Source organism: Calliphora vicina, chromosome 5 (genome assembly GCF_958450345.1).
Source record: "Calliphora vicina chromosome 5, idCalVici1.1, whole genome shotgun sequence".
In the NCBI taxonomy this organism is placed as follows: Eukaryota; Metazoa; Arthropoda; class Insecta; order Diptera; family Calliphoridae; genus Calliphora; species Calliphora vicina.
Genome location: NC_088784.1, coordinates 45134514 through 45206602, shown reverse-complemented (window position 1 = coordinate 45206602; position 72089 = coordinate 45134514). Strand labels below are relative to the sequence as shown.

Below are 72089 nucleotides of genomic sequence, written 5' to 3'. Positions count from 1 at the left end.
GAGAAGTAATGGCTACATCCGACTAAGAAGAAGGAATCCAACAGAGCTGCGCTGATGATAGGATCTATAAATTAAACATTATTTTTCGTCCAACTGTGGTGGGAAGTAAATAAAAAAAAAAATATTTAGATTTAAGATTTGAACAAATTATTGATAGTTCACATTATTTTGTGAAGATACAATAAATAAAATATGAAATAAACAAAAAGTTTTGATGGCAGCACACCATTTAATACAGTTTGATACAGTTACCATTAGAAACATGTGGAACAATGAAGAAAATGCTATAGAATTGATATTGGCCTTAAAAGGGAATGCAGCAGTAGTTCTTGAAAGCGTGCCAGCAAGCAACAGAAATTGTTATGATGACATAATGGAGGCGCTACAACGTAAGTACGGTGGTGAACATAAAAAAGAATTATACCGAATGGAATTGCGTGGTAGAGTGCAGAATGCCAATGAGATGCTACAAGATTTTGCGATGGAAATCGAGCGTTTGCTCGATAATAAATATAAAATATGCGGTATGTGCCACACCAAAGTCATCATTCTTTGAAACTGTCTAATTCGCGCAGGTACAAGAAACAGCAAAGATAATTTCAAAGCCCCAGGTGTGTAATGTGCGGAAGATCGAGGTTGTCGCTGAAAATAATAGAAGTATGGTCAACGAATTAAAGGAATTAATAGAGGCAGTTTTAAAGGCATTAAGTAAGAGACAAACACATTCAGCGAAACTGCAGAGCACCAATAAAGCGAATCAGATATGTTTCAGCATCAAGAAATAACCAGCTGGCGAATCATCAAGCATTACAGGAGCCACCTTTAAAGCGAGCTTGCACTGAGGGACAGGATCTGACACCCACACCTGATGGCCCTACCATCTCCATATCAGTACTGCAGCAGGAAAATAACAATCTTACTGCTAGTGGATACATCAACGGTCGGAATCACTATGGACACGGGAGCGTCGCTGTCTATCATCAGAACAGATTTAGTAAAGAAATCGATGGAAGCAATTTGCAATGTAAGTCTACGCACCGCTACTGGAGAGCCTGCCGCTGTCCATGGTAAAGTTAATGTGAAACTAACTATTGATGGTATTAGCGTATATCATGTCTTTGTTGTTGCCGATATTGTGGACGAAGTAATCAATGGTGCAGACTTCATGATTAATCACAGCATTACTTTGGATATGGAACAAAAAGTCATGAATTGGCGAAATGTTAAAATACCCCTTGACGTCGGATATGAGAGCAAGTCTCAAGTACGAAAGTTAGTTTTTGTTGAGCTCAAAAGGTTGCCATCGCAGTCAGAGGATTTGGTATAGGCCCGTGAGGAAGTGGAGGATTGTATAGACAATGGTTTGTTGGTGTTGGAACCAGCGGATGTGAGAAGTGGCCATATAACAATGGAGGCCCTCGTTGAACAGTGCAACGACAGAATGGTTCCTGTTGGAGTGCTTGGTCTGTCCCGCAGAGAAAAGATCATCAGGCCGGGTTCCAAGATGTGTGAAGGTGCTTCAGCAGAAAAAGAAATGCATGAACTCGTTCGGAGACGAATTAAAATAACAAATGACCAAATGAAAACCAGATATAGCTCAAAACGTAATAAGGGTTTGTCATCCAAATTATCGAATCACTGCAAAGGACAAAATAGGGTAGTTAAAAAATTGGACGACATGGTTTATAGAATACGGAAATGTGGGAGACCGATATCGGGAATTAAAGTTGAACATCTGAAACGACTAGCTGCCTATGGGAGAAGTGAATCTATGCCTATTCGGGACGAACAGGCTTAAGCGGGGGGCAGTGTTACGAAATTGTACTTGAATTCAAATATAACGATTTTAAGGGCTGATTTAAAAGTAGCATAATGCTTTCAAATAACAGTGCTGTAATAGCAAACTGTAACATATCTGTGGGCATTATTAAATAAAAGCTTTCAGTTGATCGTAAGTTGGCAACGCTGTATATTCGAATTCGAATATTCAGTTAAAGAACATTGTAGAAAGTACACCACAGATGGCGTATGTATTAGTAAGATCTAGAATATTCGAACTTTGACAGTTAAAGAGCAATCTAGAGTGCAGAGGCAGTGTTATAAATAGTGGCAGATGTTGCAGTCGTGAGTTTAGTTTATCAGAGACGCTTTTCGAATAAACATCAACTGATTGCCTGTGTGCTGTATTTCTCCGAATTTATAAACGTGTATAAAAAAAAAACATTGAGTGACTATTTAATTCTGTTGTTGTACATTTTAAATAAATAAAGAGTTGTTACAATTTTCAAACTACTAAACGGCTTTAATTTGCAATCAAAAGTATCCGGTTTATTTAAAGGATATAAACCAAACGTTTTGAAAAGGTTAAGACGTAACAATATGTTCTGGCCAGGTATGTATCAACTGAGGAGACAGTCCGATGCTGCGGAACGTGTGCGGAATTCTCGGAGTCGCAGCAAAATCACCCAATGCAGTAACATGAAATACCCACGTACACCTAGCATATAATCTCTATGGATGTTTTTTTTGTGAAATGAATGTTGCAAGCTGCCTGATTTAACACCACATTCAGTTATAAATAATATGATGGAACAATTTGCTAGATATGGGGTGCTTGAAAGAGTGATTTCCGATAACGGTACACATTTTGTGAACAAGGATATGAGAAATTTTGCTTCGAAATATGAATTTCAACATGTAACATCATCGACAAGCATCGAGAATACAGAATCTGCAATAATTATTATTAATTAGAGGATAATTATGAAGTCCGAAAAGGAAAAAGCGAATATGTGGTGGTTCTTATTACATTGGCGTAACACACTAAATAAGGACGGGCAGCCCCGTTCAGAGACTTATGTTGAAAGTTTCAAACCAGCAATCGTTTCCAACATCCCAGATAAGATGGACCATAACAGCAGAAAGTCGAAATACTACTATGATCAATCAGCGAGCGAACTATCAGATCTCGAAATTGGGCAAGGTGTTACAGTGCAGTTCGGATACGGGTAAAACATCGTTCATATACTGTTGATGTTAACGGTACCCATTATAGATGAAATCGAACAAATATAAGACCTTCATCTTCGATCCAAATACCGGAGAAAAACTTTGATGCTGAAATTAATATGTCACTGATGTCATCGGGTCCTAAGGAGAATATTTCAACTGAACCATCGGGACTTTTGCCATCGGGAAACTTTTCAACATCAAATCTTGGACGCAAGGATTCGCAAACTTTAAGTAAAGAAAGTGTCAGGCAACAGAATAGTGAACTACAGACGTCAAGTCAGACCGCGAGAACGCTTAGCCGACTATTATTGCTCTCAATATTAATCTTCTTCAGTTCACTAATTTGCAGGAGATGTTATACGACGTGTTAGCTTGACGAGTACGAAATGAGAACAGGGTGGCAGCTCTATATACACATACAAGGCGCTGGGTGTGGTCAACACGTTGTGAAAAGGATTTTGATTAAATAATTAATTGAACTATCTTATGTATAAATAATACTTGATTTGTGTTAATATAAAATTTCTAACAAATAAGTTCCTCTACGATGGGTTAAATGCGATGACATGTGTTGGCTGTCTCTGGTAGGGTCTCCAATTCCAGAAGGGCATACGGTGAGGATGATACTAAAAACTACCCACCAACTCTGTCTGATGTCGTCATTTCTCCTTTTGATAGGGGTGGTTTTGTTGGATATGGTCCGGCTGGTCCGCAAGAGCTCATTTAATGTCCGTCCGAATCCACCAGCGTCTCTGGCATACCTAAACACGGGCGGCAAGCGTTTTTTAGTTGTCAAAAATTCTCATGCCCATACAAAATAACGCGGCGGCTACGCTATGGCAACGCTTTGCAATTGGAAAATCCAATTTTGACAGCGCGTTTAATAGTGAAGTTAGTTGCAAAACACAATAAATGTAAACACATACATACAAAAGGAAAAACAAATAAGCAAAAAAATATATGTATATTTGTTATTAGAAAATGGAGGTATGTGTAAATATTTAAAATAGTATACATATATTATTTTCTTTTATATTTATATATTTTATATTATCAGAAATATGGTTATTGTCTAATCAGGGTTGTTATATTTATTTTTTTGATAACCCTGTTTTTATTGTTTGACGTAGCGTTGCCGCTGTTGTTTAGGTATGGCATTTCAGCGTTAAAGCTAAGCGCAAAAAAACGTTCCGTCTTACGCTTTTGTTTAGGTAGGCCAGTCTGTCTGGTAGTCAGCGTCTTTTATTCCCCAGTTATTCAACACCTGGCAGCAGATATAAAATGCAACCCAAACTTGAAACACATTGAACACAATGGACGGTCGTAAGCCATGCCCCATGTACCCTGTCGGGGTCTTCATAATCTCCGGGGACCCTACTCTCACAGCGATGGTAACGGACTGTGGAGAGCAGAATGTTACTGGAAGCCAGGATAGTCAGGTGATTACACCAGGCCAGACTAGTCCGCATGCTACTGGTGTCGCAGGAGGTAAATCTGGTACACCCTGGTTGGCTGACTGTTTAAAACATAAAGCTATAGGTGGTAGTGACCTAAGCTGCAGGGTACCTCTGGATTCCTCCCAAAGTACCTCCAAAGCTGCTAAAGCCCAAACCGGTTAAACCCCCTGTCTCGGGTGCTTCTGAACTTCTCAGTAGCTTTCCATATGCCAACTGTGCGATCAGGTTCTGTGAAGGCCAATTCCGACTCCGAAACTAGTCTCAGGCATAAAAACCCTGCCAGAAGGGCTGCTTCCACGAGGCGTTCCGCCTACATCTTCATTGAGTATCTCGGCTCTTAACAAAGTCGAGGAACTCACAAAGGAGCAATAAGCTTCCCTCTCCTGGGCGAAAGCCCATATTTCTGGTCTCAAGAGCGCTCCTACTTCCGCTGAGTGATCGAAAATGGCTTATTTGTAACTTTCCCCACATCGTTAAAACTTCACCTTGACCACCAGATATCAATGTTTTTGAGAATTTGTGGAGTGTTCTGGAGAGAAATATTAGAAAGCATCAGATAAATAATAAGCAGGACTTACATGAATGGCAGAAGATAACAACGGAACATAAACAAAAACTGGTTAACTCTAAGCAATCTTGACTTAAATCAGTTTTAAAACAAAAGGGATATCCCAAAAAATATTAGTTTTCTTCAAAATATGAATAAAATAGTATTAATTTATTGTTTGTAATAAATTAATTTAGTAATTTAGTATGTACCCGAAATAAGCTGTCAGATTAGTTTTATTAAAATTTCGTTTTTATGTTAAATATTTTTAATAAATTAATTTTTTTTTCGTATTTTTATTTATTGTATCTTCACAAAATAATGTGAACTATCAATAATTTCTTCAAATCTTAATATTTATTTTTATTTACGTCCCACCACAGTTGGACGAAAAATGATGTTTAATTTATAGATCCTATCATCTGCGCAGGTCTGTTGGATTCCTTCTTCTTAGTCGGATGTAGCCATTACTTCTTATTAATGTTCGTGCAAGTGGGTTAGGGTGAACTTATAACTTTTTCAAATATGACTCCACTTGTTATACCCTTCACCATGAGTGGCAAGGGTATATATAAGTTTGTCATTCCGTTTGTAATTTCTACATTTTTCATTTGCGACCCCATAAAGTATATATATTCTGGATCGTTATAGATAGCGGAGTCGATATAGCCATGTCCGTCTTACAAACATGATAGATACATTAAAATCTCCAGAATTCTTCCGGCTCGGTTGCTATTTAAAATCGAGAAAATCGGTCCACAAATGGCCGAGATGTAAGGAAAAAACAAAATAGACCATGTATTTTGTTAGTGTTTCATGAAATCATGTAGATATGTATGTATGTATATAATAACATAAAAAGAAAACACAAGTTTAGTTGTGTGTTTATATGAAATATACTTTTACTTTTATTCTCAATTGTTTTAACCACCTTACTATGTCGGGTATATGGACTTGTAAAAGTACAGATGCTTCTTGGGGGTTTTCATGAATGACTAGAATAGCTGTGTCATCAGCAAATGTTGATATGTGGGTTCGACTGTTAGTTGGCATATCACAAGTATATATCAAATATAGGAAGGGACCCTGTATACTTCCTTGGGGTACACCTGCTTCAATAGGCTGTGGTGAACTTATGAAGTCTCCCTCTTTAAGAACGAACTTTCGATGACTTAAATAACTTTCTAGAAGCTTGTGTGTGTTCACTGGTAAATATTGTTTTATTTTTATCGATAATCCTTTATGCCATACTTTGTCGAAGGCTTGCGAAACGTCGATGAAGAGCGCAGAACAATATTTTTTTTCTTTAAATGTCTTAGATACGATATCTACCAGCCTGTGAGTTTGTCCTATGGTGTTATGTTTTTCTCGAAATCCGAATTGATGAGTTGGAATATAATCAAAATGATTCACTATCGGCTTTAACTTGTTCATTAAGAGTTTTTCGAATAGCTTTGATATATTTGAGAATAGGCTAATGGGTATATATGATTCCACTTTAGTGTGATCTTTTCCCGACTTAGGTATTATTGTAACTAAAGAAACCTTCCATTCTGGTGGATAATATTCAAGGCGTAATATAGCATTAAAAATAAATAGGATTATTCTTAATGCAATTTGGGGTAGCTCGAGGAGCATCTTCTTATGCATTAAACACATTCAAGACAGCAGGCTACCAACTTCAATCTGTCAAAAATAAAATGCACACGTTTATATGGAGACGATTATTTTAACGACAGCACAGCTACACGGCCACACGACTACTCATGCCGATGTAGCCGAATTAGGCTAATTTCTATTTTTGTCAACTACAAAACAGAAATAGTGTTGCTAATATAATATAAAAATGTAAATCAAATTAGAGCTTAAAAAATATATTTTTTTACTTAATTAAGAGAAGTTTCTGATAACCATATTGAAATAAATTAATAACAGGTACATAATTAATTATAACCATATATATATTTTTACTCAAAATAATTGTTTCAATCTTAATTACTTTGCAATTTTGTACGGTTATTTTTTATTAAAGTGGCACCACTGAATTATAAATCAGCTGTTTACTTTGTAGCTGTCGTCTTTAAAATAATTCAGTAGCTGCCACACGACTACAACTGTAACCAGCAGAATTTGTGTTCGTGTAGCCTGTTGTCTTGAATGTGTTTAATGCATTACTGATTTTATCAATAACAGATGCTTTTTTGGAGTTTAAATCAACAATAGCCTTGTTGATCTCTGAGATCTCAAAACGAAGTGGTTTAGCTGCAGTAATATATCGTTTGACTCGTTTGGGGAAAGTACATTCTTTAAATGACTAACAAACAGGTTTCCTTTTTCAGCATCGTTTCTCGCCCAGCCTCCACTTGAATTACGTAGAGGTCTGCTCATAACTGGTCTTTTTAATTTTTTTTTGCTCGCCATATACTACGTTTATACGTAGCGTATAAACGTAGTAATAGAGTGTAATTTGAGTACTGGGTGGCATCTAAGTTCTCCAGATATTTATTAATTGAGTCAGTTTTGCGTTTGTGAAGAAGCATACTGAGGCGTTTACGACATTTTCTAAGCTCCGTTTTAAGTTGAGGGGATCTGTAGAGTTGCCACTCTCGACGAACTCTTATTTTTTCAGCTAATAACTGTTCAATGTCTGCAGAATAGATTATATTGTATCTTATTTGTTGAGTTGTTTGAGTGGCGTGTTCAACAGCAAGTTTTAAGTTTTGTTCAAGATTTTTGAGAGAGATATCGATATCTTCTGGTGTTCTTAGCGATATATTTTCTGTACTGTGTGTGCTAATATATTTTCTATATTTCAACCAGTTTATTTTCGTGCTTGGTATTGCAGAGTGACCAGTCGGGAATACTATTTCTCTGGGATTCAATAGAGTAACGAAGGTGGGTGAGTGATCCGAGGATAATTCTAATGAAAATTTAACCTGGATTAGTTACATTGGTAAATTTTTTGTAACTGCAAAATCAATGACATCGGTTATTTTGCTTGGGTCAGTAGACCAGTATGTTGGTTCTCCGCTCGACAGCACATTCAAATTCAATTTAGAAATTGTATTAAACAAAGCGCGACCTTTTGGGGTTACATGCCTTGATCTACTCACTGGGGATCAAGGCATGTAACCCGATTATAATGCTTAGCATTATAATCGCCAGCTACCAGGAATCGGGGTCCTAGTGATTCATAAAAATGTTCATATTTGTTTTCAGCAATTGAAAACCTTGGAGGTGAATATATCCACGAAATTAATAGGTTTCTGTAGCAATCATCCATACAGATTGTCGTAGGGTCACCCTAATGTATATACATTAGAGTGTCCCTTAGAATTAAATTTTTTTAAATGTTGACACGGTACCCCCTGAAAACTTTCGTAATGACCTAAAATACCACCATTAATGTGTCTCAGGCCACTATAACAAGAAATATAGGAACAAAATTAACATATTTTGAGAAATATTAAAACAAAAGTTTATTCTTACGTAAAATATATCCATATTTACTTGTATGTGAGTTTTTACCTTCATAGGATACAGTTAACCTATTCGCAGGTACAACAAAAAAAATATATTTTAACGGCAGTTTCAAAACTCCAATTTCAAATTTTTAAAAATTTTGTTAAACAAATTTCATAATTTTTTGATCATCACATGGGGATTTATTTACAACATAATAGGGAATAAAAATGTGAAAAAATATGTCAATACTTCCTATAGTTTTTCTGTACCTGCGATATAAATTTTGCGATTTTTGAGAAAAACAAATTTTTTGGCCATATTTTGGCGAATGAGCCCAATTTCCTTTCTAAAATCGGAAAACGTTAACCCTTAAATTGTGAAGGTCAAAGGTAAAATTTTTCAATATTTGGATTTTCTAATGGAAAGATAGCGAAATGTTATATATTTTTTGTTCGATTTTGATGAAACTTAAGAAAAATCTAACATGAAGTCTAGTATTTACAATAACAGTGCAAAAATGGAAATTAACCCTTAAGAGCACTTGGGGTCCAAATGACCCTGAACTTTTAAACTTTAAAAACACAGTCAAATGTTAATGAAATTTAATAATCATGCCAGATTGTTCTTAACGAGGGCCAAGAGAATATCGGGTATGTTTTCCGGTCTAATGAACAGGAAATATCTTCCACAGGCGACAAAACTTCTTTACAGGGAAACGCTCCCGGGCTCCCATAGGGGCTGAAAAGGAAAAAAAAGAAACTGTGATATTTTATTTATACATTTATTTATTTTATTATAAAATTTGTATCTTGGAATACTAATAATTGTTCATATCATATTATTATCATCAACTTTAATTATTCCAATTTATTAAACTTTTACACTTTGTAATATTTACAATTCGTTAACATTCTGTAATATAAGTGTTCTCTGTTTGTTATTGTTATTAACAGCTGTTTAGTTTAAGTGTTATTTAGTTTTATGTTTATTTATTTTGTTTACAGACTATCGCTCTGTCTGTCACACCCAATGCCGCACGTTGGGTTGAATCATGGTCAAAGTGGCGCTTAATTGATTTTTTAGAATTAATATTTATTTATTAAATTTGGTACCGGGTAAAAGTAAACAAAATTCTACATCACTAATAGCTAAAATCGTTATTCTAGGTTGCATACTTTTTCTGCAGTATTCTGTCAAAGTGGAAAAATTTTTCGTATTTTTAGATAAAGTAATAAAAATGGAAATTAAACACAAGTAAAATAATTTTTTTTTATTTAAAACATTTAAATGCAAACATTTTATGATGGAACCATCAACTTCAGATATTTGGGTATATGAATAAGAATCTTTTATTTAGATTGTTTTTGGAAAAGTATTTTTAATTTTTTTTTTCTAAATGTTCCAAATTTAGAGTATTTTTAATTTTTGATGGATAATAACTAAATATGTTTGTATTTGTTTGTTTTTAAACTATATAATAAAAAAAACTACAACATTTAGGCTTTTATTTTAACAAAAAAACTTTGCGCATTTTTGCGCGCCTTTCTTTAAATTAAGATTTTATTAAAAGACTCGAGCTGCACTGTGGCGCAAATGAAAAATTGGAAATAAATGAAAAAAATGGAAATAAATCTGTAAATTCTAAACGTATTGTCCAATTTTAATAAAATTACCCATGGCTATAGAGGAGGTGTAGCTAAGTTTAAGTTTTAAATTTGGAGTTATATCACTAATACGAGCCGAAGCCTCAATGCCTCAAAGTGAGGTAATTCGGGATGAGAAAAAACACCTGTTTGGTCAAAGTGTCAAATTTGGAATCCCTCTAACTCAGAGAGTTCATGACCGATCTTGTTGAAAAATTGTGTCTAAATTACTATCCGATAGGACTATCTTTGATGCAAATTTCGTCCCGATCGGAAGACATCAGTTTTAAATTTATTTTCAATGGACTTGAAAATTTGTTCTTTTGTGAAAATTTTTTTTATAAAATTTTTTATTTAAAAGTTTTTCTATTTTTTTTACTTAATAAGGCATAATCTTTAATAAAAAATATATAGAAAAAATCTAACATTATTGCCTGAGTTAAGCGTCACTTTGGATGCGATTCAACCCAATGTGTGCCGGGAGCAAGCATTTTTTCATATATTGAGCTATGCTGTTTTACTTTTTCATTTTTTAAGAAAGTTGCTTTTGTCTCACACATAGTGTATTAGAATAAGGCAATAATAGTTCTAGGATTTATATTTTGTTATACGGTGGTTTGTATATATCATGTTAAAAAAAAGTCTCAATAAAGTGTTTACTTACTTACTTGCTGTGTGTAAAGAACCGTGCATAGACTAACATTTTGTTTTTTTGAATTCTCAAAATTGATGGCAAGGGTACGTAACCAAAACGCCAGGGTATCCCACACGATTTTAGTAAGTCCCTAGTCGACCTATATCTTCATATAGGAAGCTGGAACGCTTAAAAGACTTCACGATATGAGTTTTAATTGGTACTCCACCAGTAACGAAGAGTTTTAATGGTCTCCACCAGGGTTTATCAAATTAAAAGACACGCGGTTGGTGCAAACGACGTAAAACAGGAACCGTTATACGAAGCCTTACATCACTAAAACGGGCCTGATTGCACTTAAAAACTAATTGCAATGACGCACGAGTTGTTAATCAACCCAGACCTACTTTACGACTGCATAGACTAACATAGACCCGAATCAGCTGTTTTTAGCAATATGGCGAAGGCAAACAAAAAATTAACAAAAGAAAATGTATAATAAACCACAGAAGATTTAAAACAATCATATATCTCGTCTCACACACTCATCGATTTTTTACTACATTTTATTTTTTCTCTCGCTCTAAGATCTCCCTTAACAGCGGAATTGAAAAAATGGTAAAAAAATGTAAACAAAGCCATACGGTTCGAAATTATCTGTGCAACCGTGCAATTTTAAAAGAGAATTCTTCAAGAAAATTGCTGTGTGTAAAAGCAGTCTTACTTGTATGAGTAAACACTAGGTCAAGGTATATTAATTATAAGATAGTGTCATCGGCGAATTCAGAATACCGAGCGAATTGGTTATATTTTTTTTATATGTAGTTTGACATTGTGCCTGCATTTGAAGGCGAATTGGCTGGCAGGGAAAAATGTCAAAAACAGCTCACAAATAAATCAAAGCGAATTTTTGTTAAACAAAAAATGTTTATAAATTTGAATCTGTTTGTAATTTAGTTTGATGTTTTTAAAAATAAAACTAATTTCGTGTAGTATTATTATTGGTTTTAAAACATAAACGAATTTAATAGCAAAACAAAGTTTGACATTTACAAAATGTAAACAAAGTTTGACATTTATAATGCATTACGGCGAAAAATTAACATAGTAGCAAAAAACGATCAGCTGTTCTGATAACACTACCTTATAATTAATATACCTTGCACTAGGTAATGTAATATTAAATTACGCCAGTGAACAAAACAAACTGGAGAAAACAAACCGGTAACAGCTGATTGTTTTTTGTTGCTGTAGATGTTTTTATTTGTTTTGGTGTGGTGAATATAAAAAATAAAATTTGTTATTGTCATACTTTGTTAAAATGTCAAAATGAAGTTTGTTACATATGAACAAACCGCAACATAAACTTAAAATAAAATAATCATAAAAAAAAATTTTAATAACTTTGATATATACAGAAAAAAAATTGCCAAATTTATGCAAGACGATGGGCATCATATCGGGAAACAGAAATGATAAGTGGACACTCATAGCAATCGAATGGCATACTAACTTCTTTTAGAAAAACTTAAACGTAGGGGGCAGGCCCATTCAAACTTTGATGCCATGAAAAAATGTTTTAAATTGGAAAAATATTGCTACAATTATATAAGGCCTTGGGCATCATATCTGGGAACGGGAACGATAAGTGGACACCCATAGGAATCGAATAGCATACTAAGAATGTTTGGAAAAACTTAAACGTAGGGAGTACGCCCATTCTAACTTTTATGTCATAACCACTTTTCATGAAAAATTTTAAATTAGAAAAAAAATTGCCACAATTATACAAGACGTTGGGCATCAAATCTGGGAACGGGCACGATAAGTGGACATCCGTAGGAATCTAATGGCATACAGAGAATGTTTGGAAAAACTTGAACTTGGGGGTTAGGTCCATTCAAACATTGATGTCATAAACATTTTTCATAAAAAATTTTAAATTAGAAAATAAATTGCCACAATTATACAAGGCGTTGGGCATCATATCTGGGAACGGGCATGATAAGTGGACTCCCGTAGGAATCTAATGGCATACAGAGAATGTTTGGAAAAACTTGAACTTTGGGGTAGCTCCATTCAAACATTGATGTCATGAAAAAATTTTTCATGCAAAATTTAAAATTAGAAAATATATTGCCACAATTATACAAGGCGTTGCGCATCATATCTGGGAACGGGCACGATAAGTGGACACCCGTAGGAATCTAATGGCATACAGAGAATGTTTAGAAAAACTTGAACTTGGGGGGTAAGTCCATTCAAACATTGATGTCATAAACATTTTTCATAAAAAATTTAAAATTAGAAAATATATTGCCACAATTATACAAGGCGTTGGGCATCATATCTGGGAACGGGCACGATAAGTGGACACTCATAGGAATCGAATGCCATAGAAAGAATGTTCAGAAAAACTTGATCGTGGGGGGTAGGCCCATTCAAACTTTGATGTCAGAAACATTTTTCATAAGAAATTTAAAATTAGAAAAAAAATGTCCACAATTATACAAGGCGTTGGGCATCATATCTGGGAACGGGCACGATAAGTGGACACCCATAGGAATCTAATGGCATACAGAGAATGTTTGGAAAAACTTGAACTTGGGGGGTAGGTCCATTCAAACATTGATGTCATAAACATTTTTCATAAAAAATTTTAAATTAGAAAATAAATTGCCACAATTATACAAGGCGTTGGGCATCATATCTGGGAACAGGCATGATAAGTGGACTCCCGTAGGAATCTAATGGCATGCAGAGAATATTTGGAAAGACTTGAACTTGGGGGTAGGTCCATTCAAACATTGATGTCATGAAAAAATTTTTCATGAAAAATTTTAAATTAGAAAATATATTGCCACAATTATACAAGGCATTGGGCATCATATCTGGGAACGGGCACGATAAGTGGACACTCATAGGAATCGAATGGCATAGAAAGAATGTTTAGAAAAACTTGAACTTGGGGGGTAGGTCCATTCAAACATTGATGTCATAAACATTTTTCATAAAAAATTTAAAATTAGAAAATATATTGCCACAATTATACAAGGCGTTGGGCATCATATCTGGGAACGGGCACGATAAGTGGACACTCATAGGAATCGAATGGCATAGAAAGAATGTTTAGAAAAACTTGATCGTAGGGAGTAGGCCCATGCAAACTTTGATGTCATAAACATATTTCATAAAAAATTTTACATTAGAAAAAAAATTGCCACAATTATACAAGGCGTTGGGCATCACATCTGGGAACGGGCGCAATAAGCGGACACTCATAGGAATCTAATGGCATAGAAGGAATGTTTAGAAAAACTTGATCGTAGGGAGTAGGCCCATTCAAACTTTGATGTCATAAACATTTTTCATAAAAAATTTAAAATTAGAAAAAAAATTGCCACAATTATACAAGGCGTTGGGGATCATATCTGGGAACGGTCATGATAAGTGGACACTCATAGGAATCGAATGGCATAGAAAGAATGTTTAGAAAAACTTGATCGTAGGGAGTAGGCTAGGGATGCCAGATTCAGATTCGTAAAAAGCTGGACATTGGGGTTTAAAAAGCTGGACAAATCAATAAAAAACTGGACATTAAAAAATTACTGTGAAAATGTTAAAATAATTTTTATTAAAATATATTTTTATGCATTGTAATCAAAATATTAATAAAAAATTTCAGAAACAACGTCAAATTCAGAAGTTATTCAAAAAAACCGTTTTCAGTATGTTCGTCAACATAAAGAACAGTAACTCGTCAGTTTTTGTCCGAATTTTATTTAAACATATTATGAAAGGCTAATTCTTTGATTTCCGTAACTTTTTTAAAATTTTGAAATCGGTCCAAAAATAACTCAAAATTTTGAGGGTGTTTAAAAATCTTTGAAAACGGTATTTGTATGTCCTTACTTATTCGCTTTACAAGTTTAAGGTTTTATTTACCTACTAAAAAAACCTTAAAGAATAAAAGTTGAGAAAAGGTCATTTTTTTAATTTTTCTGAAATTGGGCTCATGCCAAAAACTATAGAATAATCGATGGCACAATATCGATTGCTAAATCGAAAGAATTAAAAGTAATAAATTCAATAAAACCCTGCCAACTTTATTTCGTTTTTTAGCTTACGGATTTGACCAATTCCAAACCTTTAGAGATTTGTAAACAATTTTGAAAATCTGTACAAGATTCCTCTAAATTTGTTCGTATCAATATTTCAGCTCTAACCAGGTCCAATGATATTCGGTTTCTTTCTTTAGTATAGAGATTGTTTAAAATAGGAAAAACTCACAAAAAGCGTTGCTTACTGGTATTTAAATTACGAAACATACAACTTTTCTAAAATTCTCGGATTAATTTTTTTCACCTTTGGTAAAAAAAAAATAGAACCATATCATTTGACAAATCCCTTGGTATTTGTTTATGAGCTTCACGAATCTCTATCAGATATTTGCTTTTTGTAAATCTTCCCAAGAAATAGGGCATTTTATAAATTTAAAAATGCTACTTTTTAAAAAAGAGGAGACATCACCAAAGTCGTAACGATTTTCTTAATAGCTAACTGCTGTTTTTAAAAAGTCTTCTAATTCTGTTAACTTTGGTGCCAAAAAATGTGTTATGTATTCCACATTTGAGGCTATTCGTAAGTACGGCCATCATAACGTGCAATTCTAAAACTGTACAAGAGTCATTCTTAAGAGTTTTAAAGTCCTGCATTATGTTTTGCATAAAATATAAAAATTCTTTACATTCTTATTCCCATAAAACTTTTTGGCATTTATATTGTTCCTTTCTCTAAAAAAATACATACACGTTTTTGCATATGTTAATACTGTGTACTAATTAGTAGTAAGTACATTTTCATTTATGGATATTATTGTCCAAAATTTCTATTTAGCTGGACAAATTCAATTTTAGCTTGAAACTGGACAGGCATCAAAAAAGCTGGACAATCCAGCCAAGTCCAGCCCGGCTGGCAACCCTAGAGTAGGCCCATGCAAACTTTGATGTCATAAACATTTTTCATAAGAAATTTAAAATTAGAAAAAAAATTGCCACAATTATACAAGGCGTTGAGCATCATATCTGGGGACGGGCACCATAAGCGGACACTCGTAGGAATCTAATGGCATACAAAGAATGTTTGTAAAAACTTTAACCTGGGGGGTAGGTCCATTCAAACTTTGATGTCATAAACATTTTTCATAAGAAATTTAAAATTAGAAAAAAAATTGCCACAATTATACAAGGCGTTTGGCATCATATCTGGGAACGGGCACGATAAGCGGACACTCATAGGAATCTAATGGCATACAAAGAATGTTTGGAAAAACTTGAACCTGGGGGTAGGTCCATTCAAACTTTGATGTCATAAACATTTTTCATAAAAAATTGAAAATTAGAAAAAAATTGCCACAATTATACAAGGCGTTGGGCATCATATCTGGGAACGGGCACGATAAGTGGACACTCATAGGAATCGAATGCGTAGAAAGAATGTTTAGAAAAACTTGATCGTAGGAAGTAGGCCATTCAAACTTTGATGTCATAAACATTTTTCATAAAAAATTTTAAATTAGAAAATAAATTGCCACAATTATACAAGGCGTTGGGCATCATATCTGGGAACGTGCACGATAAGTGGACACTTGTAGGAATCGAATGGCATAATAACTTCTGTTGCATTCATTTATTAATTTGATTAATTCATGTATTAAAATTCAATCTTTTAAGAAAAATTATCAATGTGTGTTTTACAAGAAACATGAAGATAGAGATGTACAATCAAGTAAGTATTCAGATTAATAGTAATCGTATGTAAGTACTTGGTACTTGAATAGTTACTTGATTTTACATCTCTATCTTCATGTTTCTTGTAAAACAAACATTGATAATTTTTCGTAAAAGATTGAATTTTAATAAATGAATTAATCAAATTAATAAATGAATGCAACAGAAGTTATTATGCCATTCGATTCCTACAAGTGTCCACTTATCGACCCCGTTCCCAGATGTGATGCCCAACGCTTTGTATAATTGTGGCAATTATTTTTTCTAATTTAAAATTTTTCATGAAAAATGATTATGACATCAAAGTTTGAATGGGCCTACTCCCTACGTTCAAGTTTTTCCAAACATTCTTTATATGCCATTCGATTCCTATGGGTGTCCACTTATCGTGCCCCTTCCCAGATATGATGCCCAACGCCTTATATAATTGTGGCAATTTTTTTAAAATTTTAAATTTTTCATGAAAAATTTTTTCATGACATTAATGTTTGAATGGACCTACCCCCACGTTCAAGTTTTTCCAAACATTCCTTATATGCCATTCGATTCCTATCAGTGTCCACTTATCGTGCCCTTTCCCAGATATGATGCCCAACGCCTTGTATAATTGTGGCAATATATTTTCTAATTTTAAATTTTTTATGAAAAATGTTTATGACATCAAAGTTTGAATGGACCTACCCCCCACGTTCAAGTTTCTCCAAACATTCTTTGTATGCCATTCGATTCCTATGAGTGTCCACTTATCGTGCCCGTTCCCAGATATGATGCCCAACGCCTTGTATAATTGTGGCAATATATTTTCTAATTTTAAATTTTTCATGAAAAATTTGTTCATGACAAATATTTTAAATTTTTCATGAAAAATATTTATGATATCAAAGTTTGAATGGGCCTACTTCCTACGTTCAAGTTTTTCCAAACATTATTTGTATGCCATTAGATTCCTATGAGTGTCCACTTATCATGCCCGTTCCCAGATATGATGCCCAACGCCTTGTATAATTGTGGCAATTTATTTTCTAATTTGAAATTTTTTATGAAAAATGTTTATGACATCAAAGTTTGAATGGACCTACCCCCCACGTTCAAGTCTTTCCAAACATTCTTTGTATGCCATTCGATTCCTATGAGTGTCCACTTATCGTGCCCGTTCCCAGATATGATGCCCAACGCCTTGTATAATTGTGGCAATATATTTTCTAATTTTAAATTTTTCATGAAAAATTTGTTCATGACATCAATATTTGAATGGTCCTACCCCCCACGTTCAAGTAAACATTCTCTGTATGCCATTCGATTCCTATGAGTGTCCACTTATCGTGCCCGTTCCCAGATATGATGCCCAACGCCTTGTATAATTGTGGCAATTTTTTTTCTAATTTAAAATTTTTTATGAAAAATTTTTATGACATCAAAGTTTGAATGGGCCTACTCCCTACGTTCAAGTTTTTCCAAACATTCTTTGTATGCCATTAGATTCCTATGAGTGTCCGCTTATCATGCCCGTTCCCAGATATGATGCCCAACGCCTTGTATAATTGTGGCAATTTATTTTCTAATTTAAAATTTTTTATGAAAAATGTTTATGACATCAAAGTTTGAATGGACCTACCCCCTACGTTCAAGTTTTTCCAAACATTCTCTGTATGCCGTTAGATTTCTACGGGTGTCTCCTTATCGTGTCCGTTCCCAGATATGATGCCCAACGCCTTGTATAATTGTGGCAATATATTTTCTAATTTTAAATTTTTCATGAAAAATGTTCATGACATCAATGTTTGAATGGACCTACCCCCCAAGTTCAAGTTTTTGCAAACATTCTTAGTATGCCATTCGATTCCTATGGGTGTCCACTTATCGTTCCCGTTCCCAGATATGATGCCCATGGCCTTATATAATTGTAGCAATATTTTTTCCAATTTAAAACATTTTTTCATGGCATCAAAGTTTGAATGGGCCTGCGCCCTACGTTTAAGTTTTTCTAAAATAAGTTAGTATGCCATTCGATTGCTATGAGTGTCCACTTATCATTTCTGTTTCCCGATATGATGCCCATCGTCTTGTATAAATTTGGCAATTTTTTTATGTATATATCAAAGTTATTAAAATTTTTTATGATTATTTTATTTTAAGGTTATGTTGCGGTTTGTTCATGTGTAACAAACTTCATTTTGACATTTTAACAAAGTATTACAATCAAAGTAAATTAATAAAGTAGACTCAGTAGAACAGCTGACTATTTTTTTTACTTTGGTCTAATCTGTCAATTCACTTGTGGTTGTTGTGGCGAAAAATACAACAAGCCCAAAAGCAAAAACAACAACAGGCAACTTTGACAGCTCAGACCTTAAACCAAAAACAAAATTGCTTGTGGTTTTTGTAAATGTTGTATTTGTTGTAGTACTGTCGCTACTTTATTAATTTACTTTGATTACAATAACAAATTTTATTTTTTATATTCACCACACCAAAACAAATAAAAACATCTACAGCAACAAAAACAATCAGCTGTTTCCGGTTTGTTTTTTCCGTGTTGTTTTGTTCACGGGCGTGTTTTTTTTTACTTCAAATATGCGTTTTTATTCCGGAGTGCGACAGTGCTTTTTAAAATTAATAAGTTGATAACACAGATTTTCGTCGTTGACTTTGCAGACGTTATCAAAATATGGGGAAGACATATCAGCTGATTTATATTTTTTTTTAACATTGAATTAGCTTTTGTAATATATAGAGATATTTCTATTGAACTTTATCTGTGATAATGCTTCATTTTTAATGCTTTCCTATTGATGTCGAAGCAATGGAAAAAACATACGTCCAGCACATCATTTGGTTTATAATATTAATAACGTTGATACAACTTGTATTTGGGTTTTTAGGTAACAATAAACATTCATCTAAACCAAGTAATTTATATATCTAAATTTGTTTGCATCATGTATTTATAGAAAAAATAACTTATGAATATAATTTTGATAGGGGAAGGACATCATCCGCCTTTAAATAATATCGTAACCACTCAAGATATAATTGCTGGAGACGTATTCTTCGAAATAACAGACCCGTATTCTTTAGAGTACACGTATAGGTTACGACCAGCTAAGAATTTCGGAACTTCATTTTCGAAACAATTGGAGGAAGTTGCATTAGTACCTACAATACCATCTAATGGTTGTAAAAAACTAGAAAATAATCATGCTGTACGCGGCAATGTTGCACTAATTGATCGCGGGTAAGTTTAAAATCATGTCGTTTTACATATCGTAAGCTTTAGTGTGCAAACGTGAAAATTTAGATTTTAAAACAAAAAGTGTTTTAAGTGCCCTGGAGACGATCAAATAATCCCGTCAATCAGTGCATATGTATGAGTGTCGTATGTTTGTAACTTTAAAGGAGACGTACAAATAAATTCGTCAATCACCATTTGTATTTTGACGCACTTTTCCAATATTACCAAAAATTTCAATGAAACTTTTTTTTTTGTTAATCACAGTCGTAAAACACAAAATATGAATATTTTTGTCACCCGTGCACTTCACATGACGGCAAACGCAAAACAAATGAAATTTGATTGTCAATCACAACAGGAGACGATCAAATAATCAGTCGTCAAATAAAAAAATAAAAACTTTTTGATTTTCATCAATCATTGCCGACAACGATTACGTGTAGCTGAAAAAGAACGACTGCACGCACACAACTATGTGATTGATGTGTTTATTTGATCGTCTCCAGGGCACTTTAGGCTTACGACAGTTTCGTACTAGATTAAAAATTAAATATAACCTGTTTCTTTAATCTTGAGAGTCTTTTACATATCGAGGGCCTATATTCAAAACCCTCTATCTTTGATTCAGTAAAACAGCCCTCATACCTATATGGTATGAATTTTTCTGAATGCAAAACCCTCTACAGTGGCTCAAATTAAAAACCGGACAACAACGAGTAATAATAATTTTGAGTAAATACACAAGATTTTTCCATCAAACTAAAAAAAATATTAAGGCAATTCATTTACTAATTTTTGGCTAATAAAATTGTTAATAATACTTGCAAAAAAATCTCAATTCTAAGAGAAACAACAACAAAATTAAAAAGTTAGAGTTAAAAAGTTGGATCAAATTAATAAACGGACACTTTTAGAAATTTAAATTTTTGGTCAATCTAATACTGCTCTTACGGACAGCTTCTGATCGTTTTGGAATTGATTCCACGATTTTATTGCAGTAAGCTGGATCAATATGCAGTAAGCTGGATATATATCTTCCTTTAGAGCAATCTTTATCTGAGTGATGTTTGAAATTGTCCAAGACTTTAGTTTATTTACCAAATAAGTCCATAAATTCTCTATAACGTTGATGTCTGGAGACTGGTTGGAGTTTTCATAACATGGGGATAATTATACAGCAACCAAACCCGTGTGGTATGCGCGTTTTGCTTGGGATCACTGCCTTGGAAGAATTTAAAGTCTTCTGTAATGCCAAATTTTTCTACTTTATTATCAACTCTCTAATTTATCTAACATATCGCCTTTATTCGAAACTCTTGCCACAGATTTAAAAATTTTCTTTTGTAAAAAACTTCCTATAAAGATTTTTACAATTCCAGTTAATTTCCAACCAAATTTGTTCGGGGAATTCCGTCATAAAACTACACATAAGCACAGTAGTTCCCACATGTCCGATTATTAATTTGATGTTTTATTTTGCCAGACTTCAGTTTTTTGCTTATAAATTTTTTTGCATATATTTACAAATTTATTAATACAAGTAAAATATGCAATATATAGATGAATTAAAAAATTAAAATGGGTTTTCTATTTTTATAAAAATCTGTAACATTTTTTCTATAATTTTTTGTTTAATATTGTGTTATTAGGCTATCTTAAGTAAATCAAGTAATCATGAATAAATCACGTTAAAAACTGACAGATGGCATAAATGTATTCAAAACAATCAATTTTTATTAAGTGCAAAACCCTCTATCTGATCATTTCATACATACACATTGAATATTTTTGAAAAGCAAAACCCTCTACCATATGGGCAATTCCATATCATCGTACGTGACATTTGTACGCCTATAGAGTGGAATAGATTTTGCAAAAATAAGAGTATCTGAAAAATAATAATTCAGAGGGTACTATATTTTAAAATAATAAAAAGTTCTTTCGAAATATTGTTGTCCAAAATATTGAGCGAAATAAGGGTATATCGTACGTGACATAAAACGGAACTCATTTTGAGGTACATGTAGAAATATGCGAAAATATTCGAATCATGAGAGGCGTTATGTTTTCTTTTAATTTCTTACACTAAACGAAATATTTTTCCTTTACAATCCATCATATTTAAATAAAAACAATCTTTAGATGATTTTATAATAAATAAAATTTAATATCTTACGTGACATACCGTACGTGACAGATTTTTCTCTTATAATAAAACAATATATATTTTGTGAATATATGTATACAAAAACTAAAAAAATTAATAGAAAATATACATTTGGTTTCAATAAACAATTTGACAATAGCAAAAAAACAATCAGAGTCAAATTCATTTCATACTACATGCTAATTGGGAGCCTAGTTTTCGCCGCAATTTTAGCCTAAAACATACCTAAAATATTAAAAAATTAAATATAATCAGTTTAAACTATTATTTTTGTCTTTAAAATGTTGTAATATGATCTAAATACATTCACATAGTAAAAAAAGTTTCAAGGGTTTTTGTTTTTTCAGTCGTGGTAGCGATTCTCGTGGAATTGCCCATATGTGAGATTAAGTAGGTGCTTTTAAAAAATATTGTAGAATACCGAATTTTAATAACTTTTTGTCTCTCCTGAAAAGTAGCGTTGTTCAAGATAGAGGGTTTTTTTGTCAAAATTTACAAAAATTTAAAGCTGTGACGCACAGTGGATCAGAAACATATTTTTTTTTGGCAATAATTCGGTATCTCGGGAACTATTAGAGATATTATTACGAAATTTTACATGGTTGGTGCTGAGGTGTTTTCGAGTTGATTTATAGTTGTTCTGCTTCCTACGTGTAATGGGGGCTAGTACGTGGCCCCTCAAATTTGGACACCTCTCAATTTTTTTGAAAAAATCGCCAAAAATCCATTTATGATCCGAATGAGCTTAAATTTAAAATATAAATAGCACTTGAGAAGATCTAATAAAAATACGCTTACACGTGCAGGTTATCTCCATTAGTTGAAGAGATATTTAGGTTTATTGATTTTTTCTTAATTTTGCTCGATCTTTTTTTGGTTTTTTATATATGGCGGGAAAACGGAAGGTCGAATTTTTTTTTACAAAATCAGCTATATTGGTGATAAAATTTTAATTCAGATAAAAATAACTTGCTAACAGTTATGTCGTCCCTATAAAAAGTTACATGCATCCAAATTTGGAACATGTAAAATGGGCCTTATTTTTTACGTTTTTTTCCAAAAAAAGTTGTTACATATTTTCTTTTGTAGGAAAAAATTTTCATCGGAACTATATACAATTTGTATATGATCCGAAAAGAGAACCTAATGCAAAAGCGTGTAAAGTAAAACTTGGCTCACTTGAGCGGACCTAGTCGACCCCAGACCTATCCAAACTTGGCCAATTTAAAAAAAAAAATTTTGTTTTGAGTAAAAAATTTTAAAAAGCAAAGCATTGATCCTCAAAATAGTCCCACATTAGTATAGCTCTATGTGTTTCTTAAATACTTGCAAAGTTTTTTTACTATCACACGGTAAATAGCGTCACAGTAGGCAGTTTTCTAAAAAAAAACTTAGTTTTTGGAACACATTTTCCCCGTTTCAAGAATTTCGGTATTTCAAAATAAAAAATGTCAAAAATTATAATGCCATTGATTTAAGGACATTTGAGTCTATATTAGTTCCAAATTTTGTTATGATATCTTTAACCGTTAAAATTTTACATTAATTCAAATTTTATATTTTTCTTCATAGAAAATCACCATATTATTATTTTTTTTTAGGTTTTACATGTTCCAAATTTGGATACATGTAACTTTTTATAGGGACGACATAACTATTACCAAGTTGTTTTTATCTTATTCAGAATTTTATAGCCAATATAGCTGACTTTTTAAAAAAAAATTTCTGTAGGCCCGCCATATCTAAATACCAAAGAAAAAAAGATAGAGCAAAAATAAATCAATAAATCGAAATATATGTATTTTAAACTAATATAGAATATAGATAGCGTATTTTTAGTACATCTTCCCAAGTACTATTTATATTTAAAATTTCAATTCATTCGGATCATAAATTGATTTTTGGCGATTTTTTTTTAAAATTTGAGACCCGAGGTGACCAAATTTGAGGGGCCACATACTGGCCAGAGAAGCAAGCCGTCTTATTTTTTTCGGCTGAAGGGGTAAAAATGGTTGGCGGCGGTGGCTTATCGGCTTAACGCCGAGTTTTTACCGGCTTAAATATTTGTTCGGCTGCGCCGACTTTAATGAACATTTTTTTAATTAGCATGTATTGCTTTTATATAGCAATGTCTATTTTTTACTATTTTATAAAACGGAATTGTTTTCAATATATAATTCGGTTATATACCGAAATTTAGAGACATTTATCAGAGGAAATATTCAATATTAAATCCTGCATATTAATACGGTTGAAAAATAAAACAATATTAAAATCATTCGGTATATCCAGAAATCATCTTCAAAAATATATTTCTCACTGTTTAATAATAACATTTTTATTTTTGCTTTATATTTTCTCCGATACCCGGCAATAGAGAAAATGCAAAGTGTTATAGGAATTATAATTTGTTCCAGAAATATATATTGTATTATTTCCAGTAATATATACACCCAGGTGCGGGTGTACTACTAATAAATTTTTCCTGGGATATATAATTATTCCTCTTACTAGCCTGGTAAAATTTAAAATAATTGAAAAAAAAATAATATTTTAGTATTATAATACTAGTTGTATTTAGTGATACTAGGATCGCCTGGTGGCCGAAATTCGACCACAGATAGATATGAATTTTAGTATTTAGATTGTTTGAAAGGTGCCACGCCCATTATTTTAGTCCGCCCATTCTTGTCCTAAATATTAAAATTGATATTCTACCATCAATGTATGGATTCTATCTCTTATTGTATCCCCATATGTTAGATTTTTTAAATAATCATCATATGGGAGGTGCCACGCCCTCTGTGGCTACTACTCCCATTTTTGCCGCAAATATTTGAACAAACAGTGGAATTGCTCATGCAAAATTATAGTTTCTTAAATATTTGATTTTTAAAATTAACTTTGTATTGGAGGTACCACGCCCATAATTTAATTTTTTTCATTTCACGGTTCGGCTCGTGAAAATTTAGCGGCTGCTCGGCTAGCCGCCGGTCGCGCCGTTACGGCTTGCTACTCTGATACTGGCCCCCATTACCCCTAAAAAACTGAACAACTACGCATCAACTGGAAAACACCTGATCTACAACAATATGAAATTTCGAAATAATGACGCCAAAAAACTTTAACTGGGTGCTACCTCAAATATAGAAAATGTTTTCATACAATATACAACAAAATATAGACAAGTGGCACCGCTGAACAGCTGACATAGAAATTTAAAAAAAAAACAAAAAAGGTAAACAATAAAAGTAAACGCGGAATCTACAGAAAAAAAGCAGTTTGTGGTGGAAAAATGGAATAAATAAGATTAATATCATATTTAATATTTTGGTACTAATTTTATTGACAACTGTTCAATAATTGCAAAATTGCTGCCAATATCTTGTAACATAAACATTTTTGACTTTTTGTCGAAATGGTATTTTGATAAACGTGACGTATCCTGTAAACAAGAACTACGTGTAGTACAGTCGGCATATCTGGGTTAAGAATGTTTCGTAAAATTTTATTGTGCTCTTTCAGAATCAATGGTTATCTTATAAAACAATCTCATATCCATAGGTAACAGTTATTTTTGAACGAAAAATTAAACGTCATAAAATAAAACTCATTTGAGGAGTTTTATTTTTCCCGTCAGAAAATAAAACTCATTTCGTTTATTTTCTTCTTTTTTCAGTTTCTATTTTTACTTAGTCTATCTGTAATAATGTTTGCAGTAATTTTTTTTGTTTAAGAAAAAAATTAACAATTTAATACATAATAGGAATCAAATAATAACAAATGAAAAACCCACTTCTTGCTTTACAACTTGTAATCATTTGACCAGCGGCAAGCTTTATGCATTAAACACATTCAAGACAACAGGCTACACGACTACACGAACACAAATTCTGCTGGTTACAGTTGTAGTCGTGTGGCAGCTACTGAATTATTTTAAAGACGACAGCTACAAAGTAAACAGCTGATTAATAATTCAGTGGTGCCACTTTAATAAAAAATAACCGTACAAAATTCCAAAGTAATTAAGACTGAAACAATTATTTTGAGTAAAAATATATATATGGTTATAATTAATTATGTACCTGTTATTAATTTATTTCAATATGGTTATCAGAAACTTCTATTAATTAAGTAAAAAAATATATTTTTTTAAGCACTAATTTGATTTACATTTTTTATTATATTAGCAACACTATTTCTGTTTTGTAGTTGACAAAAATAGAAATTAGCCTAATTCGGCTACATCGGCATGAGTAGTCGTGTGGCCGTGTAGCTGTGCTGTCGTTAAAATAATCGTCTCCATATAAACGTGTGCATTTTATTTTTGACAGATTGAAGTTCGTAGCCTGCTGTCTTGAATGTGTTTAATGCATTAGGTGTTCATTTACATAAAATGAGATTTATTTTCTGACGGGAAAAATAAAACTTGGCAAATGATTCCGCAAACTGTTTTAAAATAATTTATTTGATATCATTTATAACCGTTACGTTCCCTGACAAATAATAATTAGCTGTGTAACTTTACCTTATTGAATACACCTTGGTAATAAATCTGAATAATTTCAAATAAATTACTTGAATTTTGAGTAACTTTTTTTATTTGTTTATTTTATGTATGTATGTACACTAGAGTGCTCCAAGATTATATGGACGAAAACTATTTTCTAGGTACCGGCCTTCCCCTTCTCTAGAATGGTTTTATGTATTGTAGAAACTGGTTGAGTAAAATATTAGGATGATAGGATAACGTTAACTGGTGCCGCAACGAAGCTGAAGTTTTGAGGTGCATTTACAAGGGGAAAAAATGGAATTTTTTCAGTTTTTGTAAAAATTTTGGCATTAAATAATTACTTTTGCAATTTAAATTGAATGAATCGAAATGCACACGTAATTATCGTTCAAATAAGACATAAAAGACAAAAATTGGTTAAAAAATGTTAAAGTTATTAAAAAATCGCCAGGCCATTAACGTGTCTCAGGCCACTAGAATAAGAAATGTAGAAACAAAATTAACATATTTTGAGAAATATTATCATAAAAGTACATTTTTACTTAAAATATATCCATATTTACTTGTATGTGAGTTTTTGTCTTCGTAGGATGCCGTTAACCTATTCGCTGGTATGACCAAAAAAATTTAATTTTTTAAAGGCAGTTTCAAAACTTCAATTTCAAATTTTTAAAAAAATTTGTTAAACAAATTTCAAAATTTTTTGATCATCACATTGGGATTTATTGAGAACATAATCTTATATATGTATGTATATGGGGCATTTCACGTCAAGTGAACCAACTTTTGAAATCGATGTCTTCCGATCGCGATGAAATTTGCACCAATGTTAGTTCTATTGGATAGTAATTCGGACACCATTTTTCAACAAGATCGGTCAAGAACTCTCTGAGTTATAGGAGGTCAAAATTTGACATTTTGGCCAAACAGGTGTTTTTTTTTATCCATATAACTTATTACCTATTGTTCTTAGCAAAATGTGTCCCAAATAGTTTAGATAGCTATTTATGCAATCTTTCGAAAATAAAAATTAAAAAAATTTAATAAAATATTTTTGATTTTTTTTTTTAAATCAAAAATATTTTTGACTTTTTTTTTCAAAATGTGCCCTTTTTATTTTTTTATTTTTTTTAAGAAAGCTTAGGTCTTTTCCTAAGCGACCTATATGGTCGCTTAGTGGGATGCGAGTGGGATATCTATCAAAAAAAATATTTTGTAACTCAAGATTAAAATTTTTGAATTTTTTTGCAAAATCAAAAACTTTGTTGACTTTTTTTAAAAAAATGGACCCATTTTTTAATTTTTTTTTTTGCTCAGAAGAAAGCTTATGTGTTTTCCTTTAACACCCTTTTTGTCGCTTAGTGGGATGCGAGTGGTATATCTATACTTTTTTTTTAAAAATCAAAAACCTTTTTGACTTTTTTTTTCCAAAATGGACTCTTTTTTTATTAATTTTTTTTCTCAAAAGAAAGCTTAGGTATTTTCCTTTAAAAAAGCCTTAAAAATTAAACTTACGCAGAGAAACTAGACACATTAGCCTTTCCGATGGTATGTAACATACCCAACTAAAATTTCATAGCCTCGATACTGTAATACCTATAATATGTTAACCTCAGGAATAAAAATCACTTTTTTTCTATGGAAATGTTGAATAATTTAATTTTGTTATTTATTTGTAATAATAATTAATTTAATATATAATAATAATAATAAAAAGATGAATAATTTAGTAAAATTTAATCTTAATCAGAATAGATCAATTTATATAATAACTATTTTTACACTTAATTTATGAAGTTTTTAAATTTTCAAATATCCATACTTTTATCCTCCTTATTTGTCACCTTTATTAGCTGCTTTTTTTTTTGTCAATCCTTTCTTGGCGTTATTAGATTCAGCTACTGATTTCGCTGCTGGCTTCTTTTTTGGCTTTGGAAAGAAATCGCATTGAGTAGATGCAGAAAACTTTTTTAATTTGAGTCTTCCATCGACAAGCGGTATGAAAGCATGGTATTGAGCAGTGCCATCGATTGTTACCGCAGCATCGAATCTGCTCTTTAGTTTTTTCAATGTTTCCTCATGCTACTAAAAACTATTTTAGTTTCTTTACAATAATTCTTTGCCCAATGGAATAAAGCAGTCGCATCTAAGATGCGATCTTGATGAGAGCACTGGAGGCTATACTTCGCTGCATTTCTTTTGAGGTTTGCTCCAATACCATCACATGCTCCTTTACCATGAGCAGTAGGATGAAAATGCCACTCAGCTGGCATTCCAAAATCTTTTTCATGAGCTGTAAGATTTGCGAAGCTACTTTTGTTTTTAAAATGTTGACGAGCTCCGTCCGAAACGTAGTATAGCTTTTCTACTGTAAATTTTGATTTTAGATAATTTAGTATTATCTTCTGGTACTCATAAACTGCAACGGTGTCATGTTTTAAATCGTCGGATATGATTGCCATACTTTCCAGGTTTTCTTCTTTCATGTAGTAAATAACTACTGTGAATATAGTTGCTTGGTCGTTATTGAAGTGGAATGCGTTGAGACGTTCCAAACTCAGTCATTGTTTTTGCAGAACTCCATGTTCTTGGAGCAAGCGTGAGAAGTTGAATTCTTTCAGCTTCACTCTGTGACGTTTTGTATTTCTCTTTTATTTGTTCAAGAACTTCTACTGCATCCTTATGGTATTGGTTTCGACACTCATTCGTTGAATTTGAAAAGTTAGAATAACCATCATCATCAACAGTTCTGTCTTCATTCTCGGAATTACTTTTGTCTTCATCTGGAATAACTTCAACGCAAGGCTCATTACTATTCAAATTCGGTAATTCGTTCAACTTTCCGAGCTCTTTCCTGCATGATCCACAAATTTTCAATCGTTTTGACAGCGTAGGGAATTTTTTTAATAAGCCGTCGGAAATATTTCGCATATCTGATGATCTGTGCTTCATTTTGTTAAAGGGATTAAAACAAAAAGACGAATAAATTTCATTTTCAACCTTAGCCTTTTTAGAAGTCGTAGACATTTTGAATTTTGTAAGTATTTATGTAAATAACACACGTCTTAACTTTAACGCTGTTTCTAAAAAACTGATTTCCGTATGTCTTCAGAATGACAATAAATAGTTTTTTAAGATTATATAGGTAGTACGTTTTAATGAATGAGTCTAAAATCTTTTATTAGGGTCAAGAAGGGCTTACATACTAAAGTACCTAGTTTAACCAAATGTTACAAATAATAATAAAAATAAACCACCATATACATAAATAACCTACCTGTCAACTTCTACCTCTCCACCCACTTCTTAAAGTCAAATGTCATAAAATAATAAATAAACTGGTACTTCGGAGAAGGGCCATAAAATATTTCCACTTGATTCCAAAAATTTGTTTCTGAGGCACCTGATATTTTAACAATGAAAATCACGTGCGCTGAAAACTACCTCTAGGATTGACTAAAAAAGCCGCAAGATACAAAACTCAGACAAATTTTGGGGGTGGAAAATTAATAGCGGTCGGCCTCATATTGCACCCCTCCAGTGGCTATTATCGGTCAGTTGTTGTGGTTTTTATTTTTAAGGTTTTAGAAACACTTACACACAAATATGAAAAAAATCAATTTAAAAACATTTGTCTTGAGTTACAAAACATTTATTTTGATAGATATCCCACTCGCATCCCACTAAGCGACCAAAAAGGTTTTAAAGGAAAAGACCTAAGCTTTCTTTTGAGAAAAAAATTAATAAAAAAAAGAGTCCATTTTAGAAAAAAAAAGTCAAAAAGGTTTTTGATTTTTCAAAAAAAAAGTAAAAAATTGTATGTCTTGAGTTACAAAACATTTTTTTTATAGATATCCCACTCGCATCCCACTAAGCGACAAAAAGGGTGTTAAAGGAAAACACATAAGCTTTCTTCTGAGCAAAAAAAAAAAAATAAAAAATGGGTCCATTTTTTTAAAAAAAGTCAACAAAGTTTTTGATTTTGCAAAAAAATTCAAAAATTTTAAATCTTGAGTTACAAAATATTTTTTTTGATAGATATCCCACTCGCATCCCACTAAGCGACCATATAGGTCGCTTAGGAAAAGACCTAAGCTTTCTTAAAAAAAATAAAAAAATAAAAAGGGCCCATTTTGAAAAAAAAGTCAAAAATATTTTTGATTTAAAAAAAAAAATTCAAAAATATTTTATTAAATTTTTTTAATTTTTTTTCTTCGAAAGATTGCATAAATAGCTATCTAAACTATTTGGGACACATTTTGCTAAGAACAATAGGTAATAAGTTATATGGATAAAAAAAACACCTGTTTGGCCAAAATGTCAAATTTTGACCTCCTATAACTCAGAGAGTTCTTGACCGATCTTGTTGAAAAATGGTGTCCGAATTACTATCCAATAGAACTAACATTGGTGCAAATTTCATCGCGATCGGAAGACATCGATTTCAAAAGTTGGTTCACTTGACGTGAAATGCCCCATATATAAAAAGAAATGTACATTTTGATGTCACCATTTACTGCGAAAACGGGTCGACCGATTTCAACCAAAATTTTGGGGATGGTCTGTAGATGGTTTATGTGAAGTTTGCACGAAATCGGCATAGTAGTTCCGGAGATATGGCTGGACCGATTTTTATCAAATTGTCAGTGAATCTTCAGAAATTACAGGTTTTCCCCTATTAGTATCCACTTATAGCTTGTAGGGAATAAAAATGTGAAAAAATATTTTTCGAGAAAATCCAAAATCCAAATATTTAAAAATTTGACCTTTGACCTTCACGATTTAAGGGTTAGCGTTTTCCGATTTTAGTAAATTAAATGAATAGCTTTTACTTAAAAATCATAACAGTTGGCTCTTTTGCCAAAATATGGCCAAAAAATAGTTTTTCTCGAAAATCTAAAAATTTAAATCGCAGGTACGGAAAAACTATAGGAGGTATTGACATATTTTTTTCACATTTTTATTCCCTATTGTGTTCTCAATAAATCCCAATGTGATGATCAAAAAATTTAGAAATTTGTTTAACAAAATTTTTAAAAATTTGAAATTGGAGTTTTGAACTGCCTTTAAAAAAAATTAAATTTTTTTGGTCATACCAGCGAATAGGTTAACGGTATCCTACGAAGATAAAAACTCATATACTAGTAAATATGGATATATTTTATGTAAAAATGTACTTTTATGATAATATTTCTCAAAATATGTATGTTAATTTTGTTTATACATTTCTTATTCTAGTGGCCTGAGACACGTTAATGGCCTGGCGATTTTTTAATAACTTTAACATTTTTTAACCAATTTTTGTCTTTTATGTCTTTTTAGAACGACAATTACGTGTACATTTCGATTCTTTTAATTTGAATTTGAATTCAAAACTTCAGCATCGTTGCGGCACCAGTTAACGTTATCCTATCATCTTAATATTTTACCCAACGAGTTTCTACAATACATATAACCATTCTAGAGGGGGGACGGTCAAAATTCGCAATTTTACCGTCATACGATACGTTTACTCTACATACGATATCGACATTTCAATTGTTTATGAATACGGCCTTTAATGTTTAATCCAAAGTATACCAAGTAGTTGAACTCTTTGACCTAACTCTAAAGCTGTTTTGGTGAAAAAGTAACTAACTTTAAACATGTGTTAGGTTAGGTTACGTGGGTTGCTCGCAATTTAGCGAGTTCACTCGGAGGCCTTGTGGCCCATTGTGATACCCTTAGAAATACTATTCCCTTATGCTGAAAATTCGTACATAAAGTGAGAATAGTTTCCCTCCCTAATTTCGTTGACTATGTGATTCCTGTGATCCCCGTGGGAACCAACCGGTACTTCTAATAAATCTGATCATATTTACTAGTGACACATCTCTGAGACAGTCCAGATCATGGAAAAGAGCTCTACCAAGATGTAGTAGTCTATGCTCTTGTAAGGCTGGGCATTCACATAGAAGGTGCTGTACCGATTCCTCCTCTTCATCTAAACAACTTCTACAGTAGCTATAACGAGGGTAACCCATACGTTCCGACATATGTCCAATCATACAGTGCCCAGTAATTATACCCGTAAGAAGCCTGATCGAATACCTGCTAAGATACAAAAGAGTCCTAGTTCTATCCTCTGTCAGATTGGGCCAGAGCATTCTTGATATTCTACAAGTGATGATATTTGACCACCTGAGTTCCGTCTCACTCAAAGCCCATTCATCTATCAATCTCGATATTGTCACCAGGGGAGTGTGAATATCCCTTTGCGCTAGAGTTACGTCCAGGGACGACCCGTTGGTTGCGCACTCATCAGATACTTCATTTCCCCGGATGCCCTCGTGACCTGGAACCCATATCAACTCAACGTGATGTTGTGTCAGTTGTGCCAGTGATTTGATACAATTGAGAAGACATTTCGACCTGATCACGTTGGAGTTAAGAGCCTTGATTGATGCAAGGCTGTCCAAGTAAATATGTATAGTCGAATTTTCGAGATTCAGTTCCCGGATTCTTCTCGCGGCTGTATCGATGGCATAAATCTCTGCCTGGAAAACCGTGCAGGTGTCGGGTAATCGAATAGACATCAGAAGGTCTAGTTCATCTGAAAAGATTCCCTAGCCCGTGCCTCTTTCTGTCTTTGAACCATCAGTGTAGATTGAGATCACGTCATCCCTTAGGACAGAGTTCGCGGCCCAATCATCCCTTGTCGGTATTCTAGTCTTAAAAGTTCTGTCAAAATTCGGTGTAGGTATTATGTAATCCGTTTCCCGCCCTATGATTGTCCTGCCTATCTTTTGTAGGATGGTGCCATGACCAATACGATCATGCTTTAGTCCGCTCGACTGTTTAAGTCGTAGAGCAGACTTAGCAGAAATGCATTTGATATATATATCAAGGGGAATTATATTTAGCATCGTCTCTAGACTGGCCTGAGGGGTAGAATTCATAGAGCCAGTAATTGCAAGACATGCTAATCTTTGCACCTTGTTTAGAATAGAAAGGTAAGTCTTAGTGTCTACCAATCTCCACCAAACAAGAGCCCCATAGGTCAAAATAGGTCTTATGACCACGGTGTACATCCAGTGTACAATGTATGGTTTAAGACCCCATCTCTTCCCAAAGGTTTTCTTACATATATAGAAGGCACATAAAGCCTTCTTCATTCGACTCTCAGCATTACGTTTCCACGAGAGCTTAGAGTCCAAAATTACGCCAAGATATTTGGCTTCGCTTGAAAACTTCAGAAAAGTACCATCCAGTCGTGGAGGTCTGAATTCTGGAGTTTTATATCTTCTGGTGAAAAGAACCAGTTCGGTCTTGGCAGGATTAACACCTAGACCGTTTTCCTTGGCCCATGATAGCAGAACGCTGAGAGCTGATTCCATGAGTTCACTTATTGTGGGAAGAAACTTACCCTGAATAAGAAGCACAACGTCGTCAGCATATGCGACTACTTTGGTACCTATCCTGCTGAGCCTGAAAAGGATTTTATTTACGACAAGATTCCACAGAAGTGGAGAGATGACACCACCTTGTGGTGTGCCTCTTGTCACAACTTTCCTTGTCCTACCAATGCCCATATTAGAGTTAATGGCCCTGCTCCTAAGCATATTTTCTGTCCAATTTCTTATCCGCTGATCAACACCTAGGTCACCCAATGCATCAACTATTGCGGATATGTTCACATTATTAAACGCACCCTCTATATCCAAGAAAGATGCCATAACATACTCCTTTTTGTCAAGTGTCCCCTCTATAGTTCCGACAACGTCGTGCAAGGCAGTCTCCACCGACCTCCCTTTAAGGTATGCGTGCTGTGCCCTACAGAAATTATCAGGGGAGAGGATGTTCCTGACATGGATATCGACCAATCTTTCCAGTAATAAAAACGATGACAGACTGATCGGTCTATAGTCCTTGGCGGTACTGTGGTTTACCTTTCCCGCTTTGGGGATAAATACCACTGTAACCTCTCTCCATTCTTTAGGAATGTATCCTGTTTCCAGGCTGTACCTAAATATCATTATAAGCCATGGCATGATGGTTAAAATCGATTTTTGGTGTAACGCTGGGAATATGCCATCTGGCCCTGGAGATTTATAGGGCTTAAAAGATGACACCGCCCACGAAATTTTCTCCACGCTAACAATGGAGCTAACTAATGCACTTATGTGGATTTGAGAAGCTGCAAGGTGCTCCGATGCGGAGCCCTCATTTTCATCATCCCTGCAACCCGGAAAGTGTGTCTCCATAAGTAGTTCCAAAGTTTCGGTACTGCTTTCTGTAAAGTTACCATCTGGTTTCATCAGGAATCCAGGCGTACCAGGATCTTTGGATAGTACGCGATGGTATTCTCCAGTTCCTCACAGAAACGCTCCCAAGATTCCTTCTTTGCCCGTCTGGTTTCCCTTTTGAAAGTGTTGAAGCTTTGACGATAATCGTCCCAGCTTAACAAGTCTTGATCCCTCTTCGCCTTATTAAAAAGTTTTCTACATTCCTTCCTTAGCTGCATTAGTCTAGGATTCCACCATGGTTGCCGGAATTTCCTAGGTCCCTGCCGCTCCCTACACGAAGCATAGTAGGCTTCCCTTAATGACCTGGATAGAAACTCTACCGAGTCGTCCAAGTCCCGTGTACCATTTAGTCCATCCATTGCTGGAGGTGGTATGGTGTCACTAAGATTACTGAATTTGACCCAGTCGGTTTTCCTAGGATTTCTAAAGGGTTTTTCCCTATCCAGTGTAAGCTGTATCGTAAAAACTATCCTGTGGTGATCGGAGAATGAGCACTCGAGTGAAACTCTCCAATCAAGAATTCTAACTGAGTCAGTGTTCCCTACCAAAGTAATATCAATGACCTGCTCCCTGATCCTATTGAAGAACGTTGGTCTATTACCCCTATTGCAAACACTTAGGTTAGTAGATAGAAGGTATTGAAGTAAACACTCACCCCTGTCATTTATATCCGAGCTCCCCCACAGAGTATGATGGGCATTTGCATCGCATCCTATGATGAGATCATGGCCCCTTGTGTTACACCAGTCTACAAGTGTGCGTACATCACGTGAGGGCGGATTAACTTCTTCGTATGGTAAGTACGCAGATGATATGATTAGGGTTGGTAACCCTTGTCGCTCTAGTGCAACTACCGTTAAATCACCAGAACTGTAATTAGATAGAAGGAAAACCTTAATGTCTTTCCTGACCAAAATACAGCTCCTTACTTTACCTTCAGGGGTCGGAGAAAGGTAACCCAGGTAACCCAACCACAGTCCCGGACCGACATCAAAAATGCAGACAGAGGAAATTGGTAGCCGCCCTAACAAAGGGAACAGACGCTACCAATTGAGGTCGTGATCGCTAGGCGACCGAAGATGGTCATTTACCCCACAGCCGCTTTTAACATAGAGGACATACGCTATGAGGTATGGGGAGGGTAGTTCTTAGATCACATCCTGGATGCTTAAGCCCCTGCACCGTGCCCGAAGACTCAAGGTGACTACCCACAGCAGGGGTAAACATGTGTTAGTAATAGAAATGTACATGTGTTGGTGCCATTTTAATTTTCACCAGACACACAGAGTTCTATAAAAATTTTTAAATTTTGTTCTATTTTCAATACCAAAAATTGAAACTCTGTTCTATGAATTAAATTCTACCACAAATAAAATTGTGTGTCAAAAATTAATAAAAAATAATTTTTTTCATTTGAGCAAAATTAGCGTGTTTCGGAAGCGTGTTTCGGAGCGTAAAAGTGTAATGCAAAGTATTTAAAAAATTTGCCAAATATTTTGTAGAAGTGTAATAAAGTGGTTCGGTATATACATATTTAGTCGGAAAATCAATGTTAAAATTACTCTCTTAAATTCTCAAAAATAGTAAAAAGTAAATGAACGCTTTTCCAGTAACAATTGTTTTATACACACAATTTTCTTATTTTATTCCTTTTAAAATGTATAAATACTCACATTTTCTTCAATTCAATCAACCACAAAAATAAAATTGTAAATAAATAAACAATAACAAAAAACATATGAAATATAACTTGTAATAGTTTGCAACGAGAGAACACTCTAAAATTTATACGCTCTTGAACAGAGCTATTGTTATGATAAAGCCGTTAATTTCACAATTGATCAGTTGATTTAGATTTATAGTAGCTGCGTGTATGGGATTTAGTGCTAATTTTTTATTAATTGTAATACAAGGAATCTCAAAATGGCGAAAATATAGGAAATATCCGCCGACTTCGGAACATTAGTTGTCAAATAATGTTGTGGGGGAAATCGTTAGTTTGTCAAAATCTAGAGTCCAAACTATCCTTAGGAACTATCAACGGTTTGAAAGATATGAAAGTTTGTCACGAACAGGATGACCATTAAAGTTTGATGAAATATTAAGGTGTAAAAATGAAAGAGAAGTCCTAGAAATTCCAAATAAATTAGCGTAGAATGAAAAAAAATATATCAAAGAGGTTATGGAATTGATGTCGATGCAGATACAATTAGCCATTTTTTTAAAAAGCTGGACTTCAGTCGTGCATGGCCAGATAAACACCGATCATTAGTCGCAAAACTCTACATACGATTTAATTTCTTCAATACTTTTCACTTCTACTACTTCTACAAAGTTGTATGCGACCATCGTATCAAAAAAGGTTAAACTAACATTATTCTGTTTTATAGGATTATTCTGAAACCTAGGATAATTTAAATGGATGTATTTCATTGTCCTCGTCGGTGAGAGGTGATCCCTCTGCTTTCTGACTGTTAGTAGATATCACAGTGATATCTAACTACTCTTCAGAGAACTTTTGAATGGTACTCGATTGACCAATAGAGACTCTCTGCTTTCTGACTGTTAGTAGATATCACAGTGATATCTAACTACTCTTCAGAGAACTTTTGAATGGTACTCGATTGACCAATAGAGACTCTCGACAATCCCAGAAGACCGTCCACATCCAAAACCCTAACCTGACCTTCATTTTCCCTCGTTCCTGTTCCCCCTCGTCCCTGTAAACCGTAGCTACAACCCCAGCTACCGCTTCTTCAGTACTCACTTCCGTTCCCTATACATCTACCACATCCTTTCCACTTAACATTTTATCTTTAATTTTGTTCCCATGCAAAAGCTTATTATTTTGCAATCCCACTTCTGAAACCAATTGTTACATAATTGTAAGGTAAAAACCTTTTAAAACAGTGGTTTATTTTAGAGTTTCCAAAAAACCGTAGAAATTCAAAACCGCGGTTTCGGTTTTAAAAAATTGAAAACCGATCGGTTTTGTGATAATTTATTAAATATCAAGTGTTACAGAAACAAAATCCGTTGATAATATAGGAAAAGCTAACAAATTTAAAATCCAAACTTGACGGGTGTTCAAGAGGATAAGGAAAATTGGTATATTTTCTTTTAATGGAACTTTATTAATATATTAAATTTGTTAGCTTAACGCTGGCTAATATACTTCTCAGTAAATAAATACTCAAGAATAGGGGGCTCAATGGTTTTTTTTGTTTTAAACGTTTATTTTACAACATTTTTTTTTTTATAATGTAGCACCATAAATAAACAAATAGTAGTTAATATAGCATAGTATACCCTGTCCCATGTTCGAGCACTCTAGTATATTTACAATCAAAAAAATTTAAGTTCTTTTTAGGAATATTGATAAGTTAACTTACAAGTATTAATAATACATTAGAGTTGTGTTTATTAGCTCAGTGAAGTGACCGCTCTTTTCAGCTCAGCTCACTGAAATGAACTAGGTCGCTCTTTTAGCTCATTAGCTCAGTATGTTGTATAATGACCATTTCATTTTGAGAATTGCTTGTAGCGAATTAAATCAATTATTTCTGTAGTTAGTTGTAAAAACACAGTCTTTTGACAATTAGAGATTTATGCGTGAAATAATTGATTAAAATTTTAAAAAATCAAATTGTATTTTATTTAAACTAATATTTTTGCGGAAAAAAGAGTTATTTTTTTATTATTTCTAATTTCCGATGGTAAGCAAATGTTTAGACAATATTTGTTAAGCAGAACATTCACTAACTATAAGGTATTATTTTACCACAAAATAATAAAATTAACAAAAAACTCAAGATATCAACTGGAATTTGAAAAAGGAAAAATATTTTGATGATCTGATAATTCTGATCCAAAATAAAAATGTGACAATAACTAAACCAAAATGAATATTGTTGCAATTTTTTGGGTGTTTTCCCATTTACATAATGTTAGTTATCAATTGGCAAAATATATATTTTTTACCTGACTTTTACAACTTATACATATATGATCAACAAAATTTCTATTAAAAATACGAAAGAAAAATAGTTTTGTGATACAATTTGTATATTTTCAACATTAACTTAATTATTTTATGATATAACAATATATAAATAGAATTTCTGAATTTAAGGAATAAGATTTTATTGTTTTACGAAATAAAAAATAACGTAAAACTGTCATTCCAAAAAACAGCGAAAAACCCACGATGTCAGTACTTTGTATTTTTTTAATTATATGTTTTGTTAGATATAATCCCACTAATGTATTTTTGAAATAGTATTTTTTTTTTTAATAATTACATACTTTCAATTACAATTATTATTTTAACAATAACAATTATGTATTTCCCTTTTTCATTGTTATTTTATGAAATTTACTTAAAAACTGTAGCAATACTCTTTCTTTATTTCATTGTTATGTATGTATATACGATCATATACATACATAACAAATCTACATTCGAATGATCGTTTTATTTTTGTAGGACACCATACTCACTCACTTTTCAATGTCAGTGAGCTAAAGAATGTTACAGAATTGACGAGTAAAGTGAAACATTGAAGATGACAAATGAATGTGCTTGTGCAGCTCTGTCATTAGTACTGAAAGAAACATGAGCATAAAACAAAACCGCTCAGTTGAAAACGCTCAGTGCTGAGCTGAAAACGCTCAGTATGATGAATGATTCACTTCGCTCAGTTGAGTGAATAGCTCAATTGAACTAGGTCATTCATGAGCTACACAACACTATAATACATATTACATTGAATTTGCAAGATTTAGGGCCATTATTACAACTTGTCTTTAAGTTCGAAATAGTAAAAGTTAACTTTAAGTGTACCTTTTTCTATTGCTTAAAGTTAACTTTTACTATTAGGAACTTAAAGGCAAGTTGTAATAATGGCCCTTAATGTAGGAAAAACAATTGAAAAAACCACTTTAGTATTTAAGTGTAAAGGCTGGGTTAGCCGACCGTTGATGTAATGTAACCGTAATGTTGACTTAACGTAACACTTTAGTGCGATTATAGAACATTAAAAACGTGTCATATGTTTTTGACATAAACAAAAAAATTTTAACAGCTGTTTGAAAGTGTTATCAACACAATTGTTTTAAATACTGTTCAAACGATTTTATAATTTTTTTCTGCGATTTTAAAAAAAATTATTAAACTTTTTTGGTAATACACAGAAAAAAGTTTCAACATAAATATTATGATTTGATTTCATTGATTTCAATTCATAACATTTATAAATAATTTCTTAAATATTAAGATTTTGTTCATATTTTGTGTTTTCAAATTAAATCTAGAAGGCTTGAAAAATATAATTTCAATTTCATTTATATTTGTATGTTGTTGAAAAATGTTTGAAATTTTCCTTGAAAAATTTTTTATTTATTTTTATGATTTTCAGCTACAAAATGAGCCAATATGCGCGAAAATTATTAAATTTTTTTAAGGGGATGATATGCTTAATGTTTATTTATATTTTATTATGTTTTTTATTATGTTGTTTTTAATTTTCAGATATTGTTGATTCATCTTAAAATATTAGGCAATATATGGCTATTATGCAAATAGTTTTGAATTAATTCATTAGATAATGCAATTATAATGCAATTTATTATAAAATATTATTAAATTTATGTAAAAAAAGCAAAAATATCCGTCATGAACAATTTTATAATATTTATGAACATGTTCTTATTCTGAATGAAAAAAGTTTGGGAAAAAAAAGTCAAGTTCGATTAATAATATTTATTACAAAATTCATTCCAATTATGAATTTCTTTTTTCTGTGTAGTACTTACACATAATGTAAGTATGTATTCATCATTGTGAAGTGCTTCGAAGTGACTTCATATATGTTTATATTAACCCATTAGGAGACAATTATAAATATTACCTTGTCATACAGACTTTATTTATTAAAGGTCCGATAACTTAAAAATTAATTAATATTGTATTGTACTTTATACTAAGGGCCATTATTACAACTTGCCTTTATGTTCGTAATAGTAATAGTTAACTTTAAGGGTACCTTTTTCTATTGCTTAAAGTTTCACCTTTCACTATTTCGAACATAAAGGCAAGTTGTAATAATGGCCCTAATTTGTTAATTTAATTTGTCTATACAAAATATTAATTTAATATTTTCAAACTTATTACTTTCGAATATTAGTATACATTTTATAAATGCTTGTGTTAACTAATTTGTATAATAAGTAAATATTACCATAACAATAAAAAAAATTTTGTTTTTAGTAAGAATTGTGCTAAATTTACCAATTATTGATAAATTCACTGACATTTATTGTTGTGGGAATGCTAGTTCCTTTGTCCCCTTTTACAATACAGAAATTGAAACGCAGACATTTTTCTCATTCTCTTTTGAACTAACCTAAACCTGTGTAATACACACTGTACCTCTTCAACACCTCGCCTTCAAACTTCGTCTGTCTACCTTTCAATTTCTGCATTGTAAACGTAGACTATGCGCATTTCACTGGTTGCTTAGGCCAGATCATCAGGAAACCTTTTCCCAAAAGGCTTTAGAAAAACTAAAGATATTATACAAATCAAACTATAGAGTGAATGAGAATTACAGACACTCAAGCTTTATTTGTAAAAATATCAAAGCTTAAACAAAAAATCAACAATAAACAGTGAGTTTATCTTTTCTTACATTTTGTTTTTTATTTATGTATTTATATTATTGAAATATTTAAAACATTTTTAGAACATTGAAAATATTGTTAAGCGTTCTGTGCATAAGTATTTTTTACACAAGACTTTTAAAATCAACAAGTTGACAACACCGTTAGTAAATGTCACGTTGAAACGTAAAGAAATTCTGTTTTTAACAGGTTCAGACGTTACAGTTACGTTACATTTTGTCACTATAACTGCTTTAACTACTTTACACACAATAGAAACGATCAGCTGTTCCGTTCCGTTAAGGTTACATTACATTACAGTCGGCTAATCCACCCTTAACTGCTTTAACTACTTTACACACAATAGAAAGGATCAGCTGTTCCGTTCCGTTCCGTTAAGGTTACATTACAGTCGGCTAATCCACCCTTAAGAGCGAAAAAACAAGAAATGAGAAATAGTTGTACTCTCATCTTCACTACAAAACAGGCATGGAAAACTGAACATGTTAACTAACCTATTTGTCTAGCAATTATTGTGTATTAAAAAATAATAATTTACAAGAAACCCAATTAAGCATCTAAAGGTGAGAGAAAAAACATTTAAAATAGTTTATAATTCTAAAAACTACTTAATATGTAGTGTAGATCAGTGGTGTCCAAAAATAAAAATAAAGATGTATTGGTGAGAGAGCTACCCAGCAAACATAATGTCAAACACTTAAAATAATAACAAAATGAAGAAAGTTTAAATTTAGAATTTTTGTCAAATAAAACCAATTTATTAAATGAATATAATTAAAATTTTAAGGAAATGAAAGAATATACATTATACGGCCGAAATACTCTTAAATTTTTTATTTATTTTTAACTTTGTTTTTTTGTGTTCAATTGTAATTGAAACGCGTGTGTTTGCTATGCTTCATCCAAAAACCAACCAACAACAATGCTTATTGAATTTCTGAAAAAATGAGACATTTGTTATGCTCTTTAAAAGAGCGTAACAAATGTGTTTAAATTTTTTAAACAATTGTTGTATGGGATGAACATCACTGGTGTAGATGCTAAAAAAGGTACAACAATAATATGATTATCCACCTCTGCATTAACATTTATTCATAAACAAAAGCAAGAAACGAGCGACAACACAACCTCCTTCTGTGACAACTCATATGAGACTGAATTGTGTTTTCTATGCGTGTGAGTAGTCCAGCGTTGCCGCTTTGGTCCAATTGGACCAAAATTGGTAGTTTTAAGCCAGGGATTGCCAAAACTAAAACTGTCATTGTATTGGTGAGAGAGCTACCCAGCAAACATAATGTCAAACACTTAAAATAAGAACAAAATAAAGAATGTTTAGATTTAGAATATTTGCTAGATTATTATTATTAAATGAATGTAATTTAAATTTTAAGGAAATAAAAGAATATATGTACATTATACGGCCGAAATTCTCTAAAATTTTTTATTTATTTCTGACTGTTGTTTTGTGTTCAATTGTAATTGAATCGCGTGTGTTTGCTATGCTTCGTCCAAAAACCAACCAACAACAATGCTTAATGAATTTCTGAAAAAAATGACACATTATTATTCTCTTTAAAAGAGCATAACGTTCTTTATTGCGAATACATGATTTTTAAAACGTACATGAATATAAAAGGTTAGTCACAGTGAACTCTGGGATGTTTGGACCAAATACTATCAATTTAGCGTCAAATGACAAAATGATGCACAATTATCACTTGCGGTGGTTTTAATTTATCCAGGAATTGGATATACATATGTATTGGAATAAACAAAAGTCAGCAATTTCTATATTTTCGTTAACTTTTCTAAATTAATGAATTCTTGAGATCAGTCAAATATGTCAAAAACGCTTTTAACAAATATTAATCAATGTTCATTCGGAGATTGTTCTATTGGAAATTGTTACATTTTTATTAAAAATTTAACAATATTTAAAAAAAATAGCACACTGCTTTCGAATTTGAATTTTTTGCTAGACTAAGCGAAATATATTTTACTATTTGTAAATTATAGCTTTGATCATTTATCTTACCAGTAAATACTTGTAACGAGAGAGTAAAATACTCAAAAATAGGAAAAAGTAAATGAACACTTTACCAGTAAAATCTCGTAAGTAAATAAATGTATAATTTTTGTAACGTTTATGTTTTTAAAATTTGTAGTTATAAATTAGAAACAAAGCTTCCAAAATTGTAAGTAAATTTTATTTTTTTATTATTTAAAACACACCAGAAACCACAACTGGTAACTACAATAAGAATAGGAGAAATATTAAAATAAGAACTTATTTTTACTTAAAATATATTCATATTTACTTGTATATGAATTTTTGTCTTCGTAGGATATCGTTAGCCTATTCGCACGAATAATCAAAAAAAATTATTTTTTTTTAACGGCAGTTTCAATCTGCAATTTCAAATTTTTAAAAATTTTGTTAAAAAAATTTCAGAATTTAGTGACCATCACATTGGGGTTTATTGAGAACATAATAGGGAATAATAATATGAAAAAAGTATGACAATACCTCCTATAGTTTTTCAGTACATTCGATTTTAATTTTGCGATTTTCGAGAAAAACTGATTTTTTGGCCGTATTTTGGAAAATGAGCCTAATTTCCTTACTGTTATGATTTTTATGTAAAAGCTATTCAGAATATTATATTCCAGGTAATTTTAAATATAGTCTGAAAGTTGTTCTAAAATCGGAAAACGTTAACCCTTAAATCGTGAAGGTCAAAGGAAACATAGCGAAATGTTATTTATTTTTCGGCCGATTTTGATGAAACTTAAGAAAAATATAACATGAAGTTTAGTATTTATAATACCAGCACAAAAATTTAAATTAACCCTTAATAGCACTTGGGGTTAAAATTACCATCAACTTTTAAAATCAAGAAAAATACATTCAATATTGTTACGTTTTAACCTTTTCAAAACGTTTGGTTTATTTCCTTTAAATAAACCGGATACTTTTGATTGCAAATAAAAGCCGTTTAGTAGTTTAAAAATTGCAACAACTCTTTATTTATTTAAAATGCACAACAACAACAGAATTAAATAGCCACTCAATGTTTTTTATACACGTTTATAAATTCTAAGAAATACAGACACAATTTATAATGTACACGAATTTACTTGAAAAACACAACACACTTTAAGGCACTCAGTTGATGTTTATTCGAAAAGCGTCTCTGATAAACTCACTCACGACTGCAATCTCTGCCACTATTTATAACACTGCATTACCATCTAGAAAGCTCTATTTCTACAATGTTCTTTAACTGAATATTCGAATTCGAACACAGCGTTGCCAACTTACGATCAAATCAATTCAAGTACAATTTCGTAACAATATGAATGGTGCTAATTTTAATGTTTAATTCGAATTTAAAATTACACATGAATTACACATGCATTCAATTACACATGGGCTACACATCCAAGTTAAAATTACACACAATATGTTTAATTACACATGAAGTGGCAACAATACTATTGTTCGTCTGCACAATTGTGCTATGAAATGACAATCCCTGTTTTAAGCACAGATGATGAAGTTTTAAGTCAGGGAAAGGCAAAACATGGGCGCCGCGTTTTTCATTTACTCTTCTCTTACGTACAGCGTTGCCACTCATAAAATATTTTTCCTACCAAATTTCTAATTAAAAATTACCAAAGCCTACCAATACCTACCAAATTTCTAATTAAAAATTACCAAAGCCTACCAATACCTACCAAATTATAAAAAATTATCCAGAGGATGAATGATATTGAAGCAGAGTTTAACACATATTATTAGAAAATAAAAGTTTTGAGAGCCCTTTGGCATTTTTTGAACTCAACACTACTAAATAAATACACATTTACCTGACTAAACTAAATATTTTAGAAAATGCTATCTTCATATTTTGCAAATATGTAGTTTTATTATTTTAGCTTAACATAGGTAGTTTTTTCGTTATTATTTTAATTATTTTGTTCTTAAAAATACTTCTGTATTCAGAAATATCGTAGCTTACCAAAATACGACAAATATCGGAACAAACCAACCGAACTACCAAAAGTCAATTTGTTAACTTCAAACTACCAATTTTGGTCCAATTTGGACCAAAGCGGCAACGCTGCTTACGTACGTGTGCACACGCATTGTAGAGAAATAAACAACTTTTAATCAGTCTAGCTTGTTGCATGGAACACATTGAAGACAGCAGGCTACCAACTGCAATCTGTCAAAATTAGAATACACACGTTTATATGAAGACGATTCTTTTGACGACAGCACAGCTACACTACACGATTGCTTTTGCCGCTGTAGCCGAATTAAACAAATTTCTATTTCTGTCAACTACAAAGCAGAAATAGTGTTGCTAATATAATAAAAAATTTAAATCAAATGAGTGCTTAAAAAACATATATTTTTTTTTACTTAATTAAGAGAAGTTTTTGATAACCATATTGATGTAAATTAGTAACAGGTACATAATTAATTATAACCATATATATATGTTTACTCAAAATAGTTGTTTCAATCTTAATTACTTTGTAATTTTGTACGGTTATTTTTTATTGAAGTGGCACCACTGAATTATAAATCAGCTGTTTACTTTGTAGCTGTCGTCTTTAAAATAATTCAGTAGCTGACACACGACTACAACTCCAGCCAGCAGAATTTGTGTCCGTGTAGTCGTGTAGCCTGTTGTCTTGAATGTGTTTAATGCATGAGAACTCAAACAAGCAGGTTGTGTGTCGTTTTTTATCGCACAATTTAAGAATCAGCGTTGCCAGTGAACAAATGTCCCAACTTTTAAATATGTATGATGAACAATATGAGATTTTTAATTGGGGAAACGAGACGAAAGTTTACTGGCAACACCGATTCGTGGTGAGAGCGGAGAGAGTGTATAACTAATACAATCGTAAAATGCAATAGTATAGGTTGCCTTTCCCTGTTTTAAGCAAAGTAAATTAATAAAGTATACTTTTGGTAGTTTGGTTGGTTTGTTCCGATTTTTGTCGCATTTTGGTAGGTCTTTTGAATATGTTTTTTTAAGAACAAATTAACAAAAAACTTAACAAAAAAACTATGTTAATCCAAAATAATAAATTTATTTATAAAATATGAAGACAGAATTATATTTAATTTTTAGTTTATTCAAGTAAATGTGTACGTATTTAGTAGTGTTCAGTTCAAAAAATGCCAAAGGCCTTGCAATACTAAAACTTTTAACGTATTATACATTTAATTTACACATTTTAAATATTTCAAAAATAAGTTTGCGTTCAAACTACTTTATATATTTTAACAGGCTATTTTAGTCGTAATCATTTGAAATTTTTTTTATGTAGGTATAGATAAACATTTGAAAATTACGACAGCTTAAAAACAATGGTATACAAACTTTTCGTGTATGCAAAAGTATGCGTACATAAAAATTAAAGGTAATTTGTAACTGTTTTTGTTATTGTGTGATACTACAATACTGCAGTTTATGTTTCAAATTCATCATAAAAGTGATTTTTGAAATTTTTTTGTTTCAAATTGGAATAATTTCAAGAAATGGCAAACAGAAAATTAATTAATGTAGCTGAACGTAAAATTATTATACATTTGCGGAAACAAGGGAAAACTTTGCGTGAAATCGATCAAGTAGTTAAACGTACTCACTCATCCATCCAAAGAGTGATAAACAATTTTAAAAATGCTGGAATTTTTGTCCCAAAGCCTCGTTCTGGTCGTCCAACAAAATTAACTGAACGCGAAAAAAGGGTTATAATGCAATCTGTGAAGAAAAACCCCAGATTTACTGTATCGAAAATGACTGAAAACTTAAATTCACAATTTAATAAACATGTGTCCAAAGACACTGTGCTCAGAATTTTGAAGAAGGCCAACTATAGAAGCCATGTAGCACGCAAAAGGCCGCAAGTTTTGATAGTTAATAGACAAAAACGAATTGCTTTCACTAAAGAACACATAAATATGCCTCCAGAGTTCTGGAAAAATGTTCTGTTCATGGATGAATGCAAGTACTGCATATTTGGCAGTTTGTTTGGAGAAAGCCTTGTACAGTGCTTAGTCCCAAAAATTTAATACTAACAGTTAAGCATGGTGGTGCAGTGATGGTACGGGGGTACATGACAAGTGAAGGCGTGGGAAATTTAGAAATTATTCCATCGACAATGGATCATAAGGTCTATTTAGACATTCTAATGAAAAATCTTACCGAAAGTGTTAGCAAATTGGGCATTGAAGATGATTATATATTCCTGCAAGACAATGACCCAAAGCATACTACACACAACACAAGGCTTTGGTAGTTGTTTAATAAAACAAAAACAATTGGAAACTTCTCCGCAGTCACCAGACCTAAATCCCATAGAACATTTATGGGATTTGCTGGAGTGAAAAATACGAAACCATGTAATAACATTAAATGAAATGCTTCAAACAGTATTAACTGAGGAATGGAGAAATATTAGTTCCAAATACACCGAAAAACTGGTTTCCTCAATTACAAAACGCCTTCATGATGTTCTTGGTCGTCGGTGTTTTCCAACTAATTATTAAAATACAGTTTAATTTATAAAAATCAGTAATATTTAATTTTTTTTATGTACGCAAACTTTTGCCTACATGCGGAATTGAATTTTTTTATGAATTGAATTCCTATGTTTTGTTAATTCTTAAATATGCATTTTACGATGCAGTTGTGTTCTTTAATATTTAAGAGTTTTATATAAAAAATTTCAAATGAGTAGCGTTTATTTTTATATCCAAAATTAGAGTATACTTTTAATTTTCGTTCTTGTATGCAAACTTATGCGGCCAAGTGTATATTGTGTGTAGTCATGTTAAAAGAAGTAATAAGTAGTGAGTAAAAGCATTTTTCTTTTAAAATTTCAATAATTTATTTTCGTGAGTGATTTTCAGAAGTGGGCAGCTATTACCAATTATGTACCGATCGCCATTAAACTTATTTGTGTTGAATTTTGTCGGCATACCAACACTTTTAGGAGTTTTATGCTCCTTAAAATAAGTTTTAGAAATGGGCCTTATATGGGGCTTATGGTCAATTATAAAACGATTCACACACAATTTTTAGATGTGACATAATTATGATTGTAGTGTAATTAAATAATATTCATCCTCAGGGTAATGCTATAGCAGCAATAATATAATTTTAATTTAACTATTAATTTTGAAAGGAATCCAAATTTGTATGTGTCATTACTGGGAACTTAAAAGTTATATAACTGAAGAGTAGAAAATTGTAGTGAATATCTGGAAATATAAAATATTGTTCCGTTTGGACTATCCGCATGACCAATACTACTTGCATATCCGTTATTCCCTTCATCGGTCTTCATAAAAATCCAGAAAATATAAATATTCCCTACAAAAAGTAAATAATTATATAGGGAGGTTTATGGCCAAAATCAATAGCCCCGCTTGCCGTCCATAGATAGAAAAATCCAAAATCTGTCTACGTTACGATCTTCCGCAGAGAAAGTACTTTAAGTATAACAAATTTCAGCTTTCTATGTCATCAGATAGCTTCAGAAAGTTGTAAAATCGCCTTACCAAAAATAGTAAGGAAAATTTAAAAAGGGAAAATTACACTCTGATTTTTTTACCCTCAGTGAGTTATATGACCATACCGTTCCTCTCACAGCCCGAAAATATAAAAATTCCCTACAAAAAATAAGTAATTATATAGGGAGGTTTATGGCCAAAATCAATAGCCCCGCTTTCCGTCCATAGACCGAAAATCAAAAATCTGGCTCCGTTACGATCTTTCGCAGATAAAGTACTTAAAGTATGCCAAATTTCAGCTTCCTATGTAGAGTTGCCAGCCGGGCTGGACTTGGCTGCATTGTCCAGCTTTTATGATGCCTGTCCAGTTTCAAGCTAAAATTGAATTTGTCCAATTAAATAGAAATTTTCAACAATATCCATAACTGAAAATTTACTTACTTTTAAAAAATCAAAAATCCTTTTTTTAATTTTTTTTATGAGATTTGCGCCCCCTGTTGTGGGTTAGTGGAACTATTTTCAAGGATTCAAAAAACATCAATTCTATTAATTTTTGATGCAGAATCCATTGGTGAAATCAGATTTGCAATATATTCAACCATTTTTGCTCTACAGAAAAATGTGCTCAAAAGTGAAAATTTTACAAAAAAAAGGACGCCATTATTTTTATATACGCAAAAACCTTCAGAAAAATTATGAACCCGCAAATCAAATTTTTGAAATTAACTCTAATATATGTACATTAGAGTGGGTAAATTTTTTTTTCCGACAAAGCTGTTATCAATTTCGTAATCTACGATGAATTCTAAGAAGTTTTGCCGAAGAAACCATGGGTCTAAAATCGAAATGGAGCTTCCCATTTTTAACGCGAAAATTTTCCTTTCGTATTTAATATTTTTGTTTAAATATGCTAACATTTTATTGAGCCTTTTAAGAAACTTGACTATGTTTGGGCTTTTTTAAAAGGAAAGAAAGGAAAAAAAGAAGAGTAACAATGAACTTCACCCGAGGATGGTCACAAAATCTCATATTGTGGTTGTGCGAGAACCTAAAACCGATCTTTTGGGTCACAGTGGGAGAAATGAAAAATAAAAAAGGTGCAAATAAATTTGTAAGTTCCAAACCGATAATCCGATTTTAATAAAATTTCTCACGACTATAGAGGAATTGTTACTGAGCTTAAGTTTTAAATTCGGACTTTCAACATAAGGTGGGGCGGAGCCTCAAGGCCCAAAATTGGTATATTAAAAATTAAAAATGATGCCAAATTTTTGTTCTCTATCCGATTTGAAAGATTTGTACATATGTAGAATCAAGAAGAGAGCTACAAAACGTAGTACTATAACTATATTTTATCTTTTATAGTTTACGAGATATTCACCATTGAAATTTAAATTTGTATGTTTTTTACCTACCTTGGTCTGTATTTTTGCAAAAAGCGGATCCAAATCTCTCCCGATTTTTTTCAATTATATATTTTTTAATTAACAACTAATTTATTAGTATTATAAGGAAAAAATTATTTCAAAATCGATACCAAGTCAAAAGTTATGTGCACTTAAATTAAAACAATTTGAAAAAGTATTTTGTTCCCATTTTTTTTTGGAAAAAAAAGTACTTACATTAATCTTTAGTTATACAGAAAATAAAAACAAAATAAATAATGCGACATTTTTCTCAACGGTAAGATTTTGGGAAGTACTATAGAAGAAAAATAATTTCAATACTTGTATAAGTGCGTGGTCAAGAGCCTTCCGAAGTAGACCTATTTTTTATTCAAATTTTAAATTTATGCCAAATTTTCTCTAATCGCATAGCTGCTTTCAAAAAATGAAAACCACTTTTATATGCTTCAATATTTTCTTAAATATTTTGCGAATGGAATTTATAGCCCGGATCTCGGTACCGCCAACAGAGTCAAAAATATAAAAAATGCCATTTTTGGGATTCTCAAAATTTGTTTATTCCCATATTTCGGCAAAAAGTCTTCTATCAATTTTTTAATTTTTATACATTTTATACATTTTTGAAAAGAATACACAATTTCTTATACGTTAATATATAATATGTATAACTTATCTTTTCCACTAGTCTCATTAATGGCTTTAAAATACATACAACGCAATAAATAGCTATTGCAGTGTTCTCCGATGCTTGGTAATGCAGTAGTCGCCAAGGCAGTGAAATTTTACGCTTATATAAAATATGTTGATCAAAATGCAAAAGTGAAAAAGAAATTTGTGAATGTTATTGACAATCCAACAATTCCCAAAATAACGTTTAAAAAATCCCAAAAATGGTATTTTTTAGATTTTTGCCTTTGCATAATATTTAAGAACATATTGGGGCTTATAAAAGAGGTTTTAATTTTTTGAAAGCAGCTATGCGATTAGAGAAAATTTGGCATAAATTTAAAATTTAGATAAAAAATATGTCTATTTCGGAAGCCTCTTGACCACGCAGTTATACAAGTATTGAAATTATTTTTCTTCTATAGTACTTCCCAAAAGCTTACCGTTGAGAAAAATATAAACGCATTATTTATTTTGTTTTGTTTTCGAAAAAAATTGCGAAAAAACAACTTTTTAATTTTTTTTAATTTAAGTGCACATACCTTTTGATTGGTATCGATTTTGATAAACATATTGTTAATTAAACGATATATATTTGAAAAAATCGGGAGAGATTTGGATCCGTAATTTGCAAAAACACAGACCAAGGTAAGTAAAAAACATAAAATTTTAATTTTCAATGGTGAATATCTCGTAAACTATAAAAGATAAAATAATGTTATGGTAATATTTTTTCTATTATTTCTTCTAGTAGATTCCATATATACACAAATATTTCAAATCGGATAGAGAACAAACATTTTGCATCATTTTTAATTTGTAATATACCCGAGACACTCCAATTTAGGTTCTTGAGCAGAGTTGCCACTCACTCATAAAATATTTTTCCTACAAAATTTCTAATTAAAAACTACCAAAATCTACCAAATTTAAAATATTTTAGAAATGCTATATGGATTCGTTTCAAAATTAATAGTTAACTTAAAATTATATTATTGCTGCTATTAAATTACCCAGAGGAAGAAAGTTATTTAATAACACTACAATCATAAATATGTTAAAATCGTTCAGTTTTCGAGATTTTATTTTCGAGTCGATTTAACGATGTCCTTCCGTACGTTTGTCTGGCTGGCTGTCCATGTATTTCACATAGCCCCCATATAAATGTCCTCCAGAAATAAGACATTATCCGTCATAAATGCTTGATTTATATAGATATTAAATAACATTTTTACAAATAAATTACACCTAAAAATTCAATTCATAATTGACCATAGCTCCCATATAAGGCCCTCTTCCGAAAATTACTTAAACGAGCATAAAAATCCTAAAAGTGTTGGTATCCCGAAAAAATTCAATACAAATAAGTTTCATATAGAAATAAATTACGCGTCCTAATTTCCTTAATGGATATTTAAAGTGTCAGATGAAACTGAAATATTGAAGCAGAGTTTAACACATATTATTAGAAAATAAAAGTTTTGAGAGCCCTTTGGCATTTTTTGAACTCAACACTACTAAATAAATACACATTTACCTGACTTAACTAAATATTTAAGAAAATGCTATCTTCATATTTTGCAAATATGTAGTTTTATTATTTTATTTTGTTCTTAAAAATACTTATGTATTCAAAAATATCGTAGCCTACCAAAATACGACAAATATCGGAACAAACCAACCAAACTACCAAAAGTCAATTTGTTAACTTGAAACTACCAATTTTGGTCCAATTGGACCAAAGCGGCAACGCTGTTATTGAGACTCCGCCCCACCTTAGTGTTGAAAGTCCAAATTCAAAACGTAAGCCTAGCAACACCTCCACTATAGCTTTGGGAAATTTTATTAAAATCGGATTATCGGTTTAGAACTTACAAGTTTATTTGCACCTTTTTTTATTTTCCATTTCCCCCACTGTGACCCAAAAATTTTCGCGTTAAAAATGGTAAGCTCGGTTTTGATTTTAGACCAGACATGCGCAGCCCATACCACAATTGTGGAAAATAAAATCACACGTATTCTTATGCTCTTACATTTTAGTAGTCGTTGTCCACTCAACGAGACAACTAGGAATACGCACGAGCACTGTTGTATGACTTTTTCTTTATTTTTTCAGTTTTTGTATTTGTGTGAATAAAATAAAGAATTGAATGTGTTGGTGAGAGTAAGTGTATTGGTGAGAGATTTATTTTTGCGAACCTCTGTTTTAGACCCATGGTTTCTTCGGCAAACATTCTTAGAATGCATCGTAGATTACGATTTTGATAACCGATTGTTGCATTTTTTTTGGCTCCATACAAATTGACCCACTCTAATGTACATATATGTTGAATACAATGAATAAAAATTATAATTAAAAAAAATTAATTTTAAAAAAATTAATTTTTTTAATGTCCAGTTTTTTTTTGATTTGTCCAGCTTTTTAAAGCTTAATGTCCAGCTTTTTGCGTATCTGAATCTGGCATCCCTAGGTGACACCCAGCTAAAGTCGGTGCAATTTAAAACATACTTTAATTTTGACTATGTTGCAAAATAATAAAAAGCTTATTTTAAAGTTATTTTTAAAAAGTGACAATGTTTTTATTAATACTTCTAAAGTGCACATTAGGTTGTGCCATCGATTTTTCAACATATCAAAAAAATTAAATTTCAGAAAAAATCAAAAAATTTACTTTTTCTAAACGTTTATTTTTAAGATTTTTTAGTAGGTTTACTCATGAAAGATAAATAGAATATAGTCTCACTTTCACTTTTATTCGCCATATTAACGTTTACTGGAATTATGAAAAATCGAGATACCATATTCATTTTAAAATACCATTTTTTGTTTAAGTAAAAAAAAATAAAACAGAAAATTTTAACTAAAGAAATTCGTTTTTGAAATAATTATAAAAGAAAAAACTATTTGTGTCATTTGAAAAAGTTACGGAAGGGAAGAAATCAATTTTTTTTCTTTTTCAACAGTAGTATCTGTTTGCAATACTGCATCAAGATTCAAAATGAAACTTATATTTAGTTTTCATAATGAATAAAGATATAAGATTTTGTATTTTTTTATAATATTGTTAAATCCGGCGAAGACTGAGGGATGACACATCATAATATTCGTCTGCGAATTGACCAAGAATATTTCCTCAGTTTGGCTCAAAAAAGCTGACAGCAAGATTCGGTGAAATTTCGTTTCACTGTTCACTTATTTTTTATTTGACAAAATCTGGGTGGTTAACAAAATTTACAAAAGAAACAAATAATTTAATTAAATATGTATGTATCTTTTAAGCATTAACATAAATTACACATTAAACTTAAACAATTCTTAAATGTTATTTCCATTTTCCATATGTGGCAACGAGTTTTTATTGTTTACAAAATGTAATTTCAAATAATTCCAATAAACTTCAAAAATATTTTTGAATCATGGTATTTCCTAGGTAGCTATCGAAAAATCGATGGCACAATATCGACAAATTTTATTCCATAAAAATCGGCCCACCCTAGTGCACATGTTCGGATTCACTGAAAATCTCTCTCAATAGCGAAGTGCGAAACCTTTCATTTCATTTAAGAATATAATTATAATCCATTATATATATGTATGTATGTATGTATGTAGATACATACACATCTGCTCAAAATAATAGATACACCTAATTGGAAAAAATTTAAATGGCGGTAACATTGAAAATTTCCTCGCAAGCGTTAAGAATACATCATATTATTAAAATTTCTATCTGGCAATGTCATGTCAGTCAAAAATCTGGCAACTATTTGCTTTCATGTTGATTTTTAAAAACGAATTTATTTGAATTACAAAAAATTATTTGCTCATAAAAATAGATACACATCAGTAATTTGTAATTTGTTTATATACAATTTTTTTTTTGTGCAATTTTTTGTTCCTATTTACGTGAAACAGTAAGTATAATTTAAATTTTAGCAACAATTTTATAAAAAATAGGACTCTTTTGAAGAAAATGGGACGAAATCATCATTGTACCGAAGATGAGAAAAAAATTGTTCAAACGATGAGAAATCAAGGAACATCATTACGGGAAATAGCAAAGAGCATAGGAAGATCTTTACATTTTGTCCAAAATGCTTTATCTAAAAAACAAAAAAGAGAAACTCGCGGTAGACCAAAGAAAACCAGTCCAGAAACAGATAGGCGGATCGTCCTTATGGTTAAAAAAGACCCTTTCATATCATCGAAAGCTATTTCTGCGGAGCTATGTAACGAAATCAGTCCACAAACAGTTCGTCGTCGTCTTTTACAAGCTAAATTGCCGGGAAGAATTGCCAGAAAAGTGCCACTAATGCGCCAAAAAAATATCAAGACAAGATTAGAATTTGCTAAAGAGCACTTACAATGGTCCGGGTGTGAAGGCGAAAAAAAATGGAGAAATATTTTATGGAGCGACGAAACAAAAATAAATTTGTTTGGAAACGACTGCCAAAGAAATGTACGCCGACCAAAAGGAAAAGAATTCCACGTTAAATTTACAAAAAAGACGGTAAAACATGGCGGGGGAAACATAATGGTTTGGGGTTGCTTTTCATGGAATGGTGTTGGTCCGATATTCCGAATAGAAGATACCATGAATGCTAGTGGGTATAGAGACATATTGGAAAACGTAATGCTTCCATATGCATCGGAAAATATGCCATTAATATGGACATTCCAGCAGGACAACGACCCAAAACATAGTTCAAGATTAGTTAAAAACTGGCTCTTGGAGAATAACGTACCTGTTTTAAGCTGGCCCAGCCAATCCCCTGATTTAAACCCAATAGAAAACTTGTGGAGTGAATTAAAGATAAGGCTTTCGAAGGAAATTTTCAAAAATAAAGACGATTTATGGGAGAAAACGCAAAAAATATGGTACGAGATTCCATTGGAGAAGTGTCAGAACTTGATATCCAGTATGCCCAGAAGAGTGGAGAAAGTTTTACAAAACAAAGGTGGATATACTGGATACTAGCTTTACTTTAATAATAAACTAATTTTTTTAAGATAAAATTTATTAGCTTTTGTTTAATAAGAATTTTTAAAAATGTATCTATTATTATGAGCACCAAATTTTTCGAAATTTAAGAAATTTAATTTGCTTTATAATATTTATTATTAATTATGAAATATTTTGTTTTTGTTTTTTACTCTCCTTTTAACTATAAATAAAAATCGACTGAATTTTTTTTATAATTTTACAATATACCATTATTTTTTTTCGTTTTTAAAAAATAAATTTTGGTGTATCTATTATTTTGAGCAGATGTGTATGTATGTATATTATCCTTAAATACATTATTGTTATAAATTATCCATCATCTCTTTCAGGCAATGTTCATTTTTAACAAAAACTATCAATGCTGAAAATGCTGGAGCAACCGCTGCTATCATTACAGAGTTTAATAGTGAATCAAATGAATTTGATTATTATATTGAAATGATACATGACGAAACAAATCGAGATGCTCAAATACCAGCAGGATACTTACTTGGCAGCAATGGCGTCGTTATACGGAATACCTTGCGCCGATTAAAGAAAACATTTGCTCGCATCAACTTGCCAGTGAATTTGACGTTTGTCCCACCTTCAAAAATAAATCACCCTCCCTGGTTAGGTTGGTAGAAAATAAAACGATAAAAATTGTTTAATAATTAAAGCTTACAACCAAAGTGACTTAACGTTTTATACATAAGTAAAACAATTGTTTAAATTAATAAACGTAAATAAATGAGTAACTGTCTTATAAAATAAGTACAAATAGAAAAAATTATAATTCGATTGATGTATGTTGTATGCTGATGACAATGCAATATTATGTTCGAAAATGTAAGTAAGTGTTTTCAATGTAGTTTCAGAATACATATAAGCTTTTTAAGATATGTCCGAAAATTCGAAATATGTGCTCTAAAAGAAAGAAAATAAATTAATAAAAAACATTTTTGTGAATCATACGCTAAAAATAAGAAAATAATCTTTAAATTAAATCAAACTATTTGCTTCATCTAAAAATGTTTTTTTTATTATTAATTTTGATATTTAATAGTTCAAGTTAATAAAGAAAATCTTTATTGGAAAATAAAAAAGAGTCTTTACAAGGCTGAGTATAAAAAGAGAATGCGAAAATATAAGAAGAATTCAAAACTAGGAGTTATCGCAAAGTAATGAAATTTGTCACACATGTTGGCAAAATATAATATCTAAAATTTGGCGCTTTAAATTTCAAGGATTCGTGTCCTTCCCATATATCCTAAAATAAAAAATTACAATAACAGAAAGAAAAATAATTGTAACTTAATGAAATTTTGTACAGACATTAATTTTACTATAGTTAATGATTCGTCAAAATTTCGTTCAATTTCGCATTAAGAATAATCCTATTTACTTTTAATGATTTAGTTTTCTTTATTTACAATGATACCTAAGCCGGGAAAAGATCACACTAAAGTAGAATCATATAGACCCATTAACATTTGCTGATTACACAGCTATTCTAGCCATTCATGAAAACCCCCAAGAAACATCTGTACTTTTACAAGACCATGTAATCGACATAGAAAGGTGGTTAAAACAATGGAGAATAAAAATAAACGAGCAAAAATGTATATATCTTACTTTCACATTGCGTAGAGAATCGTGCACTCCAATCCTAATAATTAATCATATAATAACTCAACAAACTTAAGTTAAATATCAAAATCTGCATCTAGACCGACGTCTTACCTGGATAAAGCATATAGATACGAAATTGACTCAAATAGAAGTTAAAATTACTGCAAATTTACTGGCTAATTGAGTTTAGATTGTAAACTTTTGCTGTACAACTTTTGGTGCTATGGAATTCTATTATGGGACACGGCCTCAGCTTCTAATATTGAAAAAATCAATGATTCCAAAATAAAATATTAAGAATGATAACAGCAACACCATGGTATGTGAGAAATATTAAAATCAATAAGATCCGGTATTTTCCGTTGGTCAGTAGACCAGTAAGTAGGTTGGCCGCTCGAAATCACATTCAAACTCATTTTAGGAATTGTATCAAACAAAACATGACATTTAGGGGTAATTAGTCGTGATCCCCAGAATGTGTGCTTAGCATTATAATCGCCAGCAGGGGCCTAGTGATTTAAAAAATCTATTATATTGACATTCTGTAATTGAAAATCTAGGGAGTGAGTATATCAATGAAATCGTTTCGATAAAAATCTTCAAGACAGACCGTATTAGCTTGAAGATAATCTTCGCAAAGATTACACATTAAGTAGTGTTTGATTCCTGCTTTTATTAAAATTTACTTTGTTGACTTCTTAAAAAATATTCGAGTTCGTTTTTGTGTTGGCGTATGCCGTTTGCATTCCAGAAACATGTTTTCAAACAGTTCATGGTTTATTTAAGATGGCTTGCAATAACAAATATTGCATTTTAAGCATTTTTTGCATCATATTGCTCATAGAGTTGGTGAAATTGTTAACCGATACTACTGTAGCTTCAAGTCGACTAAAATTAGAAGTTAGGTTGGTCTGTAGACTCCACGTTAATATTCGGGTTATTGTTATTTCCAAATGGCGTTTGATTTATTCTTAGAACTGTTATATATGCAGTATTGACAACACTTTTATTTTAAATGTTAATGGCAAAGTATAACAAGTAGTCCAACTCTTTGACAGCAGTACCTAACTCTAAACATGTGTTAGTGAAAAAGTACCTAACTCTAAACATGTGTTAGTAACAAAAATGTACATGTGTTGGTGCCTTTTCAATTTTCACCAGACCTACAGAGTTATATAAAATTGTGTTAAATTTCAATTTGTTTGATTTTCAATACCAAAAATTGAAACTCTGTTCCAAAGAATAATAACAAGAAGTGAAACGCTGTCAAAAAAACCTAAGTCGGTTGTCAAAAAAACCTAACTATAATAATGTATTGGTAACATTTTATTTATATGTATTGGTTTTCAAACCACTTTCACCACACTATTCAAACACACAGAGTTGTAAAAAAGCGACCTTAAAAATTATACCAAATTTTATTACAATTAAATTTAAAAGTTCAAACAATTCTCAAATTATTTGAAATATATTTGATCTGGAAAGGTTTTATAAATAGATTTTTCCGCTTTTTTTCCATAATTTCTGCAAAAATTAAGTTTATTTGAATTTTTTTATTAATTTCCAATACCAAATTTTACAAATGTGTTTTTTATAGTTTTTATTTCAACCCCAAAAAATTAATGTCAAAAAAATTAAAAAAATATTTTTTTTCGTTTGTGAAAAATATACACTTTCGGTTATTTAAATGGTTTAAATTTGTGGAAAAAAATAATAAAAATATTATGTTATGGTGAAAGTGTGTGTTAGAATTGCAATTTTGTGCAATTTTCAAGAAAAAGTTTTGAAGTTAAATCTCTCTCTCAAGTGTGTTGAATTCACATACTATTTGTATGTGAGAAGAGAGAGAAGTTGTTGTTGTAGAAAAAATGAGAGTTCCCTTCTTGTTATTCTTTGCACTGTTCTATAATTGGAATTCTACCACAAATAAATTTAAGTGTCAAAAATTAAAAAAAATAAATTCTTTCATTTGTTCAAAATAAACGCTGGAAATGTCAAATTCACACGCTACACGTATATGTGAGAGAGTAATTAAAAAAAAATGAGAGTTGGACTACTTGGCATAGGGTACAACTAGAGGCGAAACTGAGAGTAAAATAATTACTCTCTTCACACGTACTTGTGATATGTGAATTCAACATACTTGTGAGAGAATTAAACACATACAAATACTTGAAATTTTAACTTCGATTTTCCGATTAAATAGAGACCGAACCACAAAGAATAACAAGAAGGGAAGCCTCTCAATTTTTCTACAACAACAACTTCTCTCTCTTCTCACATACGGATAGTATGTGAATTCAACACACTTGAGAGAGAGATTTAACTTCAAAACTTTTTCTTGAAAATTGCAATTCTAACACACTCTTTCATAAAAACATAATATTCTTTTATTTTTTACACAAATTTAAACCATTAAAGTAACCGAAACATGCATATTTTGCACAAACGAAAAATATTTTTTTTTAATTTTTTTGACATTAAATTTTTGGGGGTTGAAATTAAAACTGAAAAAAACACATTTGTAAAATTTCGTATTGAAAATTAATAAAAAATTCAAATAAATTTAATGTTTGCAGAAATTTTGGTATAATAAGCAAAAAAATCTATTTATAAAATATTTGCAGGTCAAATATAAATTAAATAATTTGAGATTTGTTTGAATTCTTAAATTTAATTGTAATAAAATTTTTGTTATAATTTTTAAGGTCGCTTTTTACAACTCTGTGTTTGAGGAGTGTGGTGAAAGTGGTTTGAAATCCAATACATATAAACAAAATGTTACCAATACATTCAAATAGTTTTTATGACAACCGACTTAGGTTTTTTTTGACAGTGTTTCACTTCTTGTTATTATTCTTTGCCGAACCACTTTATTACACTTCTACACAATATTTGGCATTTTTTTTGAATACTTTTCAGGACACTTTTTTGCCGAAACACGTTAATTTTGCTCAAACGAAAAAAAATATTTTTTATTAATTTTTGACAAGTAATTTTATTTGTGGTGTAATTTAATTTATAGAACAGAGTTTCAATTTTTGGCATTGAAAATAGAAGAAAATTTAAATAAAAAATTTAAATGTCTGGTGAAAATTAAAAAGGCACCAATACAATATCAAAACTATGTACTAACACATTCTCACGACATAGGTTTTTGACAACAGACTTAGGTTTTCTCCCTCTCAGTAACGCTTCTATGGATATATTATTTTATGATTAGAACATTTTTCAGATGCGTATGAAATTGCTTATTCCAGAGAATTGACTCAACGCTCAACGAACGCTGTGAACACAGGTGACAGTAATACCACAGAACCCACATAACTACAACAACAACTACCAAACGCTACGGGTGTGGTGGTCAACATCTACGACGGGATTGTAAATTTAAAAATGTTAAATATTTTTCGTACGGTAAATTAGGTCATATATGCATAGTGTGCAAGGCGGTTTTAAAACAAGTATCGGAGTCGGCAGGTGATGATGATAATGAGATGGTGCAGTTTATAAATCAAGTTGGCATCGTGAAAACGGCCGGCGCAGTGGCATGGAAGATTATCACGGTGAATCTAAATGGTAAGAATGTCGATATGGAATTAGATACAGGTGCGCCGTGCAGTGTCATGTGCATTAGCAATTTCAATGCTGTTTCCTTGAAATATTTCCTCGAAAATATCGGGGTTTTATAAAATAAAAATAAGTTTATCGGGTTTTTAAATATAAAAATGGGGTTTTATTCGTTTCGGGGTTTTATGTTTTTTCACCTTTACGTATCGTACTCTCGGGATTTACAAAAGTAAGTGATCGTATTACAATTACAAAAATTAAGAGTATAATAAATAGAATGGCCAGTGAACAATAACTGGCCAAATATACTGTGCGCATAAACATCCCGCCCCCTTGCTATACTGCAACAAGGAAGGGTGAGGATTCTGCGGGGTAAAATAAGAATTGTGAACGGGGTTTGTTGTTGCGGGCCGGGTAAAATTGCCTGAAGCTGTTCTCACGTCCGCACAGCGGACCTTACTATCTTGCCCTAAAAGAGTCTTCTCTATCCTACCTAAGCGCCATTCATTCGGGGGTAAATTATCTTGACGGATCACAACTATATCTACTACTTTTAAGTCGCTTTGTTGATATTTCCACTTAGTTCTCCGATGGAGTTCTTTGAGGTATTCCGCTTTCCATCGCTGAGCAAACTGATGATGGAGAACGTTGAGTTTTTGCAATCTATTAGCAATACTCCAAGAGAGATCGGAATGATTGGGTTCAGGGGGTGCCAAAAGAGGTTCTCCAATCAAAAAATGACCAGGGGTTAATGGTCTTGAGTTCAGGCAAGCTTCAATACGGCTTAACATTGTTGAAAGCGAAAATGAGTTTTTAGGCGCTACGAACAAAGTCCCCAAACCACAAATTAATTAAAACCCCATAATTGGGGCTTAATTCATTATGAATTAAAACCCAAAAGTTCTAAATGAAATAAATCCCCAACTAAAGGAACTAAACCACCAACCAAAACGTAACCGTCTTCGCATACTAAAAACTTTTTGCATTGCCGGACTTCGGCCGGTTGCAAAGGTATTCTCCTCTGGGGTGTATCAAAAACCGGCTTCGCCCAGAATGCTCAATGCAAAACAACTTCTCTGAGCGAAGCTGAAGGCCGCAATGCAAAATAAATTTTCTGAGCGAAGCCAATAGTAATTTTATTATGAACTAGCTGACCCAGTGCGCTTCGCCACCCCAATTAGAAGAATGAAATAGTACTATTAAGTCTCCCTTTGTGAATCCAATTTTAAATGTCTAATTTCATGTTTCTGGGTCCATTATAGAAAATGCTAAAGAAAGTTACCACCAAAGGCACCTTTTGTGAATTCAAATTCATTCAGAATCATGTGTGCCTAATTTTAAATTTTTAGGTTTATTATTATAAAATATTCAAAAAGTACCATTTCAGAAATAGTACCTCTGATTATCACTTTTGAATTCGAATTCACTAAACCATAACCCGTCAAGTTTGAATTTTAGATTTGTATATCATTTCCTATATTATCAACTAATCGGTTTTGAAATTCTTCGATTTTTTGGAAACTCTAGGTCCATTATTATAGGAAATTCAAAAAAGTACCCATGAGAATAAAGAAAAAGTACCACGAAGTATGCCCTTGAATTTTCACTCACTTGGGACCATATACGCCTAATTTCATATTTCTATGTCCATTATTACAAAAAATTTAAAAAAGTACCATTAGAATATAGAAAAAGTACCAAAAAGCCCACATTTGTGGTTTCCAAGTCATTCGGGTCCATATAAGCTTAATTTCATGTATATAGTTTCATTGGTGAATAAATTACAAAAAGTACCATTCGAATAAAGAAATAGTACCAAAAATTATACCACTAGAATTCTCACTCATTTAGAACCATATATGCTTAATTTCATGTTTCTAAGTTCATTGTTATAGAAAATTCAAAAAAGTACCATTAGAATAAAGAAAAAGTACCAAAAAGTCTCCCCTTAGAATTCTCACTCGCCTAGGACCATATATGCTTAATTTCATGTTTCTAAGTTCATTGTTATAGAAAATTCAAAAAAGTACCATTAGAATATAGAAAAAGTACCAAAAAACCCACACTTATGGTTTCCCACTCACTCGGTTTATATATGGGGCATTTCACGTCAAGTGAACCAACTTTTGAAATCGATGTCTTCCGATCGCGATGAAATTTGCACCAATGTTAGTTCTATTGGATAGTAATTCGGACACCATTTTTCAACAAGATCGGTGAAGAACTCTCTGAGTTATAGGAGGTCAAAATTTGACATTTTGGCCAAACAGGTGTTTTTTTATCCATATAACTTATTACCTATTGTTCTTAGCAAAATGTGTCCCAAATAGTTTAGATAGCTATTTATGCAATCTTTCGAAAAAAAAAATTAAAAAAATTTAATAAAATATTTTTGATTTTTTTTTTTAAATCAAAAATATTTTTGACTTTTTTTTTCAAAATGGGCCCTTTTTATTTTTTTTTTTTATTTTTTTTAAGAAAGCTTAGGTCTTTTCCTAAGCGACCTATATGGTCGCTTAGTGGGATGCGAGTGGGACATCTATCAAAAAAAATATTTTGTAACTCAAGATTTAAAATTTTTGAATTTTTTTGCAAAATCAAAAACTTTGTTGACTTTTTTTAAAAAAATGGACCCATTTATTAATTTTTTTTTCTCCTCAGAAGAAAGCTTGTGTTTTCCTTTAACACCCTTTTTGTCGCTTAGTGGGATGTGAGTGGGATATCTATAAAAAAAATATTTTGTAACTCAAGACATAGAATTTTTTACTTTTTTTTGAAAAATCAAAAACCTTTTTGACTTTTTTTTTCCAAAATGGACTCTTTTTTTATTAATTTTTTTTCTCAAAAGAAAGCTTAGGTCTTTTCCTTTAAAACCTTTTTGGTCGCTTAGTGGGATGCGACCAAAAAGGAAGACAAATGTTTTTAAATTGATTTTTTTCATATTTGTGTGTAAGTGTTTCTAAAACCTTAAAAATAAAAACCACAACAACTGACCGATAATAGCCACTGGAGGGGTGCAATATGAGGCCGACCGCTATTAATTTTCCACCCCCAAAAATTGTCTGAGTTTTGTATTTTGCGGCTTTTTTAGTCAATCCTAGAGGTAGTTTTCAGCGCACGTGATTTTCATTGTTAAAATATCAGGTGCCCCAGAAACAAATTTTTGGAATCAAGTGGAAATATTTTATGGCCCTTCTCCGAAGTACCAGTTTATTTATTATTTTATGACATTTGACTTTAAGAAGTGGGTGCAGAGGTAGAAGTTGACAGGTAGGTTATTTATATGGTGGTTTATTATACCCTTCAGCTTCGTGAGAAGGGTATATATAAGTTTGTCATTCCGTTTGTAATTTCTACATTTTTCATTTCCGACCCTATAAAGTATATATATTCTGGATCCTTATAGATAGCGGAGTCGATTAAGCCATGTCCGTCTGTCTGTCTGTCTGTCTGTCTGTCTGTCTGTCTGTCTGTCTGTCTGTCTGTCTGTCCGTCTGTCTGTCTGTCTGTTGAAATCAATTTTCTGAAGGCCCCAGATATCTCCGGGATCCAAATCTTCAACAATTCTGTCAGACATACTTTCGAGAATTTTGCTATTTAAAATCAGCAAAATCCGTCCATAAATAACGGAGATATGAGCAAAAATCCGAGACAACCTCTGAAAATTTCATCAAAAAACACAATGTATTGCATGCTTTAACAAAAAAACAACAAAACGTATGTTTGGATGTGCAAGTTTTGTGTATTTTGTTTTTTTTTTGTGTTTTGTTTCTTTTGGCATTGTTGTTGTTTTTTATACAACTAAACGTTTGTTTGGTTGTGTGTTGGTTTTTTTTACAAAAAAGCAACAAAACGTATGCTGGTTGTGCATGCTTTGCGTATTTTGTGTTTTGTTTCTTTTGGCGTTGTTGTTGTTTTTTATACAACTAAACGTTTGTTTGGTTGTGTGTTGGTTTTTTGACAAAAAAGCAACAAATCGTATGTTTGGACAAAAAAGCAACAAATCGTATGTGTGTTTTGTTTCTTTTGGCGTTGTTGTTTTTTATACAATTAAACGTATGTTTGGACGTGTGTTGGTTTCATTGGCTTGCGTATTTTGTTTTTTCTTTTGGTGTTTTGTTTCGTTTGGCGTTGTTGTTGTTTTTTGTGTTCTTGATAAATTTAGGATGCTGTACGCTGAAAGTGGGCAATGTACATACATACATATATACTAATTATAAAAAATAATAATGCATCCACAACAAAGGTGAAGGGTATATAAGATTCGGCATAGCCGAATATAGCACTCTTACTTGTTTTTATTATTATTTGTAACATTTGGTTAAACTAGGTACTTTAGTATGTAAGCCCTTCTTGACCCTAATAAAAGATTTTAGACTCATTCATTAAAACGTACTACCTATATGATCTTAAAAAACTATTTATTGTCATTCTGAAGACATACGGAAATCAGTTTTTTAGAAACAGCGTTAAAGTTAAGACGTGTGTTATTTACATAAATACTTACAAAATTCAAAATGTCTACGACTTCTAAAAAGGCTAAGGTTGAAAATGAAATTTATTCGTCTTTTTGTTTTAATCCCTTTAACAAAATGAAGCACAGATCATCTGATATGCGAAATATTTCCGACGGCTTATTAAAAAAATTCCCTACGATGTCAAAACGATTTAAAATTTGTGGATCATGCAGGAAAGAGCTCGGAAAGTTGAACGAATTACCGAATTTGAATAGTAATGAGCCTTGCGTTGAAGTTATTCCAGATGAAGACAAAAGTAATTCCGAGAATGAAGACAGAACTGTTGATGATGGTTATTCTAACTTTTCAAATTCAACGAATGAGTGTCGAAACCAATACCATAAGGATGCAGTAGAAGTTCTTGAACAAATAAAAGAGAAATACAAAACGTCACAGAGTGAAGCTGAAAGAATTCAACTTCTCACGCTTGCTCCAAGAACATGGAGTTCTGCAAAAACAATGACTGAGTTTGGAACGTCTCAACGAAAAGCAAGAATTGCTAAACAATTGGTTGCTGAGCATGGGATTCTCACACTCCCAAACAAAAAGAAGGGGAAAACTTTGGAGTGCGATACTAAATCTCTAATAACTCGGTTTTATCAGCGAGATGATATGAGTCGCCTGATGCCAGGGATGAAAGACTGGATGTCTGTACGAATCGATGGCAAGAAAGTTCAAATGCAGAAGAGAATGGTTCTCTGTAACCTCAATGAATTATTCGCAACATTTCAATCTGAATACGAGGATGTCAAAATTGGATTCACAAAATTTACACAACTGAGGCCAAAACATTGCGTTTTGGCAGGAATCAGCGGAACTCAAAACTCAACTTAAAATTTGAATCTTGGCTTCAGACTGAAAGATGCACACTGAAAACCATAATTTTAAATGTGGATGATTTTGTGGAAGAACTGTGTAGAGGATTGCTAAATTTGAGAACCCATGACTTTTTAGTCAAAGAGCAGTGGTCATTCTTCAAGGACTTGAAAACACATTTGAAGTCTGGTGAATTCATTATTTCATTTGATTTCGCAGAGAACTATAAATATGTTCTTCAGGATTCCATACAAGCATTCCACTTCAATAACGACCAAGCAACTATATTCACAGTAGTTATTTACTACATGAAAGAAGAAAACCTGGAACACAAAAGTATGGCAATCATATCCGACGATTTAAAACATGACACCGTTGCAGTTTATGAGTACCAGAAGATAATACTAAATTATCTAAAATCAAAATTTACAGTAGAAAAGGTATACTACGTTTCGGACGGAGCTCGTCAACATTTTAAAAACAAAAGAAGCTTCGCAAATCTTACAGCTCATGAAAAAGATTTTGGAATGCCAGCTGAGTGGCATTTTCATCCTACTGCTCATGGTAAAGGAGCATGTGATGGTATTGGAGCAAACCTCAAAAGAAATGCAGCGAAGTATAGCCTCCAGTGCTCTCATCAAGATCGCATCTTAGATGCGACTGCTTTATTCCATTGGGCAAAGAATTATTGTAAAGAAACTAAAATAGTTTTTAGTAGCATGAGGAAACATTGAAAACACTAAAGAGCAGATTCGATGCTGCGGTAACAATCGATGGCACTGTTCAATACCATGCTTTCATACCGCTTGTCGATGGAAGACTCAAATTAAACAAGTTTTCTGCATCTACTCAATGCGATTTCTTTCCAAAGCCAAAAAAGAAGCCAGCAGCGAATCAGTAGCTGAATCTAATAACGCCAAGAAAGGATTGACAAAAAAAAAGCAGCTAATAAAGGTGACAAATAAGGAGGATAAAAGTATGGATATTTGAAAATTTAAAAACTTAAATTAAGTGTAAAAATAGTTATTATATAAATTGATATATTGTGATTAAGATTAAATTTTACTAAATTATTCATCTTTTTATTATTATTATATATTAAATTAATTATTATTACAAATAAATAACAAAATTAAATTATTCAACATTTCCATAGAAAAAAAGTTATTTTTATTCCTGAGGTTAACATATTATGGGTATTACAGTATCGAGGCTATGAAATTTTAGTTGGGTATGTTACATACCATCGGAAAGGCTAATGTGTCTAGTTTCTCTGCGTAAGTTTAATTTTTAGGTTTACACACAAATATGAAAAAAATTAAAATAGTGCAAATTTAAAAACCTTTGTCTTGAGTTACAAAACATTTATTTTGATAGATATCCCACTCGCATCCCACTAAGCGACCAAAAAGGTTTTAAAGGAAAAGACCTAAGCTTTCTTTTGAGAAAAAAAAATTAATAAAAAATTTTTTATTAAAAAAAAAAAGTCAAAAAGGTTTTTGATTTTTCAAAAAAAAGTAAAAAATTGTATGTCTTGAGTTACAAAACATTTTTTTATAGATATCCCACTCGCATCCCACTAAGCGACAAAAAGGGTGTTAAAGGAAAACACATAAGCTTTCTTCTGAGCAAAAAAAAAAAAAATTAAAAATGGGTCTAAATCTTGAGTTACAAAATATTTTTTTTGATAGATATCCCACTCGCATCCCACTAAGCGACCATATAGGTCGCTTAGGAAAAGACCTAAGCTTTCTTAAAAAAAATAAAAAAAAAAAAGGGCCCATTTTGAAAAAAAAGTCAAAAATATTTTTGATTTAAAAAAAAAAAAATAAAAAATATTTTATTAAATTTTTTTAATTTTTTTTTTTCGAAAGATTGCATAAATAGCTATCTAAACTATTTGGGACACATTTTGCTAAGAACAATAGGTAATAAGTTATATGGATAAAAAAAAACACCTGTTTGGCCAAAATGTCAAATTTTGACCTCCTATAACTCAGAGAGTTCTTCACCGATCTTGTTGAAAAATGGTGTCCGAATTACTATCCAATAGAACTAACATTGGTGCAAATTTCATCGCGATCGGAAGACATCGATTTCAAAAGTTGGTTCACTTGACGTGAAATGCCCCATATAAGCTTTATTTCATGTTTCTAGGTTCATTGGTGAAGAAATTACAAAAAGTACCATTCCAATAAAGAAAAAGTACCAAAAAGTCTCCCTAAATATTATCCCCTATTCCTAACACTAACTTCACTAAGATGCATATAAGCTAACTTTATAATGTCTATAACCCCCATTAACACGAAGCCTGGTTATGGCCTAACTAATAGTTAAATTGTCGGTTAAGAATATTTTTGTATGAAAACTGTCAGTTTAACTATTAGTTAATACATAACCAGACTTCGTGTTACTGGGGGTAAGTGTAATAATTAAAACTAGTATAACCCGGTGCACTTCGCTACCCCTACCCTAGTAAAATTAAAACCTAACTACATATACAAAATATTAAGAATCTCTCAATTACAGTTCACATGATATTCGAAAATAACTAACTAAATTGGTATGGGAGATACCCCTCCACTGCTCTGATCCCATCCATTTTTAATCCTTTTATGTAAATATGAAGCTTTACTTTAACTTTCCTTTATAAGGGAGGGGTAATTCCTACTAAGCCGATCATGCTTAGCTAAACTTCGAACAGGAATCAGAAATAAAATCATTTTTAGCTCACCTCCGTAGAATGGTAATAAATTGATTGATACAGAGTTTAAATACTTTTAGAAGTATAGTTCTCCAGATATTCAAAATTAATTATTTACTTTGCCCCACGACCACTAATGCAATCCCGACCATTTTCAGCCAATCTATGTAAAATTGTAAGAGAGCTATGCAGACAAAGTTTGAAGAACCTTGCAATTATTACTTTGTATGATAGTTGACTCACCTCCTTTTCCGACCCCTTCCATTTTGGTTCCCCAGATATTCGAAATCAATATTTACTCTGTATAGGAGGTGCTACGCCCTCTAATCTTATTCCGTCTATATTCAGCTAAACTCCGCACATTAATAAGAAATTAATTCGTAAAAAGTTTAAACACTTTTACAGTTATAGTTATCCAGATATTCGAAATTAAATATTTATTTTGTATTGGATGTGCCACGCCCACTGTTCCAATCCCGAAAATTTTCAGTGAAACTATGCAAAATGATAAAAGAGCTATTTAGACAAAATTTTAAAAATCTTGCAATTATAGTTCACAAAATATTTAGAAATAACAATTTACTTTGTATCCGTACCATTTTTGATTAAACTTCATGCAGTGATAAGAAATTGATTCGTATGAAGTTTGAAAACCGTCACAATAATAGTTCTGCAAATATTATAAAATAACTATTTAATTATACAATTACATATTTACCCCCATATGCAGTTTTTAAGAACAATTTTGAATGGAAATTTTGTTTTATAAACCTTTGATAAATTTAAAAATTGCTTATGCATATTGGAGTTAGAAATTAAAAAAAACACCTTCATAATATATTTTTTTTAAGTGACTTTAAATTACTAAAGTCTTCTTCTTTGTTTTCTATAACAACTCTCACTTAAAACAGAGCGAAATCATACTGTTTAATTATTTCTCTTATTTATTTACAACAACAAATTGGACAAACATGCATTGATTTGTTTACATTTTAGATTAAGGTTCACATATACACGTTTTTGCATATGTGTTAGTAACATTTTTAAACGCTTATAACTCCTAAAAAACTGAACCGATTTCAATAAAATATATATTCTGCACATCTGTGAACAAATCCCTTTAAAATGGTATGTTTTTTTTGTCCAAATTGAATGTATAATGTGAGCGTAAAAGGGGTCTAAAGAAATCGACTTGCCTATTAATATTATGATATTAAAAAAGTACCATTAGGAAAAAAGTACCAATTTCCCTTTTCCTCCTTGAACACCCCTAAAGCTTGAAATTTAAAAATACTCCGCTTTGCCAAAAAGTACCAAAATGTTTACCCGGATTTGGCCCAATATATTCACTCGAGTTCCAAATAACATCCTGTTAGTTAATTTTTGTATGAATCCAGGAGCCAATGTTAAAACAATTATCAAAATTGGCTTAATAATTTCAAATAATATGTATTTTCCCGATTTTATCCCCTTTTTGGTACCTTTTTTATCCCCATTGCGGTGGTAAAATTTTATTCAAATAAAAATCTGCATCGTGGTGGGAGTTCATAATAAAATATTCGTATGTCTATGTCTAATTATAGAAAAACATATTTTATGAAAAAGTACCAAAAATAAACACAATTTTTATTCCTTAAGGGTTCGAATTTCCAAAAATTACCAAACTTATATTTATTATTTTTTGACAAGTAAAGAATGCGATTTAAAATTTGTTTATATGTTTATTGGTTTAAAAGATACATAGGGTGCCAAAAAAGTACCAAAATACAGTTTTTACCCGTTTTCTCCCCTAAACGGTTCAAATTTCGAAACAGTACGAAACACCTGTCAGCTTTTTTTTTAAATGGAGTAACACGCTATTTTAAGTTTTTTTTGTATCTTTATTAGTTTTTAAGATATAAGGTTACCGAATTTACCTTTTTTACCCCCTAAACGTTCGAATTTCCAAAAATCCCTTCTTATCGGATCGTTTTGGGTAGGGAGGATCCCACAGTTAAAATTTCATGATTCTAACTTCAGTCGTTTGGGCTGTGCGATGATGAATCAGTCAGTCAGTAACGTTACTCTTTTATATATATACGGTCTAATTCATAATAAAAACATATTGTAGATTTAAAGCACAAATTTGTTAACAAACACTTTTGCTTTATAAACCTTTAATAAAAGTATTCTATTCATAAACGTTTGATAAACCCACAATAATGCATGGAACACATTGAAGACAGCAGGCTACCAACTACAATCTGTCAAAATTAGAATACACACGTTTATATGAAGACGATTCTTTTGACGACAGCACAGCTACACGAACACACGATTGCTTTTGCCGCTGTAGCCGAATTAAACTAATTTCTATTTCTGTCAACTACAAAGCAGAAATAGTGTTGCTAATATAATAAAAAATTTAAATCAAATGAGTGCTTAAAAAAATATATTTTTTTTACTTAATTAAGGGAAGTTTTTGATAACCATATTGATGTAAATTAATAACAGGTACATAATTAATTATAACCATATAATATATGTTTACTCAAAATAATTGTTTAAATCTTAATTACTTCGGAATTTTGTACGGTTATTATTTATTAAAGTGGCACCACTGAATTATAAATCAGCTGTTTACTTTGTAGCTGTCGTCTTTAAAATAATTCAGTAGCTGCCACACTACTACAACTCCAGCCAGCAGAATTTGTGTTCGTGTAGTCGTGTAGCCTGCTGTCTTCAATGTGTTCAATGCATAACTAATGTACTGTTTTTTGTCTAAGCTGGCAATGCTTTTCAGTTATTTCCCCTATTTCGTTGTTAGTGTTGCTAGTCATTAAAATAAAATA

General features: G+C 31.8%; 1 protein-coding gene across 3 annotated transcripts; it reads left to right on the top strand.

Annotated features, from left to right (window-relative positions):
• Positions 1 to 19201: 19201 nt before the first annotated feature.
• LOC135961095 (PRADC1-like protein) lies at positions 19202 to 57051 on the top strand. 3 transcript variants are annotated; one of them, XM_065512583.1, is made up of 3 exons: positions 19202 to 19456; positions 19530 to 19782; positions 56370 to 57051. In XM_065512583.1, exons 1-3 carry the CDS (start codon positions 19351 to 19353, stop codon positions 56662 to 56664), a joined length of 654 nt encoding a protein of 217 aa, XP_065368655.1. In that variant the 5' UTR covers positions 19202 to 19350; the 3' UTR covers positions 56665 to 57051. The 3 variants fall into 3 exon arrangements, with proteins under 3 accessions (XP_065368655.1, XP_065368656.1, XP_065368657.1); XM_065512584.1 differs by having other exon boundaries at positions 19203 to 19429; XM_065512585.1 differs by having other exon boundaries at positions 19273 to 19429; positions 19499 to 19782.
• Positions 57052 to 72089: the final 15038 nt, after the last annotated feature.

What these genes read in the sequence shown, in the direction of transcription:
- LOC135961095 (XM_065512583.1), top strand. Translation starts at nt 19,351, where the DNA reads ATGGAAAAAACATACGTCCAGCACATCATTTGGTTTATAATATTAATA. An exon ending in TAAACATTCATCTAAACCAA is followed by an intron (nt 19,457 to 19,529) that starts GTAATTTATATA and finishes TAATTTTGATAG; the next exon opens with GGGAAGGACATCATCCGCCT. An exon ending in GTTGCACTAATTGATCGCGG is followed by an intron (nt 19,783 to 56,369) that starts GTAAGTTTAAAA and finishes CATCTCTTTCAG; the next exon opens with GCAATGTTCATTTTTAACAA.